The 72,089-nt window shown below is 40.8% G+C and overlaps 3 protein-coding genes across 3 annotated transcripts; 1 reads left to right on the top strand and 2 right to left on the bottom strand.

The window, feature by feature from the left end:
- Positions 1-16,678: 16,678 nt before the first annotated feature.
- stxbp6l (syntaxin binding protein 6 (amisyn), like) lies at positions 16,679-23,872 on the bottom strand (the record flags this gene model as incomplete). The annotated part of the gene is made up of 5 exons (XM_084083436.1): positions 16,679-16,845; positions 20,292-20,390; positions 21,667-21,985; positions 22,412-22,542; positions 23,716-23,872. 5 exons carry the CDS (start codon positions 23,870-23,872, stop codon positions 16,679-16,681), a joined length of 873 nt encoding a protein of 290 aa, XP_083939562.1.
- Positions 23,873-32,556: 8,684 nt separating this feature from the next.
- ddhd1b (DDHD domain containing 1b) lies at positions 32,557-51,019 on the bottom strand (the record flags this gene model as incomplete). The annotated part of the gene is made up of 15 exons (XM_084083435.1): positions 32,557-32,744; positions 34,163-34,441; positions 37,689-37,876; positions 38,691-38,755; positions 40,043-40,192; positions 40,991-41,066; positions 41,773-42,029; positions 42,975-43,081; positions 43,512-43,621; positions 44,865-45,012; positions 45,902-46,030; positions 47,968-48,144; positions 48,544-48,817; positions 49,626-49,812; positions 50,580-51,019. 15 exons carry the CDS (start codon positions 51,017-51,019, stop codon positions 32,557-32,559), a joined length of 2,775 nt encoding a protein of 924 aa, XP_083939561.1.
- A 1,699-nt stretch (positions 51,020-52,718) lies between these two features.
- On the top strand, positions 52,719-62,014 carry cgrrf1 (cell growth regulator with ring finger domain 1). Its single transcript, XM_084083042.1, has 6 exons — positions 52,719-52,906; positions 56,152-56,288; positions 57,857-58,028; positions 58,842-58,989; positions 59,353-59,460; positions 59,942-62,014. Exons 1-6 carry the CDS (start codon positions 52,803-52,805, stop codon positions 60,284-60,286), a joined length of 1,014 nt encoding a protein of 337 aa, XP_083939168.1. The 5' UTR covers positions 52,719-52,802; the 3' UTR covers positions 60,287-62,014.
- Positions 62,015-72,089: the final 10,075 nt, after the last annotated feature.

Genomic DNA, 72,089 nt, shown 5'->3' with positions numbered 1-72,089 from the left:
CGCACTGACCATTAACATAACAGGGAGATATTCTGAGCAGCACACACAAACACATAGTTTCGCTTTCGGTTAATCACAACAAAATAGCATGACAGAAGCCACCACGTACACCACCCCGAAGTGTGCACCCTCCAGAGGCCGTGGACCGTGCAGCTACGTCTGCAGCCATAAATGTTCTGCCAAGCACATCCAACGTGCTTGTGAGTCTCTCGACAACACCACTTAAGTCTTTCTATGGTTCCACTTGTACTCAAAGTGCCATAGTGTGACCGCGATCATCACAGTATATCTATAATGTAATAATAATAATTATTATATTGGAGTACCAGCACTTATTTAAAAATGGACTTGATTGAAGAACACAGCATGTTTCCATTCAGTTAACTAATTTGACATTGGCCTGCATACTTTAGTTTAATTTGAAAATATATAGTTTGATTGTGGCATTCTATTCAACACTACACATTACAACAGTTTCACTTCAATTTGGTTGTTGTCCACTTATTAAGCTATTTCAATTTTGCTAGTCTATGAAGTCACTACACATAAGTAATATTATTTTATATTACAGGGGGCACTGTTATTATTTGATCTTTTGAAACTGCAATCTATGCACAGTCATGGTTACGCTATGATATATTAGTGCAACTACCCCTTTTTTCAGAACAGAAAAGTTTTTTTTCTTAACTACATTGGGCGCTTATAAGTATCATGTTTGTCACTTCTCTAGTGTACCTTATTTGTACAAATAAAAATGTGTTGTGTCCTACCCAGAGCGATAGAAAATGTATTTGTTTACACATGTCTAGGCCCCAACAACAACGATTAGCAGTAAGTCAACCTTGCTTCATATATTCCACTGCTTGCTTAGAAAGTGTGTCCTTCCCCATGGCATAGTAGTTCCAGTGTCTGTAACAGATAAAAGTTTGTCAAAAGTCATGCAAGCTTTCCCAAGGCTTGCTCTCTGGTCGCCATAGGTGTCATCGGAAGTGAGTCTGCACTTCAAGTGCATGTTTCCAGTTCATAGAACGAAAATGACTGTCCGCCAAACATTGTTGCAGTCCCCGAATGTGAAACAAACCCACTTCTAAAGTCTGAGATAGTTGTTTTTAAGATAACTATATATAAAATGATATTGTGTGAATGAATTGCAGTTACAGTGTATGTGAGACCATAAGTTAAATTGACTGTGTTGTGGGACAGTGTTGTGGGAATCTTATCAGTGTGTGTGTGTGGCAGCTGGTAAGGAGTGAAGGTCAAAGCGCCTTCCTACCCCCCCATTCTTTCAACTGTCTATTTTAACAGATTTAAAGAAGAAGCTATTTCTCTCCCTCAATGCATGGCTCAATAGCCTTTTGTAATTCATGAACTGTATTCATCTCCTTTTTTTGTTTGTTTTTTTAAACTCTGAAAGTACTGGTCAACCTGACGTTGGATAACTGCAGTATGTAAATTCTCAGTGGTATAGGCTTCAATATAACTCAAATATTTTAATTCAGTAAAAACAGTAGTGGGTGTCTTGGATGCACCTTACGTGAATGTGGGGATGTGTTACAACACACACGTGCTCTCTCTCGATCTCCCTACTGTCATCAAAAATCAAAAACAACAAAGAAGAAAAAAAAAAAGAATTGGCCCCCAATGCACAGATTGCCTGTGGTCAAGACTTTCATTAACGTGAGTTTATGGAGCACCCCAACATCAAAGTAACCACCAGTGTTCTGCAACCCCTCCCCAAACCTCTAGTGTGTTTGCGTGAACCCAGTTAATTATGTGGTGGGTGCGCCTGACAACATTCACGCACGTCCTACAGTGTAGAGACCCCCTTCAGTCACTCACACACCATTCACTTACCCCAGTCACTGGGACAGATACACACGCAGTTTGGCCCTTCCGGTCAGGAGGTTGCTTGGTTTGCTGTGAATACAGGCGTGCAAGTACATTTAACATTGGCTGCCAGTATTGGAATAGGTACTAAACTGTTTCACCTAATTGAGAGCATCAACGTTGTCATGTGGAAGTATGCTGCTACAAGCACAAGTCTAACATTCTACATTTACCTAAGTAAAGGTACATAAACACTTACACTTAGGTATGCCCAAGTGTTGAGAGTAAAAGTGTGTATTTGTGCAGAATTTCCCCTATTCACAGATCTGCCAGCTCCCAATGCGTCACCTTTGAGCTAGCCTAAATATTCAAGGTTTCCAGCAATAATGCTGAAGTAAAAATACAATAATGGCCTCTGAAATCAAAATGTACTGTAGTCGAGTAGAAGTAAAAGTATTGGAAACTGGAACTACTCTGGTGAAGTATAAATGGAGAACCTCAAAATGTACTCAAGTAAGACACTTGAGTAAAAGTACTTTGTGACCTTCCACCACTGAGCCCCATGCAGGTGGTTATCTTCCTTGCTTGCATTCCTAAGTAGGACAAAATCACTAAACAAAAGTGCTCACAGAGCAGACTACACTATCCACTGACTGACATGTACTTGGGTCAAAGTACCAAAAACAAACGCTGGTATCAGAGTGGAGTGAAAACCCATAGTTAGAAATGTAAAACAAGCAGCCTGTCCCCGATCACAATTTCTCAGACCTGACATGCACAATTTTCCCTTGAAAATATCAGATCCACCAGCTCGGATTGCTAGTAATGGAATAGCTAGTGAGCTTGTAGATCGGCAATTTCCGAATGGCTGAGGTGTAGCAGGGCTGAGGTGAAACTGCAGGCAGCTGTAAGGGCTATTTAAGGTAACACTACCTCAGGGCTGTACTTAAGCACAATACTGGACTTCATGTACAAGACGACAGCATACATATAACGACAATAAACATGACAACGACATACATAAAGCGACAATAAACATGACAACAACATACATAAAACGACAATAAACATGACAACATTCGAATGTACTAATTTGAGCTTAGCCTATACGCTATCTTTTCCTTTGAACCCGGCGTAACTTCGGGGCCGTTGCTGGGAGGATAAACTCTGTCCACCCAGCCAACCTAACGGGACATCATGGGGTATAGGGAGTTCAAAGCCTAGTTTAAACCTAAACATATGTATTATTTTTGATCAAGGCCGCATTTACAGTCCTTAACATCACCTCGCTCGGATGCTGGAGCTAAACATGTATTATTTTTGATCAAGGCCGCATTTACAGTCCTTAACATCACCTCGCTCGAATGCTGGAGCTAAACATGTATTATTTTTGATCAAGGCCGCATTTACAGTCCTTAACATCACCTCGCTCGGATGCTGGAGCTAAACATAGGCATACGCTATCTTTTCCTTTGAACCCGGCGTAATTTCGGGGCCGTTGCTGGGAGAACAAACGGTCCACCCAGCCAACCTAACGGGACATCATGGGGTATAGGGAGTTCAAGCCTAGTTTAATACACAAAAGTCATTCAATCTGCTGTTCAGTGGTGACTTCACATGCATGTAATCATATTTACACATTACCTTTCACAATTGACCTAAATTTGATATAATACAATTCACATATAGCACCGCGTGTACCCTTCCTGGGGCCCCAAGGAATTGTAGCACGTAGTGTATGGGCGAATTGTTGTTTGAATCCTATGGATCCAGCGGTCGTCTGGACTAGACAGGATCACGTCGGGGTCACCAGCTGATGTGCCGTGGCACTCCTGTCACTCTTGGTTCAATGAACCCTAAAGTCCAGTTTATAGACGACATACACAGAAATTACCGTTCACATGCGCAAGGCATCTTTATTGACAAACAAGGGAGATTTCCTTTATACTATGTGAATAAAAGAACAGCAAATTAATGATATTAAAACAATACGACCTGATATATCACGAAGGCAATTCGCTCCACATCTAGGTCTGCATGCAAACAAGCGTTCGGTTGAGCGCCTGGAGAATTCTCAAGTTCTTATCTATTACATTCAGTATATCAACGCTGTGGCTACCAAGGCCTTCCTTCTTACTGGAGCACAGCTACTGTACTCCACACTCTATAAAGTAAAGGTTGACGGCCCAAGGTTCCACAATGGACCATCAGCGTGCATGAGGTTGTGTGTGTGTGTGTGTGTGTGTGTGTGTGTGTGTGTGTGTGTGTGTGTGTGTGTGTGTGTGTGTGTGTGTGTGTGTGTGTGTGTGTGTGTGTGTGTGTGTGTGTGTGTGTGTGTGTGTGTGTGTGTGTGTGTGTGTGTGTGTGTGTGTGTGTGTGCTTGTATATACTCATGAGTGCCAAATGTTCCCACAAGTATAGTAGAATTTGAGAAATGGACATTGTAAGGACAATTGTCAATTGAGGCCTTTAGAGGTCAGGTTCAGGGTTGGGGTTCGAGTTATATGCCTGACACCCTAGGCTGATTTTGTAGTCTGTTTTCAACTTCAGGTCAAAAACGACAGCAGGCTAAAAACATGTTAGGCTGCGTCACAGTGACCTTATAGTACACACTACACACTGACGCTACCAACACAGCTGCAGCTAATCAAATGAATAATGAGTGTGTTAGATTTTAGGCAGAGCCGTATAAGAGAGTTATAACACTAGCGTTGACTCCCATCGTAAGAATGGAATGCGGAAGTGCTCTGTCTCAATGAGATAGTTCCAATGTTTGGAACTATAGCCCATAGCAGCCCGCTTTGCGGCGAGATCAAATCGTGACGTTGCTCTCTCTTCTACACTCTGATTTTAGGTGTGTCAATACTGTCATGCTTGCACATTGGCATGCCCTTGTCTCTGGACACACCTATAAAAATCTAACACGCTCATTATTAATTTGTTTGGTGCAGCTGTGTTGCTTGCTTTCTGTCAGCACGTTTTTAGTCTGCTGTACTTTTTGACCTGCAGTTGAAAGCAAACTGCAAAATCAGCCTAGGGTGTTGTGCCCAGTTGTGCCCCTTTAGTTGTGCGTGTACAAGCTCACAACGACTTGTGAGCTTGTAAAACGACACCGGCATGCAACTAATTACAAATAAAAATAGCAATTATAAAATTGCTCTCCTAAAATGTCCTCACAAGTACAGCAATATAAACGTGTGTGTGTGTGTGTGTGTGTGTGTGTGTGTGTGTGTGTGTGTCCGTACGCGCGCACACGTGTCTGTGCGCGCATGTGTGCCTGTGCGTGCGCAACAAAGCAATAGATTGAGAAACACAGAATAAGCAAGAGAGATCCTATGGGTGCCAGATAGGGAGAGACAGAGAGAAGGAGACTGAAAGAGAGACAGAGACACAGACAGAGGGAGAGCGAGTACAAGTGAGAGGCGGTAAGGAGAGACGTGGCGGGTGATGGAGGAGTGATGCATAGTGGGTGAGGCAGAGGCAACGGTAGAGAGAGAGAAACAAGATGGTGGGTGGGAGGGGGTTGGAGGGTAGAGGAGAAAGAGAGAGAGAGGGAGATCGAGGCATAGGGGGAGACCTTGCTCGGAGTGTGGTGGAAGAATTACTCAGATGTTTTACTTAGGTTAGGTAAAAGTAGCAACATCAATGCAGAAATACTATTACAAGTAATAGGCCTGTTATTTTACTTGAGCAAAAGTACAAAAGTATTGGTTTCAAAATATAGTACAATATCAAAGTAAATGTATTCATTATGAATTGACCATTTCACAATTTTCTTTCAAAATGTGTCATTTCCTTTGCCAATTGCCGATCAACAAGCTCACAACATGTTGCATCACAATGCGTTGTAAGCTTATATGGTTCATGTATGTTTTGCCATCATCTAAATCTATAAACTTGTAACTAAAGCTTTCAAATAATTGTAGTGGAGTAAAAAAAAAAGAATTGATAAATGGACAAGAAAAAGTACCTAAAAATTGTACATACTTGGCTACATTACACCACTGCCATGGTATGGACTTTTACCATGTGAGCCATGTGAACTATTTTCAACTTATTGATCCGAGATGGAAGGAATTGATTTTTCTTTTCCTTCCCGGGGAGGTCAATGAAGTATGAGGGGTCAGTCACAGAGCAGGGCAGATGGATATGCCATGAGGGATTCATCATATACAGTACAGCATGACGACACGTGATCAAGGCCATGCAGCGTTTGAGGTCATTAGGGCCCTTCCAGTTACAGGATGGTCTCCTCAAAACCATTTGATTGCAGGAAGTTCATACGATTTTATAGTGTTTAACAGAGAGCGTATATACTGTATGTTATAGTATGATTGGAAAACCAGTCAGATTGAAAAAGGAGTGCTTGTTTTCTTTGAGTTCACCTCCCGTGCTCCCCTGTGGCGGGCGTCCCCCCATCAAAAAAGAAAATGACGTCTCGGAGGTACCGAGACTAGGGGCGACGATGATTTACGATTCTGTCCCTAGCAAAATCAGAACATAACTCGCAACACGCAATGCTCTGCACTGCGACTCGCTCGCCTAAGCTTGCTCGGCGGTGCCTCTCATGGCTCAAGTCCACTTCAGACGGCGTGCCTCCTTCGGTGAAAACGAGTGCACCTTTTTCAATCTGACTGGTTTCCCAAACATACTGTGACATATATACTGTATCCATATAGGTATCATCTATGATGCAATTAATCATGATGGCATGTGTAAAATGCTGAGCAGATGGCAAGAGAAAAACATGTGACTATGAAAGATGTTTTTTTAAGGGGCATGGATGGCAGCTGCTGCTTCAGTCACAGAGACTGCTCAGCAGGCAAGTGTTATAATAGGAACAGTGACTAAAATGACTTCTGTACTTTGATCAATGGGAAAGACGTCAGTAAATAGGGTTGGAAATTGTGGTAAAAAGTGCACATTCAGTGACTGATGCGTGTGCATTAGTGCGATATGTAAAGAACAGAAGAGCAATAGGTATAGGTTTACAGTCTCTCAAAAGTCACTCATCCTTCGCCATATTCTTCTCAAGTGGGTGAATGCATACTGGGTGAATGCATACTGTAAAAGGCATGAACCTTTTATTTAAGTAAAAATAGCGATATATCGTGATTATACTTGGAATGTATTTTTTTTTACCAAAGTCTAATCAAATCAAATACCACAATAAAAACATAGTCTAATGTTTAGTAAAAGTAAAAGTCTATTCTATCTATTCTCCTTTTGCTTGAATTCAATAATTTGAATAAATTGTCTATTTAAAACCAGTATTGATGGACACATGATGGAACCAATATGAACTTTAGTGGTTCCCAAACCGGGGGTCAGGGACCCCCAGGGGGGTCTCCAAATTATTTTGGGGGTCCCCAGATGATTAGCTTAATTTGGTTAGCTCACTCACCAATAAACAAACCAACATACAGTATAAGTAGGGTATCTGCACATTTCTAAAGTGACCATTTAATTACTTTTAAGACCTTTTTGATACCAAATTGGCCAAATTGTCAAATATTACGTAAGAAAGCGGCAAACATTGTGAAAATAGACGATCTACAAGCTTGTATTTTCACAATATTTATATGGAACCGAGTCAAACTAAATGTAATGCCTAGAATTCCAAGTGCTTGTCAGGGTCGGGGGTCCCCAGTTCAAATATGATTATTTTGGGGGGTCCCCAGTTCAAATTATGATTATTTTGGGGGGAACTTGATTTATAGCACTGTTTCCCAAACAGTGGGTCGTGGATGCATTTTTATGGGTCACAAGTATATTTTGCTCAATTCTTTGTTTCCTACATTTAGTTTTTTAAATAATTATTATTTCTAAAGATTTAGTTTTTTTTTTGGACAATTTTTCATGAATTAAAAACAAAAAAATTAAAAATAAAACAAATAACTTTTTAAGAAGCAGTGAAAATAGCAGATCTACAAGTTCACAACGTGGCGCGAAGCGACTCGCTGTGAGCATGTAGATCTGCTATTTTACTATTTTGGGTTCCGGGGTGACGTCACATTTCTCTTTTGGGTCTCGAGCTAAAAAGTTTGGGAACCACTGATTTATTTATGTGGGGGTTATTTCCCTGGCATGGTTTGGGTCCACTTGTCCCCTTAGAGAGAAGGGTCACCGCAAATCAGTACAAAGTTATTCTGAGTGATCACCTTTATCCTATATGATGAATTATATATTCATCTATATATTGTGTTGGGAATGGTCTATTCCAGGAAGATACTGCTTTGATGAGTATGAAAAAGATTTTTGGACCGGAGTGCACCAATACCATCATCAAAACACCAAATGAAGGAATAGGTTTTGTTAGAATGGTGTTCCATCTCTCCAGTATAGTTCCAGAGACCATTATCTATGTCAGCGCTACTCAACCCGCGCCCCGCGGGCCGCATGCGCCCCCAACGCAGCGTCTCTGCGCCCCCTCATGGTAAAACCAAAAAATAAAAAGAATACAAAAAAAAAAAAAAATAAATTAAGCACAGGATAAAAATACACATATCCGTTCAAATATATGGGTTGCTTTTTTTCCAAAAACAAACAGACAGACAGACATATACAGGTGCGTCAATTGTTACAGGTATAATGCATAGTTTTCTATGCATTTCAGTTTTTTGGGGGGGTTTGACCCCCATTTTTTTCCGGCCCAGGATAGGTGTCCCTTATTTCATATGGTGAAATTTCATTATATCATATGTCAAAATGTACTTTTTCTTATAACAATAACAATGTGTAGTGTGTTGCAAAATCGAAAAATCCATAATAGGACAGACATTTTTAGCTTGCGGCCCTTGGACTTTTGGTATTTTTCTGAGTGGCCCCTGAGCCATCTTAAGTTGAGTAGCCCTGATCTTTGACAAGGCACATTGAAGCTGTTCTAGCTCAACACCTTACTAAGACACAATAGGTTGTTTTTGTCTTGTATCCACTGAACCGTATTCTGAGCATAGCATAATAGGCGAACATTTTGTGAAAATAGGTGAACTTTCAGCAAAAACAGCCGACAAACAAGCTCACAATGTGTTGCAACACTTGTAGATTGGCTATTTATGGCGAAGAGTTTAGGTGTCGAGGGAATAAAGGAGTGAGGGGACCAAGTATAGACCTCTGGTCAACAAAGTATCATAGGCTTTTAGTGGTTAATTAGCCACCCGGCCGGGCCGACTGTATATAAAACTACATTCCCAAACGATGGTGATGTAATGCATAATGCAATGGTTGTCTTTACAGGATGTTTTGTGACTAGAGAAGAATGACATGTGCCATGACCCAGATAACGAATACATGTTCTGGTACAAAAAGGTTTAAATACACACATGCAGCACTGATCCACACACACAGGCACACGGCACACACACACACACACGGGCACGCACGCACGCGCACACGCACACACTCATACAAACAAATGCACACACTTATGTATACAAACAAACAAACACACAATAAGTACAGACACACACACATAGGGGATAGGAAAGTGGGACAGGAGTGTGTGTGTGTGTGTGTGTGTGTGTGTGTGTGTGTGTGTGTGTGTCCTTAATCCCACATCACAGTCCCAACTGTGGTGGCCCTCTGCCTCTGCCCCCCTGTGTTTCGTTCGACAGAACAAATTCCCATTTTCAAAAGTATTTTTTCATATGGGTTAGTCACATACAGTATTTATGTGTTCAGTGCATGTTCCTTTGTGTTTGTCAGCCTTGAATGAGTAGTTTAACGTATATGGGGCCGTTATTGTAATAGAACTATTTACAAATGTGAGTGGAGAGTTATGTAACTGTATCTCAATCTGTGTTGTGTGTTCAGATTTGTGTGTAAAGGAATCTCTAAATGTGTACCGAGATTCATTAAATTTGCATGGGTTTGGCATAGTTGATATCATGTTTGAATTCTATTCAATATTATATGCATAGATGTGCAGAAACAAATCACTATCACGCAATCACAAACTCCTGCCTGGCTAGTGTAGATTCCATACACTGGACGGACAGCTTACACATGATTAGCTAGTTCCAGTCCATAGCCTTGCAGGACACCCACAGGGTCAACTGATTATTGACTTTTTCTACTGTTAGACTGATGATATATTACCTTGTGTTGTCCGTTCTTACTGTAAATCGCTCTGGATTAAGAGCGTCTGCTAAGTGCCTAAATTGTAGGCAACCAAATGGACCATTTAAGGGTTAATTTGGTTCCATTTGTACATTGTCAGAGTGTACTGTCAGAGTGGGGGAGCACCTTCAGCCAGAGGCTGTATCCTCCCCAGGACTAAACCAGACCGCTACAGGCTGTCCTCCTTTGTGCAATCCATAAGATCCCCCCAAATCATGGACTGTTTGACCCCCCGCCCCATGTGTGGACTGATTACCAAACAGATACAAAGTCCAATCGTATCAGTTAAACTTAGTTTATATGGCACCTTTCGTCATGTGCAACTCAATGCTTTCTTTTAACAGAGAAGAAAAATAGGAATATTAAAATACATTAAAATACATTTATGGGCCTGTGTGGTGTCTGGGTTTGTGTGTGTGTGTGTGTGTGTGTGTGTGTGTGTGTGTGTGTGTGTGTGTGTGTGTGTGTGTGTGTGTGTGTGTGTGTGTGTGTGTGTGTGGGGGGGGGCTGCGTATGTATCGTTTTTTTGGTGTGTCTGCACATTCTTGTATGGTATAGTGCTGTATTTATTGCCGGTATTATTTTATTGACTAGTATACTTTTTACTCCCTGAATTTCCCCCCTGGGAGTGTAATCCTATCCTATCATATCCTATTTTGGGCAGTAATGCAAAAGAACTATTGACTGGACCAGATTTGACAAAAGTAAAAATGGATGCTTTACAAATGGCATTATACAAGTGTCTTATCCTACAGTATGTATGAATCTATGAGAAACTGGACATGATAATACTTTGTACATCAATCATTTACCTAGTGCCTAAAACATTCACATCATATTACATTACATTACTTACAGAATAACATTGCGTAACAATGCTTTGCCATAGGTTAATCCACAGATTAATACTCTGGAAATAGGCCACTGTCAAATACAATACCATAAAGTAATGTGCAACGAAAATGATTATGTCATTATTCAGTGTTCTGCTTTAAGATGGCCTTCATAGGAAGCAGTTTGAACAAGAATAACGGCATGATCAACATGCTTAATAATGGATTGGTGCTGGCTAATGATGTCACTTCCATCTCAGAGCATTTAGTGTGCATGCATAGTGGCCCTGGCCACTATGACGAACGATGATCCCTGGGCCGCCCGGGGTGTGACCTATATGGCCCTTTTCCACTACAAGTAGCTTCTCAGAACCTCAGTGGTGTAAAGTAACTAAGTACAAGTACTCAAGTACTGTACTTAAAAGTACAATGTTGAGGTATTTTTACTTTACTGGAGTACTTCCAATTTTTTATACTTGTACTTCTACCCCACTACATCTCAGAGACAAATATAGTACTTTTACTCCACTACAATTGTTTGAAAACTACAAGTTACTTTGTAGATTTTGATTATTATTACAAAACATACATTAACCACTTGCCATAAATATACATTTCGGCCATTTGAAAATAGCCGATCTACAAGCTCACAATGTGTCGCGATGCGACGCTTTGTGAGCTTGTAGATCTGTTATTTTCAAAAGATTTTTATACATTTGAAAACTTGTGAAATGGGACATTCTGCATAATGAGTAAACGTACATTTTGATGCTAATACTTTTGTACTTTCATACTCAAGTGAATTTTGAATTCCGGACTTTCACTTGTAACAGAGTATTTCTACATTGCAGTATTGATACTTTTACTTAAGTCAGAAATGTGAGTACTTTTTCCACCACTGCTCAGAACCTAATTTGGGCCCTGCTCGGGAGGTAGCCTAGTACTAACTGGTTCTGGGGTTACCCTTCGTAGTAAAAAAAAATCACACCCTGTGTGAAGAGAGTGGTGCCTTTGATAAGCCCCGTATTGATGTTGTCATCAATGTTTGTTTATTGGACATACATACATACGGACACACGGACAAAGTCAGATATAGGAGTGGTTGGCACCACTCAAAAATCACACCCTGTGTGAAGAGAGTGGTGCCTTTGATGAGCCCCGTATTGATGTTGTCATCAATGTTTGTTTATTGGACATACATACATACGGACGGACACACAGACAAAGTCAGATATAGGAGTGGTTGGCACCACTCAAAAAGATTAGACCCAAAAAGCCACGCCAAACACCCCAAAACTCAGGGTCTGACAGGGTTGTCATTTTCCCATCGCTTCTGCAGGAGGAAGTAAGCGGGATCAATACAGGGGATTGACGCCGAGTCACAACGAGTTACGCGGTCAAGTCACAATGTCATGACCGAACCTTCCTGCTGATACGTGTATACTTTAGCCGTCAAGAAATACAGCGCCTTTGTCGATAAAGGCGCACTCAGGACATTAGATAGATAGATAGCGTGACCGTGAATGTTAAAAGGTATTGATTGGCCACGACGCGGCGGTGTTGATGAGAGGACATGGTACACAGATCATCTGAACACAGTAGCAGTGTAGGCTACCTTAGAGGCTAGGATGCCCTTACTGTAGGTTTCAATAGATTACGTTTAACCACTTGACCGGGGTCCCCCAGGGGTCTATACTTAAGTTGGCCTCCTTATGTTCACCTTTACTCCAAATCTCTTCACCAAAAATAGCCTTTGCAATCTACACGCTTTACAAGGAGTTGTGACTCAGCTTGTCGATCTGCTATTTTCGACAAATAGTCACCTAGTTAAGCCGAATGTCCGCCTATTATAACATGCCCAGAATAGGGACACTTAGGGTTAAAGTGGTTAAAGAACTTAAAAAAAAAAAAAAAAAGTCATTACATTGATCTGATCATTTTAACTATTTCACAACAATAAGTAATGAATTAACTAAAGCCTGCATATCAGAGACTTTGGCATACAGTATCAAAAGATTTGATAAATCAACAAAAGTTTGCCACCAATAATGCTTCACATCTAAAGAGCTCTGACACAGCATTTTGAGATGCAGGCTGTCTTACCCTCTCTGGTCTGATGGTGGCTCTCTGAAGACCTGAGGCCAATTATACAAAATGCCTTCTAAATCCTAACAGTTTTCTGAAAAACGTATGTTTCTATGTCAAGCATACTTTTTCATATCCAGGACCCCCAAAAATATATGAATTTGGCCGCTGACCCCCATCTCAAAATATTTTGTTCCAGGGACCCTGATGGCTGACTCAGCAGCCACACATTGAGACTATAATGTATGGTAACTCTTATGGTAACTCTTTTAACATAATTTATTTAGTTGTTTTTCTATGAGTTTATTTGCATTTGAGTTGACTGAGTTTTCTTTGAGTTACCAGTTCTGTGGGAGGCTGCTGACATAAATGGACATGATGGGCAGGCCAAAGGAATAGGGATCAGCTGCTCCAGATCTGCAGCTAATCTGGACAATTGGACTGCACCACAGTCCCTCTGCACCATGGGGTGGGCAGGGGTTATTAGAGTGTGTTTCAATGGTAGTCTTTGTCTTTTCCCCCTTTTGTGTTAACAGTGGTCTGACCCGTCCCTATATATGTCCACCTCATGTGTCATTATGGGTAGTTCAGTTTTCAGTTCAGTTGTGTTCATCAGTCCAGTTTCTGTTTAGTTATTTAATTTCATTTAATTAAATTTGGAGCACATTTATTTTAGTTTTCTGTTAAATCATTTATTTGCAAAAAAGGAAAAAAAGAGAACAACATTTTAAAACCAACAAAGTTTCCCTGTGTCTCCCAACTCCGTCCCTTTTTTGTCTCCCTTGAGATAAAAAAATGTCGCTTTTAAAAATATATATATTCAAAGATTTGCACAACTTTTCAAAAATTGAAGATCTACAAGCGCCGCGCTGAGCTTGTATATAGTATAACATAAAGTATGCTGAATGCTGTTATAGAGGGAATGCTGTTATAGAGGAAAGGGAGGGTGTTAGGCCACTTATTTTCCATGCCCAGATTTAATTTGTGACCATCATACATTTTCCAGGTAGCCTGTTGGCTATAACATGCAGTGGTATTGATCAGATATAATCATGTCACATTTGATATTAGCATTGGTTGAAAAAGTTATCTGCACAATATAAACGTTATATTTGTGTTGAGTTTGAAACCCAGTGTGAATCGAGTGAACTTATTTGCAGTTTGCATGCCATCTGGTGGTGAGAAAACATACAGCCACATCCAGGACACAACAAAAACACCAATAGATCACATCCTCATTTATTTGGGTCAAAGAGATCAGTGCAGAGCAGATTAATCTTTCTCAAATCAAATTCAGAGACACATATTTACATAACATAACATAACAACGTAGCGTAACGCTACATAAAATCCTGAACTGCTTTTTGTTGTTTGTTGCATTTGTTAGTCATCAAAACCAGTCCACGGCCAATTCTCAACCCATTTGTTCAAATCACATGATTAAACTGAACCACTTTATGGCTTAAGGCTTCATTTCTACCTCCTAAAACTCATCCCTGACTCTTGATCCCAAACCCTCTGAGGAGGTTCACGTCCTCTGCTCACGATGGAGCTTCTCTTATTGTAGATGTAAACATGGTTCCACAAACATACTTGAACTGACTGATCCACCTTCACTCAACTCTCTACAACACAGACCCATCTTCTTCTGAAAGAAGGCCATAAAAAGACAAAGACAAACATAAAACATAAAGACTTACAGACGAAAGACAAATCAACAGTTTGTCACAGTAAAGGCGATATCGGCACAAACATAGAACGACGATTTAGACAGCACAACATTTAAGACGATACACAAACTTGACGTGACCTACTTCAATATTGTAGACACTTTACAGTTTGCCACTTTACCCACATACAATTACACTTAACAGTAGTACACTATACACATAGAACTAGAACCGACGGCAAGTACGGATGAAAACTAAATGACGTCATATGAAGGATTTATAGTGAGTAACAAAAATCCAACTCAAAACTAAATTAAGATTCATCACTCATCCTGATGAGTGCATGCCGTCATTTCTTTAACTGCTCAAGTCACGTTAAGGTTAGAAACTGCCACACAAAGAACTTTCCAGAATGAAGTAGGTCATTGAGAGACCACAAGTGCTTGATAAAAACAATTAAAATGTCTCTCATACAATTAAAATATACTATATACAGTACATGGTAGTGCAGAATACCCACACTGTAGCTTTTAAAACATAATTTCCAAAAGTGTGAACGCCTTTTTATAGGCATAAAATAAAATAAAAACTCATCCATAACGACAAATGTTTAGCGTTTTAAATTATTTAAATTAAAGCCACACTCTTCTACTTCCTTTGCATAACACGGAGGATATGTAAAGCCTGATTATTCAAGTGCGGCAAAATGTTACAACAAATGGAACTAAAGGTTCTCTTTAGCAAGCGAGGCAAAACTGGACCTCCATATTCTAAGTAAAAGCTCAAACTAGTAGAGTTACAGTGGGAGCACTGTGACACAGTTTTACTATCCAGTTGCATCACTCCATCATGGCTTGAGTCAAAGCATCCTCATAGTTGTCACATGTTTTAGCCTGGAGGTGAAAGGTCACTGGTTTAACCCCGGATTTCCATCCTCTCCACTGCAGTCAATTACAAAGTTATGCATTTGCTTACTTACAGTCAACAAACGTGGTGTGAGTCGGTGCTTCCTGAGTCTTCTCCTCAGAGAACAGAAGCCCTTCATTTAACAATTAGCCAGATATGTCAAGCCACAGACTTTCTAAAGTCAACATTAGTGTGGGTGTTATAAGCATGGTTCCACTGGTCCTCTTTGGCCACTTTACTTTTTTACTACTTTTTTCGGGGCCACCTGGAAGGAGAAAAGGGAACAATGTAATGAAACGCTTCAATACAAAAAAACAATAAAATCAATTGTAATGCTTTTGAACGGTGTTTAATTCTGTACACTGTCAATTAAGTGTACATCCTAAATTAAGCAGCACACAAACCAACAGGTGGTTTTTCCATCATTAAGACAAAAGCAGTAACCCTCCGACCACTGAAGGAAACTTAGAATGGCTGTGATCTTACATACATTTCATGTATTCCTAATACACAGGCATAGATCGGTCCTATCCCCGCCCGGTTAGCAGACTGATCTCCGCGGCATGAATCTTCTCCACGCTGCGTGTGTACTCACCCAATAATTAATTCCTATAACTTGGAGTCAGACATTGTCCTCTAGTTTCATATCCATTTGAATGTTCTTGCAGAAAACGCGTGTTTAGTAAAATATCTCCACTTTTCCACAAGCGCCACGACTTTCTGTCCGGGCATGGGGCCCGAATTGAGTGCAGGACTGAACAAATCAAAACTTAATTTGGGAAGCACACATTTATGGGGCACACAATTGGCAGGTGGTGTGATTAATTGCCCCACACCAATCGCAACGCACCTGTCGATTGTGTGCCCTCTACATCTGTGCTTCCGGTCCGGCCCCGTTGCTGACAGAGAATGTCGTCCGTGTGAATCTCGTGGAAAAGTGGAGATATTTTACTAAACACACATTTCCTGCCAGAACTTTCAAATGGATATGAAACTAGAGGACAATATCTGACTCCAAGCCTTAGGAATTCATTATTGGGTGAGTGCACACGCAGCGCGGAGAAGATTTATGCCGCGGCAATCAGTCTGCTAACTGTGCGGGGATTGGACCGATCTATGGCTGTGTATTTGGAATGCATGAAATGTATGTAAGATCACAGCCATTCTAGGGCTACACAATATATACTGTAACATGGCATCATGTTGACACATTTTAGGTGTCAACTCTTAAAGTGTAATTTATTCCAGACACAACATCACCTTGTGAGCAGAGTCAGCTAGCTTCTGGGCTTTGTGCATCAACTCAACTGTCTTTTCCTCAGCAGTCTTCATTTTCTCGCCAGCCTTTTGGGCCTTTTGGACTACACTACCCAGAGTGGCCCCTGGGAGGCGCTGCCCAGCCTGACCTGTATGTTAACACAGAAAGAGAGAGGAGGCTTTAGTAAAGAGTACATTTTCAGCAGCGCTGACAATAATGTTACAGTGAGTAAAATGATAGTCTGAATTAGTTTGCTCTAGTCTCCATTTTTATATGCACACTGTATTATGTCAACTTTGACCTGAACCCTTAAATGATTCAGTATTGTTCATATATGCTATAATTTATGAAAACTATAGTTGTGAAAACTAAAACTGATACAAACTGCGCAGTGCAAGCACATGATATAAAACATTGTTTTCATGCATATGCCTGTGCCACATGTTGAATAATTATTTACAGTAGTCCTTTATTTGCATCAGGTGCCACCCGAACTAGGGGGAAAGTTAATCAAACTACTGGGTTTAATTGATTATTAACAAATATGCGGTGGTTGTATTTGGTCTCCCTGCTCTTCTGTTGACAAATTTAAATCTTATGGTCTTGCTCTATTAATTCAGTGGTAAAACATGTGGGAACACATTCATATCCCTGGTAGGATATGAATGTAACAGAGTGCAGCTTTAAGTTGTTAAGACTAATCAATTTAGTTGATTATAAAAAATATCAATTGATTGATCGATATAACACACTACTCAATTATTTGATTCATTGAAAAAGTAATCGATAGACTAATTTGCAAAGAAAATATTTTTTTGTAGCAGCCCTAAACCTAACCCTGCATCCTTTCACCATGTAAATCCCATTCCTCCGGTCAGCTGAGGCTAAGGGCAGAGCAGTGGTGTAAAGTAACTAAGTACATTTACTCAAGTACTGTACTTCAGTTAAGTAAAAGTACCCAAAGTATTTGATTTGTACTTGAGTATTTCCAATTTTCAGTACTTTTACCTCTACTCTCAGAGGCAAATATTGTACTTTTACTCCACTACAATTATTTGACAACTTTAGTTACTTTATAGATTTTGATTATTATTACAAAACATACATTAACCACTTCTTCTCTGTATACATTTCGTCCATTTGAAAATAGCCGATCTACAAGCTATCAACGCGCTGCAACACGTTGTGAGCTTGTAGATCTGCTATTTTCAAAGGATTTGTATACACTTGGGACCGTCTGCATAATGAGTACTTTTACTTTTGGCACTTTAATTATATTAAAGTACCACAAGTGTATTTCTACAACAAGGGTATTTTGATACTTAAGTAAACATGTAGAGTACTTCTTCCATCACTGCCCTAACCCTAACCCTGCATCCTTTCACCATGGAATCCCATTCCTCCGGTCGGCTGAGGCTAAGGGCAGAGCGACGTGCCTCAGCTGCTGTTGATTTGTGGCTCTCTGCCCCACAGCGGCCTGGCACCTCTCCCACCCATTACAATATCAGCCCCCTTGTCAGGGGGTTCAATGGTGCGCTGCTCTCCTCCTCAGTGTCACTGCCCTGGGCTTCCTAAAAGGCTGCCCATTGTGCCCTGCTAAACACAAAGTGTCCTCTCATTTGGGCAGTCACATCATAGAGGAGCCATTCTCTTGTTGCGGCAGCGAGGTGAAGCCCAGAGCAGAGGACAATGGACAGAAAAACAGTTAAGTGGAAGAGAGGAAAGGCTAGGGCTGACCGAAGCATCATGTCACTAAAAAGGATGGATGCTGGCAGTGATCTAAAGGATTAGGCTTACTGATACCCACGTGGCAGAAGTGCACTGAAATGCATGGCCATTACAATTGTAAAAAAGCAATTAAACAGCCAGCGACAGCCAGGCAACAGTCACACATTTGCGTCCATTTCCCATGTTACAGTATGTTGTGTGGGCAGTGTGATTGCCAGTTTTACAATTTGTAATTCATTTGACTTAAGTTGGGAGTGTTAGCTCACTGAAAGAAAACTACAAGTGAAATGGCTGCCAAGTGGAGTCAACGCACAGCGCTTCTGTCCAATTGGTTGGCTCCTGGACAAGGTTCACCAGTGTTAAACTCCCATGCTTCACTCACGTCTGACTTGACACCAGTCAACGCTGTCAACGCGCCGCAACGAGACACTCCACACTTTTTCTAATATGGAAGTGAACGGGGAAGCTGCCCCTATTCTGGTGTGAACCTTCTGTGAAAGTTGCAGATTCACAAGCTCACTCTGAGCTTGTTGATCTGCTATTTTCAGTGAAGTGATTTGGTGTAGAGGGAAAAAAGGAGTAGACCTACTATAGAGCCCTGAGGGACCCCGGTCAACTAAGTATAGGGTATAGCAGTGCCCATTATTTTTTCCCATAGACATTTCCAAAAGTATTTATATGAATTATTTTAAGCCTGGAACGAAGCTATCCAGGCTCCTGGTGAATGCCCCGGAAATCTCTATGGGGAAAATGTATGGGTTTTCTATCTTCTAGTGTACTGCCGGCATCCATCCTTTTAGTGATATGATGCTTCAGTGTGCCCTACTGTGGGCCTGTGACACCGGCACACAACAAAGTATAAATCAAGAAACTTAACCCATTAAGACCGATTCTACAAATGTCTTCTAAATCCTAATAGTTTTCTGGAAAAACCTATGGTGCTATATCAGTGGTTCTCAAACTTTTTCATGTCAAGGACCCCCAAAATTATATGTATTTGGCTGCGGACCCCCGACCAGAACATAATTTGTTCCAGGGACCCCCAGAAGCAAAGATTTGAGTTAAAATGTTCGCTTTAAAAGAATATTCAAAGATTTGCACAAATTTGATTAAATGCATCCACAGTACACGAATCTCCCCAAGTTTCTGATGGATGATGATAGATAAATAAAATACATAATTATTATCTCCACCCTGTAGCCTGCCGGGGTCCTCCTAGGTGCCAGCTGGGACAAGAACCATAAACTGTTCATAGATTAATAATCCTGTTCACTCCAGGATTCTAAACTTGATGTATTTCTTTATTTGAAGACCTTCATTCTGTTTTATAAACTTTAAAGACTCTACAGCATTGGTTCTCAAAGTGGGGTCCGGGGACCCCCAAGGGTCCTTGAGGGAGTTCAAGGGGGTCCCCAGCTAAATGATAGATTAGGCACCAAATGGACCCTTATGGGTCTGTAACTCTGAGAGTGTACAAATGGAACCAAATGGACCCTAACTGGTCCATTTGGTTCCATTTGTACACTCTCAGAGTTAAATTGACATAGATTTTACAATATAAATTGGGGTCCCAGAGATAGAAATGTCATTAAATGGGGGTCTGTAGCCCTAATGCATGTCAAACTGGGGGTCCTTGAAATTAAAATGGTTTAGTCACTGCTAGAGCCGTAAAAAAAAACTTCTCTTATGGGGGTCCCTGGCATATCTTTTGAAATGGGGGTCCGCGGGCTAATAAGTGTCAATGTGGGGGTCCTTGACATGAAAAAGTTTGAGAACCACTGCTCTACAGAGTACAGTAGCTCATCTGAAGGGATTTAAAAGTCCTAAAACACAATCTGATAAAAAGTTAACTTTGAGTCATCTTACCTCTAGCAGGTGAACGACCTCTGGGCCTAACCATCATCTTCTTCAAGCGGTCGAAGAAGGCCTTGCAGCGATAGATGACCAGGTTCATGCCACAGGCCTCTAGTAGAAGAATCACGACAAAGAGACAAATATCGCATCAAGCCAGCAGGATCATCAGCTGTCCCTCTCTGGCCTGTTGCTAAAATCAATGGCAAGATCGTTAGGTGAGATGTCTGTCGGCCAAGTCTAAGTGTAAGTAGAGGCGAGATGAGACAACATGGAGATAAAACGCTCCTGTACGGAGTTCAAATACAGCCCATGACTTGTGTTGCGTTTCACTTCCCCTCTCTGCTGTCTGCTTTTTCGGTATGGTGTCAACTTACAGAGACTTAAAAGTTTGCTTCAGATAGGTAATCGAACACACAAAATGTCCTTGTGGGCTGTTTCAATTTCTTTGGTCAAGTTGGCATTATTGTCGTGTTTTAATGCATTATGAGCGTGGATTATTTGAAAAGGCCATTTGAACATTTCAGTTTAATTGAATATTTAATATAGGCCCCACGCCTTGGGGTGTTTATTGTCACAGTATATTTGCACATACGTAAAATTTGTCCTCTGCATTTACCCATCCTATAACAAGCAGTGAGCAGCCATCGTGCGCCGCTCGGGGAGCAATTAGGGGTTAAGAGAGTCTTGCTCAGGGACACACATCGACACATTGCTGGCCTGGCCTGGAATCGCATAGATATAGAAACCTAGATACCTCATTGGCCTCTGCAGTTCATTGGAGCGACCTGTATCGCGGGCGCCATTTTAGAGAAGGCAAGATGCCACTCAAAGTGACCACTGGCCAATCACAGCGCGTTGACTACTGGCCAATCACAGCACGTCTAACTGACTAGTTGCTGCACGGCTGCCTCATAAAGGGTTATGGGCTGGGTTACGAAAAGACCCGCCCCCACCTGCCTCTGATTGGCCTACCGAACGTCCCCTTCTGACGCACGCAGAAGCTTCCTGCTTGCCCTGCGGAAGCTGGTGTGCGCCCGAGATACAGACGCCTCAGAGGCGGAGGAGGCTTCTACCTTTATATGTCTATGTGGAATCGTACCTGGGACAACCAGGGCCTCTGGCTCCCCAGCCACGCTCACTAACCACTCAGCTATAGTCCCTAGAGAAAAGCAAAATGGCTTGACTGCATTAGCCGTCTAGCCAACTTTGAGTCAATTATTCAGGTATACGTTTGGTAACATTTTAAATGACTTGAGAACATTTTAAGAATCTAAAAACAAAGCCTTTAATGGAAGCATGGTCCATGAACAATCTATGTCCGAGGCAAAAAAAAATTGTTGACAATGACAGGTATTCCCTTATCTTTACGAAAATCACCAGACAGTACCTGCTGTGAGTTTGGACTGACAGTTAATGAACTCGGTCTGTCTGGGGGGGGAGTAGCTCTTCCGTCTTGCCTGCAGGGTCTGGGATCTGGGCTTCTTCGGTGACGTCGGCTCTTTACTTGGGCCAGCTTTGGCTAGCTGCTCATCGAGGCTAGGACTCCTTCTAGCCCTCTTGTCTGGCACCTTGGTGCCCAGACTGCCCTCCCAGTAAGTCTGACAGGCATGGTACAGGATCTGGACAAAGATACATTTCTCAGCCGATGAGGCCGCCACCCACTCGTCTGAGGCATTGTCAAAGATCAGGTCGAACTCTGCGGAATCCTGGAAGACAAGACAGAAGAGGCTGGAGTCAATACCGTGGTCGGAGGAAGCGGGGGGTTAAGATTATAAGGACGCAAGAAATGTTCCCCTTACTAACCACAAAAAGGCATTTTTTAAAAACTCATTATGTGTTTACGTTTTAGCTGATGCTCATGTGAGTATCAGGTACTGTACAACAGTAGAACAAGCTTAAATGTGCTGACATAGAAGCAACCGATAGTAAACAATACAAAGTCGCAAACCACCCGGACAGTGGATGTAATAGATACTCTGGTATCCATTCAAACAAGTCAGATATTGACAACATGGACAGTGAAGTACTCTGTAGAAGAAATAAGAGCCATTTTGTAATAAAGATAAGAAACACTATTAAATGAAATGAGACCCAGTAGACATTTCCTTCCCAGTCGAAAGAGTGTTCCTGACCTTGTTGGGGTTGACGCCATTGACCTGTTTGAGCTGGTCCACCTTCCACTGGGACCTCCTGGTGAAGGAGGTGGAGCCACCAAACCGCTTGACCTTTGTGATGAGGAGCTGAGGAGGTGTCTTATTGGTCACTGGGGAGACGAGGATATATACACAAGGTCAGACCTCACCAAGTTTGGGATCAAGGTTTCAATCGATGCAGGGTCCCTTGGTATTAAGGGAAAAAAGGTCACAGCAAGAGTTAAATTCCTGGAATGTTAACACATTCAACATCCTGGGAGGGTGGACGGAGTGCCTATTTTTCAGCAAGGCAAGTTTACAGTTTGAAATGTGTGCACATGGGAGCATGTGTGCACATGGGAGCTGTCAAATATACATCTCCTATTGTTACTTAGTGATGAGTACCAAAGATGTCTTTACTGGTGTGGACTCAGGCTATCAAGAAGAATATTATAACCACAAGAAACCTAGAAAATCTTTGGTGTTTTAGTGTTTTGTGTTTCTGTTTCTCTTTCTCCCTCTCTCTGTCTCACTTTCTCTTTGTCCCTGTTTGGACCATGTCGGATCTCTCTACTCTAAAAGTGTCTTGACACAGGTTGTTGTGATTTGGCACTAAAATAAAATTGAAAATTCAATCTGAAATTAACTCAGGAATTTACAGTATATTCGACTGGGTGACACAACGTTCAAACCAACCACCTTCCCAACTCCCAGACGCCCCTCTACCCACTCATCTATGCCTAATAGGTTCCACAGTATGAGATCGGTACGATACTTTAGGGTTCAATGGCAGCGTCAGAGCGACTCGTCCTGTAGCTCTTCCCAAACCACACTGCCTCCCCTGTGTTCTGCCCAAACAAGGCCTCCTGTGATGGATCACTTAACAATGCTTCTGTTCACAACAACAGCAACACACTGCATTCTGCCTACAGAGAGTGACAGGACTGAATTACCAAATTAACATTTCTAAAATGGCAAAACGACCTAAAAATAGAATGACACAGCAGCAGACATGGAATTTGAACTGTGGCATTCCTGGTTTGAATCCACTGGTTTGAAAGCACTGAAGCCCCGTTTCAAAAGTAGCTAAAATAGCTGATCTACAAGCTCACGACGCACCATGATCGCGATGCGTGAGCTCTCAATGCGATTGTGAGCTTGTAGATCAGCTATTTTCGCTGCTGGGTGGTAGCTACTAGGCATGCATAATATGCACAACAAGTGAGTGTGTAGGTATTTGTCGGAATCACGCTCTGCAAATCTTCCTTGGATGGACATTATATGAATGGGTTAAAAAGTGTTACCTGAAAGACATAAGAATGTTGCATATTCCCCTTTGCCACCGGCAGTGGGCATGAAGGACATTCTCTTCTTCTTTCTCCTCCGCACCTCCACTGCAACCAGCATGCGCTCATCACGAGGGATGAAGACCTCTTTGTTGATGGCAGACTGAATGTTCATTGTAGTCTAAAAGACCTAAACAGGTGAACGATGAACAGCAGAACTGACTAGGAGTCATTCTGAATTGCTGACACACTGCATAATGTCCATTTAGGTTACCATTGTGAACTGAAATAGAACTAGGATTTACATTCCTCTTCGCCTTGCCTACTTGTTGTTAACTAGTTTTACAAACTCTTGTTTTATTATTGTATTGTTTTATTAGATCTTCTTTAGTCAATACACTTATTTGTTTTAGCTCTTGCTCATTTGATTTTGCTATTTGTCTCATCTGTTTAGGAAAGTAGGTAGATGATATATTGCACTTTTACCTTAGCGCTAGGTATACTCTTGGTTGCCTGTTTTAGCAGAAAATGCACTTAAGACTTCTGGTGATTAGTATTTTTGTTCCCTACCTATGTAGAATGCACTTATTGTAAGTCGCTTTGGATAAAAGCGTCTGCTAAATGTAATGTAATGCAATGTAATGTAATGTACATAATCTATGTAAACACTTAAAGTATAATAATAATCATCATCATCTGTATCTTCATTTATATAGCACTTTTCAAAACCAAGTTACAGTGCTTCGTAATCTAATAAAAGATCACAGCAATCCATGGCACAAAAAAGGCATAAAGGAAACCTACCTACAGTAATAAAAAAAAAATTTGAAACTATAATATTCATCTTAGTTTATTTTTCAACACTTTTCCCTTGCAAGAGTCAATTTACTCTCAGGGGCTAAAGTTAATCAGATCAAAATCACACATTATTCCCTGGCAATAACTAGGCTGTGTGTTAAAATGAAAAAACATTGTCTATCAGATTTCCAAATGCCCACTTTTCCTGTATTCATCAGTGGTGGAAAAAGTAAAGTCAAATGTATAAAAATCTTTTGAAAATAGCAGATCTACAAGCTCACAATGTGTTGCATTGCATTGTGAACTTGTAGATCGGCTATTGGCCGAAATGTTTATAGCTGAAGGGCTGAAGTGATTAATGTATGTTTTGTAATAATAATCAAAATGTACAAAGTAACTAGTAACTAAAGTTTTCAAATAATTGTAGTGGAGTAAACGTATAATATTTGCCTCTGAGATGTGGAGTAAGTAAAAGTGCAGAAAATTGGAAATACTCCAGTAAAGTAAATAAAAATAAAAAATTGTACTCAAGTACAGTACTTAAGTCAAGTAAATGTACTTAGTTAATTTACACCACTGGTATTCATCAGAATTATGAATTGCCCTATCACAGGTGAGAGGCACAGGCTTGCACCTGTGTGCACCTGCAGGCGAAGATGCAATATAATTTTCTAATACAGGCTATAGATAGGTTTCAACGTCAATGTTCTGAATCTGTACCAATACTATTCATAACAATTCAGTTGAGCCTCGGAACTTTAAAGTCGGCTTAAATTAGCCTACCTACCTGCTTCTGTCTTCTTCTCCACCAGAAAACCACACGGACCTTGGAATGTGTAACTAGTGCGCTCTGTAAAAAAAAAAAGGATCTACGTGTAGCTAGGTAAGTAAATGAATGAAAAATGACGGTTGTATATTTATTAGGATCTCCTACTGCACACCAGACGGCGTGCCTTGCGGTGAAGGCAGCTGATATATCACTGTCCGTCCTTTTTGAACAAGTTCACGGTCACGTGGTGAGACGCACCGTGATAGGATCTCATTCATACGGGTGACAGCAGAGAAATAATGACCGTGTCATCGATCTCACTGTCTGTGAGGGACAAGATCTCTAATTCAGTGAAAGAAAGCCTAGGCTGTGATACGACCAACTGTAAATCAACCTGACGAAATGATGAAAAAAAGAAAAGACATAGGCTATAATTAAACTAACTGACTGACTGAAAGGATGACAATAAAGTCACAGATTATTATTATAGCCCTTGCTGTCCAGGGGGAAAAAAGTATATATATATATATATATATATATATATATATATATATATATATATATATATATATATATATATATATATATATATAGATAGATAGATAGATAGATAGATAGATAGATAGATAGATGGATGGATGGATGGATGGATGGATGGATGGATAGAGTAGCCTATATTTGATATAAAAATGTAAACACATTGGACCCATTTGGCATTTGCTTCCAAATGTACACTCTCATATAGTTACAGTAACAGACCGTAAAAGGTCCATTTTCACCTCTGGTCCCCATGTCGAGTGTACTGATTTTGCACATTTTGTTATATTCCTGTATGTGTTTTAACATGTTAATCAATATACAGACAGGGAAACGACACGTGAAGTGCAGAGACTTGTTTTAATGAAAAACCAAAGGGGAAAGTTTACCAAGGGGTAAAGCACCACATCCTCCAGCAGGGGGCAGACAGGGAGCGAGAACATGACAGCTTAAAACACAGTGAGTCCTTTTGTGTAAGGCAGGCGTGGGATCAATCAATACACTTTCAATTCATTCAATCCATTTTAAAACAGGGATACGTTTCGTGTGGTCATCCCATTCATACATAAGGGATAAAGACATTTCTAAATGAAGACTTGATCATAAACAGCAATTAGAAGATTTGTTTCAAAAAGAGATATCCAACAATTTTAAATAAATACAAATTCATGGCAACAGCACAAAATTATATAGTATAAAGTATGTAGGCTAGTAACTGGATTATAGTAAGTTTTTGTCCTTGTTTTGGATTATGCATTGGCAACCTCTTTACAGAGTGGAACGTTTTAACCACTTAACCCTTATACACTTTGTTGCCTGGAGTCCCCCAGTGGTCTATACTAGGCCTCCTCCTTTTACCCCCATGTACATGAAATCCTTTTGCCGAAAATAGCTGATCTAAAAGCTCACAAGATTGTGAACTTGTAGATTTGCCATTTTTGCCAAATGTTCGCCTCAAAACAGGGATGCTGGGGTTCATGTGGTTAATCCTAGATCAATATGTAGCCTTTTACAAAAGAACTCCTGAATTGTCTTTATGCATAACTGTAGTCCCAGGTTTCCAAAAGGTGGCGTACCTGTTTCCTGATTGTCTCGGTATAGCAGATTTGACCGGGAAACACAAAATGACACTTTCATGTATGTTTCTCTTTCAAATCTGCTGCTGAGCCAATCAAATGAACCAGAACAGGAAATGGGTATGTGCCACCTTTCTGTAAACCCATAACTACAGTTATGCAGTGGCAATTGAGTATAGGTGAAAGTCTATTGACACTAGCCTACACATGTAGAGTGCACATTCTCAGAGTTAAATGAACACAGAGGATTTCACTGTGTAACCCTTGTCTAAAAAGCAGTGAGAGAAGGAAGTGAAATACAAAAGGGCTGACAACTTCTATCATTTTCACACTTCTGTCATTTCGCAAGCACCGATTCTCAACGTTTTGAATGTCAAGGACCCCCAGTTTGATATGCATTAGACTTCGGACCCCCATTTGATTATAGTTTATTTATTTTTACCTCTGGGACCCAAATATACACTGTACAATCCTCAGTGTTCATTTATATCTGAGAGTGTAAATGGAACCATTTGGTCCATTTGTACACTCAAAGAGTTACAGACTCATAACCCCTCAAGGACCCCTGGAGGTCCTGGGACCGCACGTTGAGAACCAGTGCCCTAGCATAATAAGACCTCTATGAGAAACAAGAAAACTAAGAGAACACATCTACTGTATGTCACTTCAATATGGCACATGTATTCTAAGCTGTTTCACATGAAGGAGGTATCATTTGTACTCTATGCCAGTGTTTCTCAACCAATGCACTATCAAAGAACTATTAGCCTATAACAAAGAGACATTGTTTGGTTTAATATATTGGATCCTGATTTCACGATCAACTGTAAAAACGCAGTTCTCTGTAACAATCCAGTTGACAAACACGGCTAAACGACACGTAATGATAGTGATGTTCATGTTAGGCCTGGTCTGGACCTGTTGAAAGAGAGAGTTACGACGACACTATTTGATCTCATGTATCGTGTGTAGCTTCATCAACACCCCAGTATAGTATTCAATGATTGGAACTATTAGTGTGTTTGGAACTATTGGTCGCCCGATAGCATCATTACTTCCACAAATTCTTCTTGTTCTTGTTGTTATCTCTGAGCACACTGAAACAATTTCCAAACCATAAATTGGTTTTGGCAATAAATTATTGAATATTGAATATTATATGTGTATTGAATTCTTCACTTACAACGGAAGTCTACTGGAGTGTCTTAACTCTCTCACTCTCTCTCAAAGGCTCAGGCCCAGAAAGACCTAAATTGCAATTGATCCTAATCACATGGTGGTAATTTTTCATCCCAACAGGGTTGGGGCCATGTTACTATGACCTCCATGTTAATATTAAGCTCCTAAGCCCTAAGGCTTGATTTATATACTGTATACAACTACTAGATATACAGTAAATGAGGCCATAGAGACCGAGGAGAGGCACACAAACACAACATGGCAAATCTGACAGCAGAGCAAAAAATATTAGGACAAATAATGAAAAATAAAAAATGAGAAAGAAATACATACATTCTAGTATACATCATTTATGGCATGTTTGATTTTCTCCTGGTTTGTGGTGTCACTCAATGTGAAGGTAAAGAGTTTGTGTTTAGGTAAATCTTAGATTTAAAATCTCATCTCATAGATTGCATGTGGGTTTGAAATGCCACTCAGCATGCTTCATTTAAATCAAAGCAAAAAGCCCAAGTCTATGTACATATATGCAAATATCCACGTCATGCTTCAGTTGAACCAAAATCATTCAGTGACTTGACTTTCATTTCTCAAAGAAGATAATTGGGATTTTCCAAGTGCCTAAAGTTAGACTCATAACTGTGAAAATGTGTATAAAATATTCTCAAATTGGTTTCTTGCTCTGATGAGAATTAATATAACAGTGGCATTTGGATCTTTCATGCTTCCAGGATATTAATGTTGTGTCAAATACAAATAATTCCCAGCATTCATTTCACCCTGCATGGAATACCAGATGGATGGGATTTGCCACTTCAGGACAAGTTAACCAGGATAGGTTAACCGAAAAGTAACAGAAAAATGCACACTTATGGTGATTTTCAATTACTTTCACACGATTGTCTAACTCCACCCATCTGGGCTTTGCAAGTAAATAGGTAAATACAAACAGTAACAATTATCTTACACATCGTTGCTGTTTGGCATAAACCTTGTATCTCCATATTTAATCTCATGTTTTTTTTTCATAAATTAATGCCCTATTTCATACCTCGTCGTATGTCGGTGTCGCACAACAGCAGCGAAAGTAGCTGATCTACACAACATCTTTTGACTCTACCTGAAAAGTAACGGTTTTGTACATACAAGGTTCCCGCCCAAAACACATTCAGCTCTGACGGATATCTGATCATTTGGCTTAGTTGTGAAAGAAAGTGCAGTAAAATATAAAATTGAGTGTGAAATGAAATGGCTAGGGGGGGGGGCGATGATTACGATTCTGTCCCTATCGGAACATAACTCGACGGCGCTGAGTCGGCTGACGGTGACTTCGCAACGCTCGGCACGACGACGCGCTAGCCTAAGCTCGCTCGGCGTGGCTCAAGTCCCCTTCAGACCCCCTCTCACGACCCAAGTCGGTGAAAACGAGTGCACCTTTTTCAATCTGACTGGTTTTCCAATTATACTGTAGCATATACAGTATAAAGAAATCATAACAGTAAAACAAATACTTACAATAATTGTTCCAAAATGAATTTGAGGTATACCTGTCGGTTGTCAACAGTGCATGATGAAAACAAAATATATTTCCGGTGCACTTTTTTTTTTTTGCACATTTCTATTATTTTGGAGCAAACTAAACATTCCAAAGTGTTGAATTGTAATGTGTGAATTGTATTTCTTCTTTTTTTTTCTTTTTCTTTTTTGTGTGTCTCAGTGGTTGGGTGGATGTGTATGGTTATAGCAACGAGACCAACCTTGTCACTTGGCAACAGGTAGACATTTGGCCACCAGGTTTGAGAGAAGGCTAAATAATATGTGTATTGTTTTCCATAATTCATAAAACAGCCTTAATGGTGATGTAAACATAATCTCATAAGGCTGGTTTGATTATCTGTTATGTACACTAGTTTGATAATTCAATAGCTTTGCAGTTGCAGCCTTGCAAAAAATAATATTATCCCTTTTATAAACAATGCAAGTAATGAAGCCTTTCATTCCAAAATGATACAGTATGCGCCATTTTTAAAAAAAGTGACAAAATGATTGATAGCATGACATTAAAAGCAAATCATAATATATCTTTTTAAAGTTAGCAAGTCATTGAAGTCCTTATCAAGTTCAAGGTCAATCCTTACAGCCTGGATGCCCTAGTATTTTCGAGATATTGAACCAATCAGGATATGATTTGTTTGTTTCAAAATGTATATGGCCTTAAGACTTTACAGTATCTCTGAGGTGTTGGTTAGATGAATGACTTCTCATGCTTCTCAACTAGGCTGAACCAGACTGCCCTTCCAAATAAACAGCGCTATCTAATTTTCAAAATATTTCACAATTTCTGTCAGAAGTTTCGATTTCATATCAACAAAATTATACAACACTATCAGATGTACTGTTCTGTATACTGCTTAATTTATACTTTACACGAAAATAGGCAATCTACAAGCTCACAATGCATCACGATGCCATGCATTCTGAGCACTGTCATTAACCCATTAAGACCTTTCTAAATCAGTAGTTCTCAAACTTTTTTCGTAATTCAAAATTACACTAAACACTTTCAAGATTTTTCAAAAATGTTCAAAAATAGCAGATGTACAAGCTGTATATTTCCTATTTTTGAATAGCCAACGCAAAAATCCAAAATGACACAGATGCTTTCCCGGTTTTAATGGGTTAAAGGGATAGTTGGGACCTGTCATGGTCTTTTTGCGGAGTGGATACCATGTCATAATAATATATTTAAAAAAAAGATAATAATAATGATAATGATGATAATAATGACTATATTTATAAAGCAAGGTTACAAAGTACTTTAAATAAATTTAAGAAATAACCCCCCCCCCAAACAAATTTAAATATAAAATCATAACGTATAAAATATAAAGTGCGGTGAGAAATGAAACATTACGAGAATCAAACTACATTTTCAAAATGTAAAATTATGGGAGGCCTTTCAATAAAGGTATGTATGTTTTAAGTGATTGAAAAGAAGACACTGAATTATCAAGCTCCTCAGTGAGGTCGTTCCAGAGACAAGGAGCCCTGACAGCAGTAACAGATGTCGTGACCCGTGACTAATCTAAATGTATAAAGTTGCCAAGGGGAAAAAGGGATTGGACCTAAACTTGTGGGTCACTCCACAAGCTATAGGGGGGAGGGGAAACATGGTCGCCAATTGACACCAAAAAACACACACAATTTGTCAAATTAGTATGTAAACCACTGCACAGCAGTCCCAGATAAGCCAACCCATGCACTGCTGTAATCTGTTGATAAGAGACATGATGCCACCATGTCGGGGAGTGAAAACAAAAGCAAGGATCATAATGGTATCATCAAATCATAGCTTTTTCCAAGCTTGGTTAACAAGATTCTGGACTGATCCCTGTACCATGGAGTCAAGTTACTGTAGTCAGACGTAACCATTTTGTGTGTGTTTTACTGCAAGAGGCAATCACTAATCCAGCAATTGCCAACACACTTGCAATTGCCCACTAGAGCATTGCAAGTGGGCCCCCAAATAATTGGCAAAACACAATGATTTGAATGTTAATATAACATTAATATTTAAAAGAATTATGTTGAAAAAAAATGACGTGGTATTTTTTTCTTTAAAACCTTGAATGTGTTTTCATTGTGATACCGATAAATAGCAACTTAAAGTATGCAACGTTAGTTCCATTGATCTAACCTGGAACACAATTGATTGATTGATTGATTGTTGAAATAAACATGCTCTGAAAATGCACGCAGCCCCTCCATCTGACCACTTAACAGATGGGTGGGCTTAAGTGGGCAGGTGGGTGGGCCGCGAACGCTTTCAACTAGAGTTTCAAGTGGGCCCCTGATCCACAAAAGTTGGGAACCACTGTCCTAATCTTTTGCAGTCACTCCTCCACCAGCAATCATTGCTTGTCTCTCTCAACGGTTAAGCATCCCATTCAGGGCCTTGACAGACGAGACAGCCACTGGTACAGTCACAGGTCAGGTGAGTGGTTGATGACAGTTGGATTTTGGACAATAAAGTAAAGAAATTAGAACAGTCCAAGTCCTATTCAGAAATAGCCAATATACAAGCTCACAACACATGGCGATGCATCGTAGATCGGATATTTTTGAAAAGTTCTGAAGATCTTTGAAAAGGTTTGAAAGTTTTCACCTACACTGACATGCCCAAAATAGGGACGCCAGGGTGGTTAACATTAGTAGCACTATAGGAACAGGGAGCAGGTTTGATAGTGTGGAGAACTACCACTGTGGGGTGGCTGAAGTGATCCCAGATCCACAGTATGTCTCCTCAGTTGAGTTCAATAGTCAGGCAAGGTGAGCGGTTGTGTGTGTGTGTGTGTGTGTGTGTGTGTGTGTGTGTGTGTGTGTGTGTGTGTGTGTGTGTGTGTGTGTGTGTGTGTGTGTGTGTGTGTGTGTGTGTGTGTGTGTGTGTGTGTGTGTGTGTGTGTGTGTGTGTGTGTGTGTGTGTGTGTGCGCGGGCGGGCGTTATGATGACTCAGGGTGGTCCTCCATCTGCTCGGGGGGGGTTTCGTGCTGTCTGTACATGAAGGTGAGCAGGAATAGCGCCACGTCGTGAGAGCACCAATAGGCCGTGTGCGAGGTCACAGCTGACCAATAGCGGCTCTCTACCATGCCCTCTCGCAGCTCAAAGTCGACTCGTCTCTCCAACTCCACTGGAACAACAAATACACTAGAAACTGTGATAACCGTGGAAGAAGTATACTCACATTTCTTACTTAAGTAAAAGTTTCAATACTGCTTGTGGAAATACTCTGTTATAAGTAAAAGTCTGGAATAAAAAATGTAAACTTGAGTAAAAGTACAAAAGTATTGGCATCAAAATGTACTTAAAGTACCAAAAGTAGAAAGTACGAATGTCCCATTGCGCGTGCGTGCGTGTGTATGTGTGTGTGTGTGTGTGTGTGTGTGTGTGTGTGTGTGTGTGTGTGTGTGTGTGTGTGTGTGTGTGTGTGTGTGTGTGTGTGTGTGTGTGTGTGTGTGTGTGTGTGTGTGTGTGTGTGTGTGTGTGTGTGTGTGTGTGTGTGTGTGTGTGTGTGTGTGTGTGTGTGTGTGGCTGTCTATACAGCCAGTCTGTGAGTGACATGTTCATAATGCACACTCTATGTGGAAATTGCTTTTTGGCATAATAAAAAAGGAGTGAATTGGACTTTGCCCCCAGCTCAAAATGCTTACGTTTTTCTTAGTTTGAAGCAGAAGAAATATTTTCTTTGGCCATGTCATGTTATACTCACAATTACAGTGTCAGGTTTTTTTATGTAACAGATTGTGCAGACCAACTATTTCAAATGTAAACTCTTGTTCTGTATTTTTCCAGAGCACACTGAGACAAATTTCTACTAAAACTGGTTGATACTGGCTATCAACTAAACAATAATAAATGACTTCTGTTGAAGACTGGACTAGGTGCAATAGTTAATCAAACTAATTGATTTAATTGATTATCATTTGTTTTATCTATTAGTCTTTTTCGCAACACCTCCAGCTCCAGTAGCTCCGTTGTCTGTTATAACTGTGATTCCCAGAATTCAGTTCAAAACAAAAATAGCAAATAGGCTACCACTCCAAACAAATGATGCAGGGTCCTAGGCTAGCGCCAAGGTTAGTTTGGAAAGCAACAAGAACACTGTCAGAAACGTCATGTATTAACTTAAAAATATATAAATTCATACATTTCCGGTACATTTACTATGCCTTCGTTATTTTGCAGTGAGTGTCTGGAGCAGACACTCGCAAGTCTCGACAAAAATGAAATATGTAAAATTGTTATTGTGAAACCTATATCAGTGAAAGATTATATAAAAAATACCATGTTTTATAGAAAAAGTTGTAGGATGACTTTAAATACAGTAGCAAAAATTGCCAAAATAGCTGATCTACAAGCTATAGGGTTATAGGGTTTAAGTCGTTAATCAGACTAATCGATTTAGTAAATTGTAAAAAATCTATTATACATTTTTCTGCATCGATTCACTGATTCATAAAAAACGTGCTCCTTGATGAATTGAAAAGGTAATTGATAGATAAATTGCTAAGAAAATAACGGAGAGTTGCAGCCCATGACTGGACTTACCTGTGGCATGGTCCAAGATGGAGGAGGCGGACGCGGACATGAAGGGCTCTTCCACCTCCACCTCCCTCTCCCTCTCCGTCTCCTCCTCATTCTGTCTCTCCCTTTCCTCGCCTCCTTCCATCACGCCTCCCTCCTCCCCGTCCCCGACGGTCTCCACTTCAGAGGCCCCGCCCTCAGAATCCAACGACTCCTCCTCCACTTCGGCCACGTGGCCGCTGGTGGAGCGCGAGAAGCGGGAGAAGAACATTCCACCGATGCCCTTCCCGATACTCGCAGCACCTAGAAGAGAGTAGTCGTGTGAAGTTACTCCACTACAATTATTTGACAACTATACTGTGACTAGTTACTTTGCAGACTTATTACTTTGAAGATTTAGAGTATTTTTACCAAAAATATACATTAACCACTAACCCTTATTTTATAGGCCCCAGGGGGCCTAGCATAGACCCCTGGGGGACTCCGGTTTCCCAGTGTACAAAACCCTCGCTTTTGTCTTTAGTGGGAAAGGTTACAATTGGCATTAAAGGGGGTGTAAGTGATTTTATTCTATTCTTATTTTGTTGTTGTTGTTGTTGTTAAACTACATGTTAGAGATAGCTGTATATTCCAATATCAATCACTACTATGGAGTCAAAACAAAACCACCTAAGTGGAAAAAGCGGCACTCCAAAAATAAATACTGCAAGACAGTGGCTCAGATGTAGTTTCTCATTTTATTGCGAGAAGTGAACGCTTATTCGCACTACTATGGAGTGTTTGTTCAGTAACAGGAGTCTCCCCATCTCTCCAGTTTTCAGTAAACAGAAAATACATTTTTAAGACGGGATACCAATTTCATCCAGTCTGGAGAGAAGGGAACACAACCTCATCGTACAGGAGGCAGGGGTGAGTATCTATCACCTGTGATGAATCTAAGGACTGAGTATAGGAGTTTTAAAGTCTACAAATGTCTGAAACTGATCAAAACGGGCAAAAAAAACTTAAATGATCAACAAATCATAGGCAACCTGGTTCTATGTCTAGATACTAGTCAGCTTAATGGCAAGAAAAATATACACTGTATGTGGAAAAAAGGATATTTCTACAGTAGTTATCCCCAAAGGGAAATTACTTCAGCATCTGCATTTGAATCAGCAGTGTGCTTTTCCAAGTGAGCGCATAGGGGAGCAGTTAGGGGTTACGTGTGTTGCTCAGGGACACGTAACTAGGCGACATGAAGTCTGGAAGAGCCGAGGATCAAACAGGGTACCTTCCGATTCCCAAATGACCGCTCTACCTCCTGAGCCACAGCCGACTAAGAGCGATATGTATGAGATGATTGTCCAGCTCTGTTGCCCTGTTGTTCCTGTAACTTGTTTGTGAGTATAAACATAAGTCACACATCACTATGTGAGTGTCAATATGTTTCTGCTCTAGTCTTGCAGAAATTAATTCCTTAACAGCTACTGCACTGGGAAAATCAAATCCATTCTGCTATATCCTGGGACCATCGTCAGCACTGACGAAGGTCCCAGGACCAAAATGTTTGCTAATTTTATCCACCCCACACTATAAGCACAGAGCACTTTATGAGCATATAAAAATAAAATAAATACTATTTTCTTAAGTCTCTGTCTTAAGGAGTTTTTCTTAATATTTTATGTGGCGAGCGAGTCTTTTTCTGCCAGTTTTCTGACTACAGAAATAAATCATCCCTGGACCACCCTATAAGTTACACCACCATTGCTCTTTTGTAGAACTTTTGGAATTATAGGTGAAGGTATCTATAAAGATTGCTAATTCCATTTGGCCAAAGGGGACCCACAAACAGACAGTCAGGGTCCCCACGGTCATGAAATTCCTGGAAATATTTTGAAAAAATAAATAAATAAATCCAGTACTGGAAAAGGTTTGAAATTGATCAAACATCATCAAAGGTCCTGGAATTTATCAAGGGTCCTGGAAAAATATTTGGCTATGCATTGTTTTTGGCAATTGATTTTGTTAAAACAAAACATTTTCATAAACATGAATAATATTACACGAAATATGTAACATAAGTAGTGTTTCGCCGAACGGGCTGTGTGACGGCAGCCTAATGTATGTCTCAAACTTTATTTTTGCTACACTGCCTATCTTTGGGCATTCTACATAGGAGTAAGAGACACATTATTGCGCCGAATGATTTTTATATAGGCCTGGAAATTGGGCTAAATATTCTGGAAAAGTTTTGGAAATTCATTGCTAAAAATGTGTGGGGACCCTGGACAGTGGTTTGTGCTTCTTTGTTCACAAACTGCATAAGTAGTAACTTACAATTGTTAGCTACAGATTGGACTTTTTTTAAATTAGCGTTATCTCTACAAAGGGTGGTCACCTTGTTCCTGTGCTGTCACACACCTTCACCGCATGGGACACCTTCACGACAATGGGCAGTAATACCACAGTTCATCACTGCATAAAACACCAGCATTACCATCCCACAACAAATAGATTGTCATCATTCTAAAGTGCTGTTCAGGGCACTTTTTTTATTTCTTGTTCAACATCTAATGCACAGAGGAAACCTCATTGGCCCTTAGCTGTCAGTCTAGAGACAGGGGGTAATTTGCTCTTTCTATTGATTTGTTGGGCCTGTGCAGGGCTGTCCGCTGCTTGCCTTGCTACTTTATCCGCTCTGCAAGCAACTTCTTTCTCACGCCCCCTTTCCACCAAGCTTAAACAAAACTTGAGCGAGTTTGTAAATTGAATTTAACCACATGAACCCTTAATAGTGTCCCTATTCTACGGCAAACATTCACAGAAAATAGAAGAATATACAAGCTCACAACCAGCTCAGTGCCTGCCCTGAGATTGGCAGATCGGGGTCAATTCCCTGGCCGGGTCATACTAACGATTATAAAACTGGGAGCCAATGCCTCCCTGCTTGGAACTCAACATCAAAGGTTGGACGCTAGTCCCTGTGACATATAGCGTCATGTCCAGGGGGTGTACTGTCTTGCACCTCATGGGATGTACTTGTACATCCCCCAGCTACAGAAACCACTACAGAAACAGTTGATAGGCTTCTGCCCCTATGGGAACCTTTGGTTACCAAGGCTACTTACTTAGCTCATAACACGTTGTGTTGCAACATGTGTAGAGCGGCTGTTTTCAGCGAAGATATGGAGTAGAGGTATAAAAGGAGGGGGCCTAGGCTCGGATCGAACCCATGACCTCGTGGTCCCAAAGGCAAGGGCCCTACTGAGTGCAGTACCCGAACACACACTCAAAGATTATCACTCTCACTGTATACCGTAACACATCGTCTGTCCATGAGAACATCAGTTGAGTAAAAGTTAACACATAAGGAAAGTACATGAAACAACATTGGTCTGCTTTACACCGATACATCATGGATACCTACAGTATCCAGCCATCCATCCATCCATCCATCCATCCATCCATCCATCCATCCATCCATCCTATGCCTCTCCATCCATCCATCAATCCATCCATCCATCCAACCATCTATCCATAGACCCATACCCATCCACCATGTCCTCACCCATGATGCTGGCCTTGCCATAGCTGGCGATGGACTCTCCGTAGTGCCTGCGGGCCTGCAAAGGGGAGGTGCAGGGGGGGCTGGGGAGGTTGTCGATATCCACCTGGGGTGCACTCTGACTCTCCTTCAGTGGGTTCAGCAGCGTGGGGCGGATCTGGTCGTACAGCGTGCGATCGGTGGTGTTGTACCTGGGGGATCAAAAACCGTGACTTGAATGGTGATGGGGTTTTGTTTTTGAAATAAATCAACTACATCAATCCCAGAGAGCGGGAGTTAGATCATCGCAGCAGTGAGGAAGAGGATGAAAATCGTCAACATGATAATATAGGCAAGACAAGACATACTATATGAAACATGAATAATAGGACAAGATTAGTCACGTTGTTGATACCATCTTTTTAACTGCCATCTTTTTCCTTTTTTTTTTTTCGCAAAGCTCACAATGCATTGCATCGTGACACATTGTGAGCTTGTAGATCGGCTACGCTGCTGCACAACGAAGTATAAAATAGAATAAATAGAATAGGGGTAAATGGTTAACCACATGAACACTAACGTCCATATCCTGGGCATTTCATAACAGTCAAACATTCTTTAAAAATCGGTGAACGTTCATTGAAAATAGCCAATCTACAAGCACGCAATGTGTCACAACACGATGTGTAGTGAGATGGTCTATTTTCGGCAAAGAGATGATCTTCTGTAGAAGGAAAGATTAACCAGGTTAGACCTCTGGGGGACCCTGGTCAACGATGTACATAGGGTTTAAGTGGTTAAGTAAGTAAGACAGAGAGAAGGAGTGAAACAGAAAAACAACATGATAAGGAGGGACACAGTACTCAGACAACTAGAGGGGGTGGACCAGACAAAGAGAAGAAATGGTGGGAAGGTTTTTAAAACAATGAACATGCTCCAACCATCAATGACTGATTCATAGGTCACGTCCCCCAGCGATTCGTCAGTCATGCTCACATACACATGCAGTATAAAGCAATTTCTCACCAGTGGATTTGGACAGGGGATATGTTACTGTAGTGCTTCAAGATGAGCGGCTCCAGCCTGTACGCCTGAACATAAAGAATAGAGAAATGGGTCATCCATAATCAGTGTTTGGGCGGACCCATTTTTATGGGTCGCGAGTAAATATCCCATTTGTTTTTTTTATGTTTCCTACAATTAATTTTCATTATTATTTGAAAAGATTTTCAAAAATATATTGTCTTTTTTTTCCAAAAACATTTCAAACATTTTTTTTTTAAATAAATTAAAATAGCTGAACTAGATCTGCTATTTTCACTATTAAAGATAGGGTAAGTGGTTGTCTTTGGTTAAAATAAGTGTTAAATATACAATGATAGTACTCATTGCTATAGTGTTTGTTTCTCCAGCTCTTTATTAACAGAACATTGATTTTCAGGTTGGGATACCAATGTTATCAAATCAGGCTAGAGAACTCAGACAGGATGCAACCCACCTGAAACATTATTTTCTGTTTATTGAAGAGCTGTCAACAATCAGAAAATAGTGCTTTATCCTTTTAACTTTTTTTTTGTTTTAACCAAAAGATATCACCTACCCTACCTTTAATTGGAAATAAGTTGTTCATTCATAATGTATTTTTGTAAAGTTGGGTCCTGGGGAGACACCACATTTCTCTTTTGGGTCCCGAGCTGAAAAGGTATGGGAAGCCCTGGTCCACACCAAGAGCCTGTAAAGACCTTTTTGCGACTGTAACAGTGATTAAAGGGCTGTACAAATAAATGTGACTTGATTTAATTTGTTGAGAAGAAGTCGGTTTTCTCCTGACAGCTGCGGCAAGTAAACAAATATCATAATAGGTGGCCGTGGCTATGTTCAGACTGGCAGCCCAAATCAGGTTTTTGCCCTATCCATATTTGAATGAGATCAGTTTCATCACATCTGAACAGCAAAACAAAATACCACATGGAAACTTATTTGTGCGAATCAGGTTTGAACCACATGCCTCGGTGGTTTTGTATGTGATTCAAATCTGATTTCTAAAGACGTGTCTCCGTCTGGACACTCGGAAACTGAGGCCTGATTCAAACTCGCCGAAAATATTACATCTAATAATAAGACCTAATAGATCTGCTATTTTTGTAGAGTATAAATTAAGCATTACTCACACCTTCAGTCATTACATCATTACAACAGCAACCAATGCAGGTAGGTCAACGATGTCTGAGTATAGAAATCCGACTTAATCACTTAAACGCAAATAACAGTGTGGACAGTCAGTCGTAAAGATTTGAGAGATAAATCAGATTTGCTGCAGTCTGAACAAAGCGTTAAATACGGTGATCACATTGTAGTCTATATTCAGAGGGGCTTACCACAGGGTCCGTAGGGTGGAAGATGTTAAAGAGACGCTGGCAGATAGCCTTGGGCAGGATGTGGTCCTGAGCGCCATTGTTTCCAGGACGGACCCCCCGCAGGGCCAGGAACACCGCCAGAGGGGAGCCCATGCAGAAGAAGTTCTCCACCTGGCACACAGAGGAAGATATTTGTTCCAAAGATGAGATCATTCGAAATAAGGATGTCTGTTAGTTAACCACTGTGGTTCAGGGTCAGGTCTCTATGCTATAGTGTCTTTTCTGCTTTCTGTTATTGTGGTGAAAGCTTTCGCTGAAAATAGCAGATCGACAAGCTCACAACGCGTCTCATTGTGAGCTTGTTGATCTGCTATTTTCTGCGAAAGCTTTCCCCACAATATGGATGCTGGGGTTTAAGTGGTTAAAGAGTCCCATTGGCACAAGAAGCATTTCTTTGCCATATATCCATCGCTATTTTTAATCTTGTGCCATATGTACATTGGGCATTATATATTTGATTTGACTCCGTGCCTTCCTGTTATTTGTCTTTGTTCTTTGTTCCTTTCTTCTCTAAGCTTTCTTTCTATATTCTAAAGTCTTCCTTGTAACTGCAAATGTTGAGAGCTTGCACAAAAAATATTTTCACCCCACTCGTTTGGTTTACACCTGTAATCGTGTGATGTGACAATAAGTTGTCATTCTGATTCTGGGTTGAGTCTCAGTTTCCAGGAATCAGAATGCTTCAGACACAGCCCACAGCCCATCTAGGTTGCGTTCAGAAATATAGCACTGAGCGCACTGGCCAATACAAACTAATAGGCGAGTGCGCTCCGGTGCGCAATTTCCGAAAGCACCCCTAGAGTGGGTAGGAATTTATGTCCACCAGTTTACTGCTGGTGAATGTTGATGGTGAGTGACTGGTCATTTTGCCTAACATAAAGTGGTGGCCATTAAAAATAAAAGCCTTACCTTGAATTTCAGTGCTGGCCCGGTGGCACATGAAGGGGAATGTAAACCTTCGAATTGTTCCTCTAAATCCCTCAACCTGTAATAGAGGTTAACAGATTATTCTGATATTCTGACATCAGTGCATGTTGATAATCTAATCTCCATATATGTGTATTTGGTTTATGCTGTGTCTGACATCAGTGCATGTTGATCTCCATATAGTGCATTTGACAGGGGCTATCATATGTGGATTTGACTCCATATATGTGCATTTGACCGGGCCGGGAAACTGTCACAATAATCTTATGAATTGTTTTTTATGTATTTTATTTTACTTTAATTGTCCCCAATTTGAGAACCACTGCACTACAGTACCTCGGTGGTTCTCAAAGTGGGGTCCGGCCGAGGACACCCAGAGTCCTTGAGGTGGTTCCATAGGGGTTAAAGGGGTCCATGGTTTAATGCATACCAAATTGGGGATCCTTTAAATTAAAACGTTTTAGAACCACTGCGCTACCCAAATACATAAGACTATAGACCGAATCATTGTGACATCACCACAACCAAAATGCATTTCCGGGTCAAGAGCGTAGCATTGGAGCAGTATTATTCATTAACCTTATTTCTGGAAGAACAGGACACTTATGATATTATTAGAAATATATTATTTTTCTCTAAATATCCACAGGTTGACATACTGTAGCTAATGTTCTGGACACTGCATTTTATATTGTGAAAACTAAATACCTGTTTGTTTACAAAAATTAAACCATTCTGATCTGGTCTATTGATCACCACAGTACCTGAGTCTGGTTTGTCTCAGCTCCTCCTGCACATAGCGCTCTTCGGAGCTGGGCCAGCGGGCCTCGCTCTCGTCCGGGGTGGGGACGTCCAGGTGATGGAAGCGGACGGGATCCCAGCCCGTCATGATGTCAAAGGTGATGACGCAGCCCAGCGAGTGGGACACGATGGACACTTTGCCGTTCTCCTCAAACTCGGGGTTCCGTTTGCAGAACAATGTGTAGAGGCGGTTCAGCTCCTGGGTCAGACCCCTGGTGATCTACACAAACGCACGCACACACACACAGACACACACGCAAGCACGCATGAGTCCAGACCACTGCAATTTCTTGCAACTGGTTGCAAGTTGCAAATAATTACGTAGGGGTGGACTGGGCTTCTCTTCAAAATGATTTTCATACTGTACAGAAATGTATGGAATCCAATGGCTTTTCGAGTCAAACTAATCACAATGGTCGGTACCTATACTAGTAATATCAATTATAACGGGAGAATCAGTTAAAAGGCTAAACATGGCAGGTCCCTCAATGAAAGTTTGGGATACAGAAAACCTCACCACTCACACACACACAAACACACACACACACACACACACACACACACACACACACACACACACACACACACACACACACACACTCACACACACTAAAATGCCTCATTTAGCACCACAAACCTGTATTAATAAACCTAATAGTTTCACCATGGATGGGGCGGAGACATTTAATAATGTGAAAAGCCACAGCTACTGCCACAGCTACTGTGTGTGTGTGTGTGTGTGTGTGTGTGTGTGTGTGTGTGTGCGCGCGCGCACACACACACACACACACACACACACACACACACACACACACACACATATATTGACAAGTGGAGGGATGTTGCAGTGGTGGCCAAACCCGGCACACACACACACTAATACAAATCTAATTCCAGTAAAAGCACCTTGGATGTTAGTTTAAAAAAATCTGTCCTGATATGCACATTTAATTCTGCTTATAGCTGTAGGCTATCTGCCAAGATATACATCCACCCATTAGTGCATTAGACTGTCCTGTCTTATGTATGTATGTATGTATGTATGTATGTATGTATGTATGTATGTATGTATGCGCGTGCACACATGTGTGTACATACTGTATATGTGTCAATTGAGAGATTTACATGTGTGCTGGGTGAGATGAGTGCAGTTAGACAGTCTCACCTCGTCTCTGTACAGAGGACTGGAGTAGTACATGATGTCCATGGCACTGCTGTTCAGCATGTCTCTGAGACCCCTTACTTTGTCTGGGGTGATAGAGTCCACCGTGTCTGCAAGTATAGCAAACACACACACACACACGCACACAAACACACACATTTGTATTACTATACAAACGCTGCGATGTGTTGTGAGCTTAGAGATCTGCTGGTTTCGTGCACAACACTGGTGTGCAACTAAGTATAAATCAGACATAACTCCAGCCCCAACCCTTTAACCTAACCTCTAATCATAACACGAATCTTTATCTTTTCCTAAATGTAGGCCTAAGATCTTTTGAAAACATCCATTGTGAGGACCAGGAAAAGTGTCCTCACAATGTATATGTCTGTACGTCTACAGTACACACACACACACACACACACACACACACACACACACACACACACACACACACACACACACACACACACACACACACACACACACACACACACACACACACACACACACACACACACACATGCACAGACAGAATACCTCCATCAAGAGCCAGTTTGGACCTCCACTCCACAGGGAGGAACTCCACATGTTCTGTGGTCCGATCAGCAAAGTGCTTCTCCTCCATCTTCCTGGCTGCGTCTCTCATCCTGAACAAAGACAACAAAACTCTAACTGTAATACTTTTTAGTTGCTATGAGTACCTATAGCACTGATTGATTTCAGATAAGTTCAAAGGATGCGTTATGAGAGCACTACAAATGAAAGTAATTGGCCGATACCGATGTTTAAAATAACAATTTAGCCGATAGTCGATACCGATATTTGTGTATTTCATTTTTGGTGTTATTATTTCCCCTTTTGTACCAGGGAAACAAATAAATATTTGTTATAAGACATAACTGTTCAGAATCTACAGATTGGGAGGTTGCAGATAACCAACACACCAACATATCCAGCGTAAAATTGATGCTGATCAACAACAGAAAGATATCGGCTACTGCCATTGGTGAATGTCAACTTTATTTACAGATACCGATATTGACCAATAAGGGCAAATATCGTCCGATATGTGGCCGATATATCGGTGCATCCCTAAGGATTACCAGCACTCATATAACATCGCTGTGGGCAGAAACCTATTATCTCCATATTTTTTTTGTAAATTAATGTCCTACTTTGTCATACAAGAGTGTCGCACAAAAGTAGTGAAAATAGCTCTGTGAGCTTGTAGATCGGCTATTTTCACTATTTTAATTTAAAAACATACACATTTGAAAATGGTTTTGGACATACAAGGTTTCCACCGGACAGTGACGATAAATGTCCTTCAAGCACTTTTATTTTGTTGGCACAGGGCAGTATACAGAGCAATGTGTTACAGAACGTGTTGCTGCTCGTGCCAACTAAATAAAAGTGCCTGAAGGACTTTTCCGTGAATGCTGATAACCCCTCTAATTTAAGATGACTTTTTTCAAGTAGTTTTGTGGGCTGTTTTTATCCCTAATGTTATAGCTAGAGCGGAGAGAGAGTAGGGGAGTGACTTGCAGCAAAGGGTCCAGCCAGCCGCAAATCAAACCAGGGAGATGTGGTATACGCCCTAACTACTCGGGTGCACCAAGATGAAGTAAGATGAGTAAATATTGTATTGAGTGATCTAAGCAACGCAGTGTCACACCCATTTCGTCAAACGGGCTACAAGTTCGGACGTATTTGACCATGCGTCAGATGTTTGGCGTGACGAGACGTCACATCCTTGCATTATGATGAGGACTTGATGATTTATGTTATCTTAGGTCTAAGATGAGTATCTATTAATCTATTATATTGAGTGATTTAAGACGAGTAGCTTTTGTACTGAGTGATTATAGACAGTAGTGGAAATGAACTCACATGCTTGTGTTCCTGATAATACGCCCCTGGTCCATTTTCTGACCGATGCCGTGAACCACAAACACGATGTGAGTGGTTTCAGGCGGGGTGTCCTCGGGGGCGGCCTCCTCCACATACCCTCGATGGAGACGGGTACGGCTGCTAGAAGCTGAGTACACGAGGAGGATTAAAAGATCAATATACAGTCTTGTAGTCACACGCACATCTTTAGAAGGTGTCGGCTTGGGTTACAAGTACAAGTACCTGCACAATGTATTTATTGTTTTATTGTTTTAAAAATGTTGAGTAGCCAATTATTTTTTACCAACTTTTTCTCCCCAATTTAGTTGTTATGCCAATTAATTCCTCCCCACAAACACATTTCTGTGTTGTCACTGCTGTTGTATCCTACTGACTCACCTGCCAGTGAGGAGCCCCCACCGGGAGGACATAGGGCCTTCGTGCTACTCCTCCCGCCCCAACACTCCCTGCTGACAGGTGCCGCCTCAGCCTGTAGGAGTACGTGCAATGACCATTATCACCCTCCCCGCCCGGCTTCCCTCGCCCAACCAAAGGCCAATTGTCTTCGCATTGACGCCCGTCAAAGCCGGATGCACCACGGTGGATTCAAACCCACAACCTCCGTGGTGGTGGGCAGGGACTTTACCACTGCGCCACCCGAGCGCCCTAACATGCACAATTTCTCACAACGTTTATTTATTTAGGTGCAATATAGGTAATTTTCTTGCTCTTAAATAAATGCAGTACCATATGTGAGAAGGTGTGCTGGTTCCCGCACTCGTAGGATCAGTAGTGATAAACAAACCACTGCAGTTCTTGTATTATCCAAACGAGCATGTACAAACCACAACACACATTCTACATGTGTTTTACTGTACATGCGTTCACTGTGCTTTGTTTTCGTTATTTGATACTTTCACTCTCATTTTTCACTTCTATTCTTAATAGAATGTTAGCCCGCTCCTTTATACCTGGTGTAAACTTGTGATGTGACAACAAAACGTGAAGTTGAAGTTGTTGCTCATGTCCATCCATACCTTTCGAGAACCCCAGTTTCTGTGAGACGGTTCGCGCGATTTTCGAGGTGGTGGCGTCGCTGTAGAGGTAGACCTCGTCCACGCTGTGCCAATCCACGTGACTCCGGCTCAGCTTCAGACTGAGAATGGCTGCAAGAGATGGAATTTTAATTAACACACAGTCATGTAAATCATCCAGAATAATTCATGTGAATAATATCTGGATTTAGAAGCACAGTAGGCCTACTGTGTGTGTGTGTGTGTGTGTGTGTGTGTGTGTGTGTGTGTGTGTGTGTGTGTGTGTGTGTGTGTGTGTGTGTGTGTGTGTGTGTGTGTGTGTGTGTGTGTGTGTGTGTGTGTGTGTGTGTGTGTGTGTGTGTGTGTGTGTGTGTGTGTGAGCCTTTCACTACAGTATATGTAAGTCATTGAGCTGTCTACAGGGGACGGCATTCCATGCATGTCCTCTCAGGTGCTTCCAAACGTCCTATTGGTTCTGCTGTAGTCAGCCAAAAAACAGGGTCACCTGACTATGTTTTTTTTGTCTCCCGGTTTTGAATAGACGAGGTCCTAATTCTGTCATGCTGTAGAACTCCCTCTCCCTCTCTCTCTCTTTAAAAGCACCCTCCCTCTAGCTCTCTATCTCCTTTTATGTCTCTGGGTTTCTTTTTAGCTCGCTTACACCCTCGCTGCCTCCCCGATGTCCCTCCAGATATATTTCTTCATCATTTGTTATAGTTATCTCTAACTTGACCCTTCTTTTTCTCTCTCCCTCGCTGCAGTCTGCTTATCGTTTTCTCATTTGTCTCCCCCTATCTGTTTCTTACTGTCCTATAAACACATTCTTCTCTGTCTGTTCTCTCTCTCACACACACACACACACACAACGGCGCACGCACGCGTGCATGCATGCATGTACACGCGTGTACACACACACACACACACACACACACACACACACACACACACACACACACACACACACACACACACACACACACACACACACACACACACACACACACACACACACACGTTTGTACTATTATACTTGTACTACTATACATTTTAATGTTTAATTTGTAACCATAACCCTGATGCCAAAAATAGCCGATCTACATGCTCACAGCGCACCGCGCTGCAATGCGTTGTGAGCTAAATTCCGGTGAGTATAAATCAGGCATATAGCTCCAACCTAACCTAAACATAATGTAACCTCTTAATGTCTAATCCTAACCCTAATCCCAACATGAATCTTTTCCCATTTGTAAGCCTAACTCCCTTTAGGCTTAAATTGACCCCCCCCCCCCTCCTCCTCCCCCCGTATGGAAGGGGGAGGTCTAGCGCACAACTGAGTATACGTCAGTCATAGCTCCAACCTAACCTAAACATACTGTAACCTCTAAATGTATAATCCTAACCATAATCCCAACCTGAATCTTTTCCCATTTGTAAGCCTAGCTCTAAAAAATATTTTTAACCATAAAACAACCATTTCTCTTGTGAGGACCAGGAATGACGTCTTCACAATGTCTATTTCTTAAATTACTATACTACAACCATATTTGCATTTTATTGGCCCTCAATTAGCTGACACTTTAACAATAGGGTTCCTTAACAGACCTAACCTTGATGGTTAAAATCATTAATCCTTGTTTATTTTGTATTCATCTTATTCTTCATTTTCTATTATTGTTGTTGTTGTTGTTGTGGATATTAGCACTGTTATTGTTTTATTCTTGGTGTATTTATTCACCCATCTACAGACTGTCAAGCACGAAACAATGTGGGTATATAATGCTGTATATATTATGGTCCGATGTAGGTATGTGGAGTCTATATTTGTATCTGTGTCCTTTGTTTTGTAACGTGTCTGAGCTGAGCTGTTTGTGTTTGATTTGTTTTGTCTTTGTCATAAAATATAAAAATCAATAAAAACATAATTGAAATGTTTTTTTTTACTATACTACTATACTTGTGAGGACATTTAGCCCTCACAATGATAGTAATACAAGTACACACACACACACGCACGCACGCAAGCACACACACACACACACACACACACACACACAGTGTGAGATCCGCACCGTCCATTCTGTCCACGTTGGCGGGGACCACCTCCGTCTCGTAGGTGTCCCTCATCTGTTGCCCGCGGAAATGGGCCAGGTGCTCGATTTCAATGAGGTCACTCTCGTCCTCCTCCAGGGGAAGCCAGGTTCCATCTATGAACCACTGGCCCCTCATCACAGGGATACGGTCTTGTTCTGGGATGGGAAAAGCAAAAACAAGGCTGTTCATCTGCTCCCTGTTGACACCTTGAATGTCTACATCATAAAGGCTCAATGCTAATGAGAGGAAAAACAACAACTGGAAAGGTGGTTCATTATGTCTGCCTGCTTTGCGTTGCGTTTATATTCGTGATACTGTTGTAAATTGGGGAATAGTAATAAATAATATTAATGATGACGTTATTACTATAATATACACAACATGAGTTTGACTTGTGAGTGAGACTTCAGGGCAATTCATGTTCAATAGGCTAGTAGTAGTAGTAGTAGTAGCAGCAGCAGTGGTAGTAATAGTAGTAGTATTACTAGGCCTACTACTACTACTACAATATATTATTATTATCATTAACCAAATATAAGAGTAAGGCTGCTCACGGTTCCAGTACACAGGGTAGCATTCCTTCTCTTTGATGTCCACTTCATATAGACCTCCTCGTACACACACAGCCTCCACGTTGTTGATGCTGCCTGCATCCGGCTCCCAGTCAGATGACACAGAGGACCCGCGATGCCCCCGCCCCGCCACGACCTCGGCGGCGGGAACAGCCGCCACGGTGACACTCTCCGCCTGGAGCTCCCCACCGGAGCCAAACGTGTCGTCGCCCTCTTCGCTGGGAAGGCGAAGAGGAGTCGGACCTCGCCGTTTCACCTATAGGGGTGCAACCGTTTGTTTATCAATGACTTTATAAAATAATCGATAAATAATTGATCCCTAATTTAGGCATGTCATTATAAGGGAAAAATAATAGCTCATAGGGCTATATTGGCTATTTTCAATATTTCTGCACGGTGCAACAAAGTAGCCAATACATTTTATAGGCTACTTTGTTGCACTGTGCAGAACATTTTTTTCTAAACAAGATTTTCCCGATTAGTCGAATAATCAGGTACGATCATGTACAAGTACGTTTTTTTGTTTTCTATAGGCTATCAATGAATAGATTAACCCCTCAAGTGTTATTTTATCTTAAAAAATTAAATTGCCTAGAGGGTCAACCGACCGACGGTGGGTCGACTGTGGGTGGACGGACGTCACAAGCGTAACGTGTGGACCTGCGAGGCGCACCGTTGCTCTGATCCGCGTGAACTTGGCACCAACACTGGTCACGGGTCTGCCATCAGAATAGCACAATTCCTCTGCCCCCCCCCTGTGTTCCTATTGGCTGGGCTTTAAACAGCCATAACTCCAGTTCTCAGCATGCTAAACACCCCAAACGTGGTAGGTGCTCTTAGACGGCCAATAGGAACAGGCTGTAATTTATTAAGCCCCGCCCCCTCTGTGTTCCTATTGGCTGGGCTTTAAACAGCCATAACTCCAGTTCCCAGCATGCTAAAGGCCCCAAACGTGGTCGGTGCTCTTACACAGCCAATAGGGACAGGCTGTAATAGCTTAAGGAAAAAAGTAGCTTATAAAATAATCGCTAAGAAAATCATGGACGTAGTCCATAGTCCCGTACCCTGTCTGGATACTGCTCACAGAAGCGCAGGTAGACCATCTCGATCTTCAGCGAGTCGTGTCCGATGAACGGCTTCCATGTCCGCTTGTCCTCCTTGTAGAACCAGCGCAGCTCCTCCGGCCCCAGTTCCGTCACCACCTCGCCGCGGTGCCGCGAGCCAGTAGAGCGGTTCCGCTTCTTGGTAAGGCTGTCACGATCATGACACTTTACTTGTCGATTAATTGTCACACAAATAATTGCTATTAACGACTTATTTGTGTTTTTTTGGCATTGAACATTGGAACATATAGGCTATAAATAAAAAAAACATTTCTGTTTGGCTTTCTTTTAGGTAAAAGATTGCACAAGGCATATGATGAATAACTTAAAGCTGTATTATGTAACTTTACTCTTCTGCCTCAGATTTTGACCCGGTTTCCTGCGCAAGTGCTGACATTTTTACCATATTGAGCTAATAAAGCAAGCCTGCTTGCTTGATAAATTCAATTTTGACCATTGGATCAAAATTCGTGTCAGATCCTGTGTCTAGGTGAGACATGACCTTTGACACGATCTAAATGTTTCAAGAAGAGTAGGAGACAACATGCAACCTCCCCGATTGTATAAAGTTATATTGTATTAACATTTTTCATTAAAAAAATGTTACATAGTGCCGCTTTAAATATACAAAGAAATAACTGAAATAGCCTACATTTTATAATTTTATACTTTAAAAAAAACATAGTGGAAATGGTCGATCTACAAGCTCTCACTGTGAACTTGTAGATCTGATATTACCACAATTGTTTTTTAAATGTTGGAAAAATGTAGGCTATGAACATTTTTAAACATGGAAACGATCGTGATGATCAATGGTTATGCAAAAAAAAATTAACAATCGCAATTTAATTCTCAAAAGAATCTCGATCAGGCAATTTATGCAACAATTGTGACAGGCCATACTTCTTGCTGGACGAGACGTTCCCGTCACTCTCCGTGTAGTCGTCGGGGTCGAGGGGGACGTCCAGATAGGATGTCCCCCCTCCTCCCGGATCATCGGTGGCATCATGATCATGATGATGATGATGGTGATGGAGGAGATGATGAGAGTGATGGAGGTGGTGGTGATGGTGGTGGTGGTGGTGGTAATAGGCTTCCTCCCCCAGGCCCAGGATCATGCCGTCCGGATCCTGATGGGCGAAGCGGGGGTCCCCCACCAGCAGCGGCAGGTGTCTGCTGTCGATCCCGCCGCCCGGCATCATCATCGGCTCCGATCCCTGGACGATTATGTCGCCCATCGGGTCCTCGTAGCAGGAGGACACGTCGTTGGCCATGTCCCAGTCACTGCTGCTGACGGAGTTGTTCTCGGAGCTCTGTTGACGGATGAATAGCGGGTTATCCTTTAGATTGCTCATCTTCTCTTGTCTTGTCGAAACGCGATGTTCTCGCAGTCAATCGTAAAAAAAAAAGATGTTAAATTAAATTTACAATCTACGAAAAAATAAAATAGTAAAAAAAATAATAATAAAAAAATCCTTGTAGTTCAATAGGCCTACATATAGAAAAGATCAGACAGTCAGTAATATATCCCTTCTTCTTCCATCATCACCAGGGCTACCATCATGATGAAGACTATAGCCTATATAAACCGTTACAGGGGGGTTTATTATAAGCACTTTCCCTGCCTCAGCATCTGGCACCATCTGTGCGCCAAGTAACGCACGTAATGCTCAACATCACAAAGCTCTTCAAATAACCGTTATTAACCTTAATACGATTAAACGTTCCATTTGCCCTTTGATGATGTGTTCTATTTGATTATTATTAATAATAATAATAGCCTACAAAACACTGCATTTTACTAGAGCGCTCAGTGGATGATAGAAGCTATGTACGTGCTCCTCCCAAAATGCGTGTAAAATACGCATCAATGGTACAAGCGCGATTTATGCTAGAAAGTGGCCGATCTACAAGCTCATAGCGCGTCACTTCGTGCCGCGCTATGAGCTTGTAGATCGGCTACTTTCGCCCCGAATGCATAACCGTGACCCCCCCCTCACGGGCCACCGTCCGAGTACGGATCAGTGTTGCCATGTCTGCTTATTTTAAGCGACTTTCGCCTTGTTTCCTGTGAAGTTTCTTGTATAAATATGAATACAAATATAGTTGTGAGTTGCGGTTTTTTGGGCTTGTTTCTAAAGTGTAGTTGCTTATTTAGGCTTGTTAACTAATGTTGTTTAAATGTTGTTTCTTTTCATCTCAAGGACCCCAAATTATTATGAATTTGTCCTTGGACCCGCATCTGAAAATATGTTTGCGCCATGGGACCCCGTGCAAGATTTGTGTTTTCATTTTAGGGGCAAGGCCACTTGGCCTTTGGTGTTGTCCATTTTTTTAGGGCACAAAGGCCAAATGCCAGGGCAGGAAGGCCATCAAATTAAACATGATTTAAGTCCATTGAAAGAATTAATTGAATTTAAGGGTAAAGGGGATGATTTAAAATGTAATATGTAGAGTCTGCCATTTTTTAAATTTCATTGCAGATAGTCTACATTGTAGAATATCTGCAATGAAATAAAAAATGTATGGTATTTAAAATCTGATCCATGCTCAGTCCTGCACCAATCAAAGTTACTAGATTGGTTTAAAGATGGGGACTCAGGAGTTAAGAATTCAGAATCTCAACAAAAGACACTGGAAAGAAAGAGACACTCACAAGAAAGAGACACTGGTGTCTACATATTGACAAGAAAGAGACAGAGGAGAAAGTAGTACAGTCAGCTGGTATGGGGCATTAAGGCTACTCCTCAGGGCATGGCATTTTTTTGAGGGGCACAAAGCCCTGAAATTCCTGCCCTGGTTGTTGTCACTTTTTTTTCAAGAATGTTTTAGAAAATAGCAGATCTACAAGCTCACAACGCGTCGCATTGTAGATCTTGTAGATCTGCTATTTTCAAAAAGCCGATGTATTTAGGTTGAAAGTGACAGTGTCAGAGTGGCTTCTTTTGGCCTTGTTTTTAATAGACCTTGGCTGCTTATGTCTCTCACAAGATATGGCAACACCGCTCACGGGCCACCGTCCGAGTCCGGATTGCGGAAGTGTGTGTGAGTTGTTGATGTTGATGATGATGTCAGTCGATGGATGTTGTTGTTTATCCTTGGATTTTAGGACAAAAATCGGCTTAGTATCCATATGAGATGGTCGCCGTGTTTCTAGTGACGTTGTATGAATACTCCCCGTTGTTTTACATTAGCGTCGTGTCGTTATGTTTCCTTGTCACCGCCGCCATGGTCCTGGGCTGGTGAGTTACTGTTGCGTCACATAATAATAATAATAACAACAACTACAATGATGTGGTAAATGTTGTCATTTGTCAACAACAATGTGGTGTTGTAATGTTAATTAAATACACTTTAAGGTTACATACCATACCGCCTCGTTTTAGGATCAGCATTATATTTGTAATGCATCTAGCCTGGGATCAAGACTATTATATATGTATTTTATAAAATACAACATATGATAGTCTTGATCCAAGGCTATAATGCATCTAATATTTAGTGCCTTGTCACCACGTGGGTAACAGGACAGGTGGGCAGACAGGGCACCAAGGAAGAGTGGGCACCTCGGTGTTAAATTGGCTATTTTCCCCAAAATGCTAAATACAATATTTGGAGACTTAAAAAATATAAGTACATTATACATTCAATTCAATTCAATCTTTATTTCAGACCCAAGGGATATCCATATCACGATAAACACACAACACAATAACACATAAAAAATAACATCAAATAAGAATAAAATATACAATAAAAAAAAACTGTTCAGTTTTTTCGAACATACAGGCAAGTTCGCCAATGGTGCCACAGTCTAGAGGAGAACCTGACAGAACTACGTAATAGGTTTAGTTATGACAGCAATGATGTCATTTACTGACTCAGATGCTAGCTCTGCTGATCTCAGACAGGGACAAATTGCAGGCTGAAAAAGCCCTTAGCTCTGAACTAGGTAGAATCTGCACCTGGCTCGCTGATAACAAACTATCATACACCTGGGCGGGTAAAACTGAATCTATTCTCTTTGGGTCCAAAACAAACCTCTGCGAGGCCAACGCCTTCACAGTAAAAGTGTGTGACAATGTTATCACAAGAAAACTACTAATCACCAGAAGTCTTAGTCAGAAGTCAACCAAAGAACAACAGTTTTGTACAAGTTGTCCTCTCTGGTCAATAATACATTGAGGACTCTAGCAGGAGCACTCATCCAATGTCACTTCGACTATGCATGCACCTCATGGTACCATAGCACCACAAAGGCCTTAAAAACAAGGTTCCAGACATCCCAAAATAAACTGGTCAGCCTACTGCTTGGCCTCACATCTACAACTCATTTAACCGCTGCTCACTCAAGGGTGGGATGACTCAGGGTAGAGGACAGAGTACAGCAACTTGCAATGGGCCTGGTCTAGCCATAGATTACGACCCTCATAGATGTATTTTATCGATTCTGACAGTTTCAAGATTGAAAATGTCAGAATCGATAAAATACATCTACGAGAGTCGTAATCTACGGCTAGGCCTGGTCTACAAGATATACACTACACCACAAAGACACCCATATGTACCTGTCAAACTACTTCAAGAACGTCAATGACGTCCACAATCACACCAGAGGGAGCTCCACTAATCACGTTCAACCCAGATTTGGCTCTAACAAGGGATTACATTCGTTCTACTACTATGCCACAAAAATGTGGAATTCCCTACCATGAGTTATAAAAACATGTGAATCCTTAGTTACTCTCCTTACGCTCTAAAGGAGCACTTACAGGTGGCTGCAATTTGGAACTGGCCCCTGTAAAAAATCAAAGCCCCCCCCCAAACTGTTTACTGTACATATTTTTATTTTAGATTTCTACCCGTTTATATGATGTTTTTGCATAGTAGTGTATATTTGTTTGTCATCGATGTTTGAATATTTTGATGAATTGAGTACAAAAGACCCCAATGGAAACAAGCCATAGTGCTTTCTTGGGTTTAAAATCCTCTTAACAGACCTTGTGTTGAACTGTACTTCCCTGTGCTTGCGTTTGCAAACTGTTAGTAAAGTATCCAATCAATCAATCAATAAATCGATACATAAGATTGCGCAGCACAGCAGAGCAGGTGGGTCTGCTGTGCTGCGACAACACTAACAAACATCTGGCTTGCACTGGAGCTTCTTGGAGCTCTCAGCAGCAGAGAAACCTGATTAGAACATGCTTAAAAATTCAACAATTAAGGTCTAATATTTCTACAATTGCTACAAATTGCTGCAAAACCTGTATATCCAGTCATTTTGGGGCATAAACTAAAGTTGAAGGATAAAATTAAGTCTGATAATGATTTACTGTGCATGTTCACATCATATTATGTACACAGGGTGATTTTTCAAATATAAAATGATTTTACATTTTGACCAAAATAGCCAAAATGATGTCACAACAAAGACACTGCTGCATCGGTGTCGCTTGCCAAAAAGAGCTGCAGATCAGTTCTTTTTTCCCTTCTTTTCTTTGGCAAGCGACACCGCCGTACTACAGAGTATAAATTAGGCTTTTAATCTATGTGGGTGACAGGGCTATAATTATTGTCCGCATCATGCCAGGGAATTACTGTTGTTGGCTTGGCGTGAATTCAGTGTTCTGTGCACTTTAAGTTTATACATATTTTTTCCGTGATTGTCAATTAATGTAGGCAATAAATTAAATCAGTTTTTGGCAAGTACATCATGGCTTTCTTTGGCATTGCTGCCAGCAAGCCCATAAAAAAGAAAGAAAAAAAAGACGGGGTCTAATAATAATGGTCTGCTCTGTCTTCATACTGATGACATCAGCCCTAAGGGACTTGGGGACAGTCATACAGTACAAACTGGCCTCCAAGTATAGCTCCAGACTGGCCACAGCCTGCAGAGTAAGGATGGGACGATATGAAAATGACAAGTCACGATTATTGTGGCAAAAATAATTGTGATTAACGATATTATCGCGATAATCAAAATATGATTCAAACTTAAAATGCCACTTTTGTTGCCACTTGAACCCCCAGCATCCCCTATTCTGGGGGGAACTTTTGCCAAAAAATGCCGATTTACAAGCTCACAACACGTTGCAACAAGCTTGTAGATCGGCTATTTTTGACGAATCGATTTGTACCAAATGTTTTATCAAGCATAGAGGATTTAAGTGGTCCTGAATTTGCAGCTCAACAAAAGACAATTCATCCTAGTGTGTGACGGAGGACAATTTCACGATAAATTAAAACCTCTGCAATACGATTATTGTTAGCATTTCTTATCACGATAAACAATAATAACGATTATTGTCCCATCCCTACTGCAGAGATGTTGGAACTGAGTTTATTAACAAAAATAGCATAGTTGTCTTTGAACAATTTGAAAAATATTCAGGTATTGACTTCGCCGGTGTTGTGTTTTTGTGAGATTAGCCAGGATGCCCTGTTTTTTGAGCACACTGTCCTAGACTTCTCATTCATTGCTCCATAGGTTTGGCTTTGATGTGCCAGTGATCCTACGGAGTTCTGATGAGTCGGAATCGGTGTTACCAGTACCAGAGAAGAGGATGGTTCAGGTGACCAATCCCTTTGCCCTGGAGGTGGGCTCTGGGCCGGCCTCCATTACTGGTAAGAAGACATTCACTCACCTCTGATACTTAAGTACCCAGGTTTCACTGAGGTTTTTTTCACGCCTAATTCAAATGGGACCAGCTTGTTGATGAAGGGATGATGGTGCTTCAGCTACTAAACAAATGCTTACAGTAGTTGACCAAATGTCTTTGACAAAAATAGCCGATCAGAGCACACAGCACGTTGTATTGTGCCGCTATTTTGGGGTAAATGCTCCCCCAGAATATGGATGCTAGGGTTCAAGTGGTTAAATATTGACGTGAGAATCTGTGCAGGCCAGTGAACCAGTGATGTGCATTGTGCCACCAGTAATGTTTTCAGTTGTCAGTTTTTATCTCCTCTTAAAGGAGTAGTTCACCCAAAGAATTACACACCCCATGAAACCTTGAATTCATGGAAATTGTTTTGTTTTTGTCACACTCCTGAGCCAATAATTTGATGACGGGTCATCGGTCAATAGGAGACTCCGCTGGTCATCAAATTATTGGCTCAGGGATGCGACAAAAAATAAATAAATCAAGGCTTCATGGGGTGTGTAACTGATAGAAAATTAGTACATTGTTGGGTGAACTACTACTTTAAGTAAAACTTCATCATGGATCATTTTAGTTTGCGTCGCATTCCTTCGCGGTGAATGAAGAATCCAAAAACGAAGAGAATACTTGATGAATTGACGAAAGCTGAGGGCAGGATTAACAACAGCAAAGCTGCTATATAAATCAGTTTATAAACTCCAACACAGCTCTGAGTATAATCCAAGTGTCCTGTATCCAGTCTGTGTCCTCATTACTTCCAAAACACCAATTTTCCCTCAAACTTGAACTATTTAAACACTTCTGGTGTAATCAGTCTCATGCATGAACGTGAGGTTCAACGCGAGCTGAGTTCACATGCTCGAAGGAGGAATGCTTCTGGGTGAGTGAGTGCATGTGAACAAACACAGACTGTTTATCCCTGAAGTGTTAAATAGTAAAGTAGAGCGAAAATACTTTGCTTTGGAAGTAATGAGGACACAGACAGGATACAGGACACTTGGATTATACTGTGAGAGCTGTGTTGTAGTTTATGAACAGATTTTCTATATATGTTTTAATGTTGTTAATCCTGGTCCTGGACTCCTGGTCCCATATTTTGTTCATTTTTAGACTCTTCATTCACTTTAAAGGTGAAACACAAACAGAAATTGACAATTTCAAGGCTTCAGATGGTGAGTAATTGATAGGAAAAAGTAATTTTGGGGGTGTCATTATAGGTGAAATATGCAGTATATATACACACGTAAAATAGCTGTTCTTCCGCTTGTAGATTGGCTATATCTGCTAATCGTCGTATGATGAAGTACAGGGGTTAATAATAATAATAATAATAATATGTGGTTAATATCTGCTATTGAAGGGGAATGAGTGAGACTCCAAAGAGGTCTATGTAATATAAATCTAAAATAAAATAAATAAATCTATCTGTTTGGTAAATTCCAAAGACTCACACCTAGAAATAAACAAACATGTGGCTTTGGTTCCTCTGCTCACCACACCTAACACATAATACATCTCCATTCCTTCTAGAGGGTGTATCTCTGAGACCTTGCTGCCTGGAACCATGCGTGTTGACCTGTTTCTGGGGTTGTGGGGTCCATGCCCTCCAGGGGGCTCTCCAGGCGCACCAATATGGCCACAGACTCAGCACCCCACAGCAGTTCCAGCACACCCTCCAATACCAGTATGGCCACAGCTTCCAGTATCCTTTGTGACTCGGTACAGAGAGTAGAGCAGTGGTTCTCAAACATTTTTAATTTCAAGGAGTCGGACCCCCATAAGTCTGAGAGTGTAAGGGTTACGGACTTGTAAGGGTCCATTTAGAACCCCCTGGAACCCCGAGGGTCCCTGGATCCCACTTTGACAACCACTGGAGTATTTGGAAGAGATAAAGTGTTCTTGGAGAGAGAGACACATACAGATATTTGAATTATTTAAAGGTAGGGTAAGTGATTTTCTTTGGTTAAAATAAGTGTTAAATAGCTCTATATTCTGATAGTAATCATTGCTATAGAGTGTTTGTTCAGTAACATGAGTCTCCACGTCTCTCCAGCTCTTTATTAAACAGAAAATGTATTTTCAGTTCAGAATACCAATTTTATCCAATCAGGATAGAGAACTCAGACAGGATACAGATTAAACAAATGAAATTGGAAGTGATGACAAAGAAATGAGCAGACACAATTGGAACTGAGACTCTATAAGAATGAAGCTGATAAATGGGTACTCTCTCCTGATTGGCTGACATTTTGTCACCTACCTGAACATTTATTTTCTGTTTATTAAAGAGCTGGAGAGACATGGAGACCCATGTGACTGAACAAAAACTCTATAGCAATGATTGCTATCAGAATATAGTGCTTTAAACTTCTAACAAAAAACATTTAGTTTTAACCAAAAAATATCTAATTATCCATGTTATTCATATCTTTCTAATATTTGGGAATCTGTGTTATAGTTGTATCCAATAAGTCCATGTCAAAGTATGTGATAAATCCCTTCACCAACCACTCAGAATTGGCAGTGAAGCTGAAGAAGAGGTTTGCATGGTCATACCAGCTGACATGGGAATCACAGACTTTGGCCCATTGCCAAGAGATCGCTACCCTCTAGTGGCGGTGTTGACTCTGGCAGAGCCAGAAGCCAGGGAGGCGTACAACATTGTGAGTCCCAGCAATGAGCATGACACTACCTACCTACCGCTGCACCTTAACCACTTAAAACCTGGTGGCCTTATTTTGGGCGTGGCATTGTAGGCGACATTAAAAAAAAAGTCACTTCTCCATTGGAATTAAAATATGCTTCTGGCACAGATACAGGAAATCAAAGTTGCAGTGTCTTGGTTTCATCATACTGTCTTTGGTCATACTCGGGGGAGTATTACATAAGAGCTAAATGCCCACCATGTGAATATGGTGGGTTAATATGATCAGTTGAAGTGTGTGAAAGCCTGTTTGTGACTCTTGTACCGCTGTTTTTTGTTGCTACAGTATATTCATGCTTCTGTTACTTGCTCTCCTGTCCAGGTGGCCAGTGTGACAGTCGTCCATGTACCTGATGACAAATATGGCCTTTCTGCACGCATCCTGTTTCAATACCTTCTCACCTCACAGGGGAACATGTACGAGCTAAAGGTATGGCATGTGGGGGGTGTAACCACTGCCGGGTTTATGCAGAGTTTCCACCGTTTTCGGAAATATTCCTTCATTTTCTGAAAACTTTGCTTGTTGGATAGGTCCGTCAAGTACTTGTCGCTTAAAAATGCTTTGTGTCAATCACCCTGAATGTAGTCACAGTATTTCAAGAGATGATGCAATCTCGCTCATGGTAGGACCTATTTCAAGCAATTCAAGTGAGAAAAGTAATAAACAACTTCACTTGCAGTGTACATTTCACTCAATGTGCTTCACCAGAAGTGCCTTGGGGATAAACACGTTGATATATTAAAAATATATTTACAGTATATAAAAAATGCTTCTTGATTATTCAGTTAATTGATAGAGTAATCGCCAAGAAAATAATCGATAGTTGCTGCCAATTAAGTGGATGAATGGATTTTTACTGGCTTTTATAACAAAACAATGACACCAGCGTGATGTCTCTCATTTCCCACAGCCTCTGTTCATGTCAGCAGAGGATGGTGAGTCATCTGTACCATCAGACGCGGACCAAAGCACAGAGCACCCAGAGGAGCCACAGCACAGCGACACGGAGCCCAGTGAGGCCCCGGACCAACCCGAACTAGAGGACGATAACGAAGACGACTGCTGTGAGGAGAAAAAAGGCAAAGACTGCGTTGTTTGCCAGAACGCGCCCGTGAACCGCGTGCTGCTGCCGTGCAGACATGCATGTGTGTGTGATAGTTGTGTGTCGCGCTTTCAGCACTGTCCCATATGCAGAGCCTTCGTACTGGAGTCCTTTGCTCTGTTACACGGGCCGGTTTTATTCGAGGAGGAATGAGTCCATGAGCTGTATTTAACAAGTTAATATTATTTATTAACACTGGATTATTATTAGTTTAGACCAAATAACAGAATATTCTATGTATATATTGTTTTATGTTATGTACATATTTATTCCATGGAGTTAAGTGTAATTTCTTTCAGAATATGTAGCCGAGTATTGGATTCATGTTTATAACAAACTCCAGTTGAAGTGAAGGTTTTTAATAACGAATTCTAAATGGAACTTTGTCTTTGGAATGTGAATGCAATGCACAAAGTGATGCGTACATTCGTACTCGTCGCTTAAAAATGCTTTTTGATTGCATTTCTCAACACTTGTCAATCACTCTGAATGTAGTCACAGTGGCCCTCATTTATCAACGCAGCGTATAAACCGGCGTATATTTTTCCATATATTCGGCCGTACACCAACGTCGAAGTCACATTTATCAACGAATCCTACACAGCCGATCCGAGCGTACATTTGTTCCCAGCCTTGATAAATCTCACGTCTGAAAACGAGCGTCATTTAAATAACACGCCCTTAAATATTCTCGAAACACCCTGATTTTACGACATGAAGAACCAGAATACGACCAAAGAAAGAGTTCAGCCGGCTCGCCTCGCTGCCTGTCAAGTCACACACACAAACAAACACACACACACACACACACACACACACAGGCACGCACGCACACATGCACACGCCTCTCTCGCTCGCTCAATCGCGCCCAACTGTGTCTTTCATAATCCGTTACGGTATAATTTTTGTCACGTAGGCTTGTAGCCTACATGAATGACATTATGATACCAATTACATCGCCATGAATGTAATACGTTTGTATATTTATTTACCCGATACCGAGCGTTCAAGTTACACTAAAGCAGTCAGGCTATATTCCCCATGAGACTCGGGCGGTCTGCAGACTGCAGTGATCCCGCGCCGCCACCCACGTTATAAGAGATTGGAGCGTCAGGTTTATATCCTTAACCCAGCCAGGTAGCCTATATAACTCTCTATGACATAACTCCATACCATAAGACAAGCTACTGTAAGTTTGTAGACCTCACTATCCATGAAAAGATGGACCCGACCGCGGGACTCCCGACGCAAAAGCGCTCGTAGATTTTGAAAATAGCAGATCTACAAGCTCACTACGCGTCGTGATGCGACGCTGGCTTGTGAGCTTGTAGATTTGCTATTTTCAATGCAGCCAGATCTACAATCTTATCTGAATGACTGTTAAAGCAGTTTGTTTAAATTACTTTATAAAATGTTATATTTTCACAGGGATTATTTATTAGTGTAGATATACATTTATGAGTGGAGTATGTGTCCAGATGCCTGTCAGACAGTCAGACAATGTTGCTCCACAGGTCTAGAATGGAATAAACGGGTGCAGCCAACGTCAACAACTGGTCTCGACCAGACGTGAGATCTCAGCGTACCATAGGATGAAGCCCATGTCAGGATATATTGATAAATGCCGAAAGGTGCGGTGATCTCGCCGTACGGCCATTATTTGGGCTGCACCGCGTTGATAAATGAGGGCCAGTATTTCAAGAGATGATGCAATCTCACTCATGCTAGGACCTATTTCAAGCAATTCAAGTGAGCAAAGTAATGAAGGGCTTTGTCATATGCAACAATGGTTAACTTACCAGTGATGGTGATTCTTATCACACATTGGAAGTCACATTTGTTTCCTCAAAAAGCCTGTGAATAAATTGATTTTCTGAAGTTTCTGTTCCTCGAGTGTGACCATGAATCATAATTATTTCACAATGACTCATGTGATATGTCATTGTCACTCTGTTAACACTATATTTCATATTGTTGTTAGATGTTTGATAATATATTACGGTTTTATTTTAAGAGGCAAAAATAACACTAGTGCGCATGCTCATAACTCTGTGTGTGGTCAAAATCGAACCAATAATTCTACTTCCGGCAGGCTTCCGGGTGCTTCAAAACGCCAGTGAGCACATTCATTGAAATGATAGCTGGGGGCGGGGCAATCCGTTTCTTATGCATGAATAAATAGGCACAGACTAGTCGTGTCATCACTATTATGTCACAAGTATAAATACGGTTGGTATATAACGTAAGACACAAAGACTTCAGAATTAGACACAACCAGGTCTCCTGGTTTAACCTTGTTACATACAGCTCATCAGACACAAGCCAACAACCTATTATTTGTAAAGGTAAAGTTACTTCTACTAACTGTGTGCTGTGTTATTATTATCTTGTTCTCTTGATGATGTTATTGCTCTTTTATATTTTACCATTTGGAAATTGCCTTTAGATTGGTTTGAGAATGCTAACTATGCTACCTGCCTGTGTACACACAGGGTGCATTTCTCCTTTCCGACATGTCGCCTTTCCGACGTTGACGAACCCTATACCTAACCCTAACCCTAACCCTAACCGCACGCGGAAGCCACTAGTCGGAGTGGTGAGATGTCGGAATGGAGAGTGAACACCGTACACACACATAGGCTACAAGCTATAAGCTACAAGCTCACAATCGAGACGCGTTGTGAGCTTGTAGATCTGCTATTTTCAAACATTGTAGTACTTTTACTTTTGGTACTTTAAAGGGTTAGTTCAGATTTTTTTAGTATATTCTGTAGGAAATACTTACCATTAATGTAGTGGTTGCAAAGGTATTAATTGATTGCCCGAGTCCCGTGGTCAGAGTTATGGTCCGTTTCTGATAAATATGAAGTAGTTCCGGTAGATTCGTAGATTTGGTGGGGGCCGCTCATTAAAAATAAATTAATTTAAAAAAATAACGTCATTTGTATTGTTGACCTATTTCTACCATATAGAGCAGGTTTCGTTCAATTTCGACCCCTCTGTCACATGGTACTAATGTTTGTGTCCAGAATCACTACGCCGCGGCAGCCTAGTCACGCACAAAATATATGACACAAAAAATAGTACCATGTGACAGAGGGGTCGAAATTGAACGAAACCTGCTCTATATGGTAGAAATAGGTCAACAATACAAATGACGCTAGTTTTTTAAATTTATTTATTTTTAATGAGCGGCCCCCACCAAATCTACTAATCTACCGGAACTACATTCATATTTATCAGAAACGGACCATAACTCTGACCACGGGACTCGGGCAATCAATTAATACCTTTGCAACCACTACATTAATGGTAAGTATTTCCTACAGAAAATACTCAAAAAATCTGAACTAACCCTTTAAGTACATTTTGATACATTTTATAGATACATTTTACTTGTAACAGAGTACTTCCACATTGCAGTATTGAGTACTTTTTCCACTACTGCCTACAATAAAGGGAACATGAAGTGTAAAATGTGAATATCTATGTAGAATGTTCTCCTTCACTTTGTAGTGACTGTGCCATGGACACTTCTTATGGTGGATTGACTTGTTATATATATGAGCATAACATTGGTTTCCCTCAGCCAGGCCAGATAAATCACTAGTAGTTCAAAGGCACCACTCTCTTCACACTGGGTGTGATTTATTTCTAACATAGAGAGGGATGATAATATTTTTTAAACCTCTCAGAGCTGACATTGTGAATCTACATGAGTTTGGCTTTATGTATTTATTTTAGCGTTGTTTAGTTTGGGAGTGTATAACAATATACACCAATTTCACATATTTTTCATTCATTATTTTTATACAAGAATCCATTTCATGTATGGGTAAGAGATAAAAAATAACCTTGTGTTTGTTGGTTCTACTACCCCCGGTAAGGAGATCTTTAATGTGTCACTAGTCTAATAGGCAGTTTGCTTCCTTATGGTAAGTTTGATGTTATTGCATTATTTCATTTCAGTTGTTGGGGACTTGACAGATACATGCAGGGACATAATTGGCCATTTTATACAATAGACAATATAGCAGATATGTTGATTCTAACCACACTACTTTATTTGATATTTTCTATTATGTCTAGCGTACATGATTGGGCGACTAATATCTACAGACAGAGTTTAGGCTTAGTTTGGACCAATAGAGACGGACAGAAATCTAAGAAAAAAGCTTAAGAGGGCTGCAGTGTTCTTAAAGTCTGTGTAAGATACATGGTAGGAAGGTGCTCTTTGGTTAGCCTTCAAAGTTTAAAAAGCTTTCATATAAAGGGTAGCTCATCTTTGAGCAATAAAAGCCAACATGTTTCGGCCTTTATGGCCTTCTTCAGGGCATGTTCTTGATGATTGGGCATAATGTGTTCATATTATGCTGCCAACTAGTGTAATATATAGATATACAGACAGAGTTAAGGCTTTGGACTGATAGAGATCTGTTGATGTGAATACATGTTCATGTGTGCTACAGCAGTGGTTGTAAAACGTTTTCAAGTCAAGTTAATATTCATTCCTTTGCTCATTGTTTGTGAGTTATGTTGGTTCATGTCAAATGTAAAAGTGTCCTGTAAGTCCGTATGGGCGGGGCTTCCTTGGAAGGATGACACTTTAACAAAGAAAAATCAATCAATCATGTAGTGTATATTTGGCCACCCATCTGAAATGGTTTTGAAAAACTTTCTAAAAGATCTACAGATCATGTCAATTGCTGATCTTGTAGATCTGCTATTTTCAAACGGTTGATGTATACAGGCCCAGTGGCCCACTGGCCCAGCGGCCCACCGGGCATTTGCCCGGTACGCCAAATGGCCAGTCCGCCCCTGAAATGAACTTTGATTCATTATCTTGTGATTATCTTGTGATAGGTGTGTGTGTGTGTGTGTGTGTGTGTGTGCGTGCGCGCGTGCGCGCGTGCGTGCGCGTGTGTTGTCGTTAAGGCTCTAATTACGATATTTTCATGTTGTCAGCTGTATTGTAAGTGCATGTAAGTCACCAGCAAGTTTTTCGTCACCAGCATTTTTTGTCATTTTTCGTCACCAGCATTTTTTCGTCATTTTTCGTCACCAGCATTTTTTCGTCACCAGCATTTTTTTCGTCACCAACATTTTTCGTCATTTTTCGTCACCAGCATTTTTTCGTCACCAGCATTTTTTGTCATTTTTCGTCACCAGCATTTTTTCGTCACCAGCATTTTTGGTCATTTTTCGTCACCAGCATTTTTTCGTCACCAGCATTTTTCGTCACCAGCATTTTTTCGTCACCAGCATTTTTTCGTCACCAGCATTTTTTGTCATTTTTCGTCACCAGCATTTTTTCGTCACCAGCACATTTTTCGTCACCAGCATCTTTCGTCATTTTTCGTCACCAGCATTTTTTCGTCACCAGCATTTTTTGTCATTTTTCGTCACCAGCATTTTTTCGTCACCAGCATTTTTCGTCATTTTTCGTCACCAGCATTTTTTCGTCACCAGCATTTTTCGTCATTTTTCGTCACCAGCATTTTTTCGTCATTTTTCGTCACCAGCATTTTTTCGTCACCAGCATTTTTCGTCATTTTTCGTCACCAGCATTTTTTCGTCACCAGCATTTTTTTGTCATTTTTCGTCACCAGCATTTTTCGTCATTTTTCGTCACCAGCATTTTTTTCGTCACCAGCATTTTTCGTCATTTTTCGTCACCAGCATTTTTCGTCACCAGCATTTTTTCGTCATTTTTCGTCACCAGCATTTTTTCGTCACCAGCATTTTTCGTCATTTTTCGTCACCAGCATTTTTTCGTCACCAGCATTTTTTGTCATTTTTCGTCACCAGCATTTTTCGTAATTTTTCGTCACCAGCATTTTTCGTCATTTTTCGTCACCAGCATTTTTTCGTCACCAGCATTTTTCGTCATTTTTCGTCACCAGCATTTTTTTCGTCACCAGCATTTTTCGTCATTTTTCGTCACCAGCATTCTTTCGTCACCAGCATTTTTTGTCATTTTTCGTCACCAGCATTTTTTCGTCACCAGCATTTTTCGTAATTTTTCGTCACCAGCATTCTTTCGTCACCAGCATTTTTTTGTCATTTTTCGTCACCAGCATTTTTTCGTCACAAGCAGTTTTCGTCATTTTTCGTCACCAGCGTTTTTTCGTCACCAGCATTTTTCGTCACCAGCATTTTTCGTCATTTTTCGTCACCAGCATTTTTTCGTCACCAGCATTTTTTGTCATTTTTCGTCACCAGCATTTTTTCGTCACCAGCATTTTTCGTCATTTTTCGTCACCAGCATTTTTCGTCATTTTTCGTCACCAGCATTTTTTCGTCACCAGCATTTTTTCGTCACCAGCATTTTTTCGTCATTTTTCGTCACCAGCATTTTTTCGTCACCAGCATTTTTCGTCATTTTTCGTCACCAGCATTTTTTCGTCACCAGCATTTTTCGTCATTTTTCGTCACCAGCATTTTTTTCGTCACCAGCATTTTTCGTCATTTTTCGTCACCAGCATTCTTTCATCACCAGCATTTTTTGTCATTTTTGTCACCAGCATTTTTTCGTCACCAGCAGTTTTCGTCATTTTTCGTCACCAGCGTTTTTTCGTCACCAGCATTTTTTCGTCATTTTTCGTCACCAGCATTTTTTCGTCACCAGCATTTTTCGTCATTTTTCGTCACCAGCATTTTTTCGTCACCAGCATTTTTTTCGTCACCAGCATTTTTCGTCATTTTTCGTCACCAGCATTCTTTCGTCACCAGCATTTTTTGTCATTTTTCGTCACCAGCATTTTTTCGTCACCAGCAGTTTTCGTCATTTTTCGTCACCAGCGTTTTTTCGTCACCAGCATTTTTCGTCATTTTTCGTCACCAGCATTTTTCGTCACCAGCATTTTTTCGTCACCATCATTTTTTGTCATTTTTCGTCACCAGCATTTTTCGTCACCAGCATTTTTTCGTCACCAGCATTTTTTCGTCACCAGCATTTTTTGTCATTTTTCGTCACCAGCATTTTTCGTCATTTTTCGTCACCAGCATTTTTCGTCATTTTTCGTCACCAGCATTTTTTCGTCACCAGCATTTTTTCGTCACCAGCATTTTTTGTCATTTTTCGTCACCAGCATTTTTCGTCATTTTTCGTCACCAGCATTTTTCGTCATTTTTCATCACCAGCATTTTTCGTCATTTTTCGTCACCAGCATTTTTTCGTCACCAGCATTTTTCGTCATTTTTCGTCACCAGCATTTTTTTCGTCACCAGCATTTTTCGTCATTTTTCGTCACCAGCATTCTTTCGTCACCAGCATTTTTTGTCATTTTTCGTCACCAGCATTTTTTCGTCACAAGCAGTTTTCGTCATTTTTCGTCACCAGCGTTTTTTCGTCACCAGCATTTTTTCGTCACCAGCATTTTTTGTCATTTTTTCGTCACCAGCATTTTTCGTCATTTTTCGTCACCAGCATTTTTCGTCACCAGCATTTTTCGTCACCAGCATTTTTTCGTCACCAGCATTTTTTCGTCACCAGCATTTTTTCGTCACCAGCATTTTTTGTCATTTTCGTCACCAGCATTTTTTCGTAATTTTTCGTCACCATTATTTTTTGTCATTTTTCGTCACCAGCATTTTTTCGTCACCAGCATTTTTTGTCATTTTTCGTCACCAGCATTGTTTCGTCACCAGCATTTTTTCGTCACCAGCATTTTTTCGTCACCAGCATTTTTTGTCATTTTTCGTCACCAGCATTTTTTCGTCACCAGCATTTTTTGTCATTTTTCGTCACCAGCATTTTTTCGTCACCAGCATTTTTTGTCATTTTTCGTCACCAGCATTTTTCGTCATTTTTCGTCACCAGCATTTTTCGTCATTTTTCGTCACCAGCATTTTTCGTCATTTTTCGTCACCAGCATTTTTTTCGTCACCAGCGGTTTTCGTCATTTTTCGTCACCAGCGTTTTTTCGTCACCAGCATTTTTCGTCACCAGCATTTTTCGTCATTTTTCGTCACCAGCATTTTTTCGTCACCAGCATTTTTTGTCATTTTTCGTCACCAGCATTTTTTCGTCACCAGCATTTTTCGTCATTTTTCGTCACCAGCATTTTTCGTCATTTTTCGTCACCAGCATTTTTTCGTCACCAGCATTTTTTCGTCATTTTTCGTCACCAGCATTTTTTCGTCACCAGCATTTTTCGTCATTTTTCGTCACCAGCATTTTTTCGTCACCAGCATTTTTCGTCATTTTTCGTCACCAGCATTTTTTTCGTCACCAGCATTTTTCGTCATTTTTCGTCACCAGCATTCTTTCGTCACCAGCATTTTTTGTCATTTTTGTCACCAGCATTTTTTCGTCACCAGCAGTTTTCGTCATTTTTCGTCACCAGCGTTTTTTCGTCACCAGCATTTTTTCTTCATTTTTCGTCACCAGCATTTTTTCGTCACCAGCATTTTTCGTCATTTTTCATCACCAGCATTTTTTCGTCACCAGCATTTTTTTCGTCACCAGCATTTTTTGTCATTTTTCGTCACCAGCATTTTTCGTCACCAGCATTTTTTCGTCACCAGCAGTTTTCGTCATTTTTCGTCACCAGCGTTTTTTCGTCACCAGCATTTTTCGTCATTTTTCGTCACCAGCATTTTTCGTCACCAGCATTTTTTCGTCACCAGCATTTTTTCGTCACCATCATTTTTTGTCATTTTTCGTCACCAGCATTTTTCGTCACCAGCATTTTTTCGTCACCAGCATTTTTTCGTCACCAGCATTTTTTGTCATTTTTCGTCACCAGCATTTTTCGTCATTTTTCGTCACCAGCATTTTTCGTCATTTTTCGTCACCAGCATTTTTTCGTCACCAGCATTTTTCGTCATTTTTCGTCACCAGCATTTTTTTCGTCACCAGCATTTTTCGTAATTTTTCGTCACCAGCATTTTTTGTCATTTTTCGTCACCAGCATTTTTTCGTCACAAGCAGTTTTCGTCATTTTTCGTCACCAGCGTTTTTTCGTCACCAGCATTATTTCGTCACCAGCATTTTTTGTCATTTTTCGTCACCAGCATTTTTTCGTCACCAGCATTTTTGGTCATTTTTCGTCACCAGCATTTTTCGTCACCAGCATTTTTCGTCACCAGCATTTTTTCGTCACCAGCATTTTTTCGTCACCAGCATTTTTTGTCATTTTTCGTCACCAGCATTTTTTCGTAATTTTTCGTCACCAGCATTTTTCGTCATTTTTCGTCACCAGCATTTTTTCGTCACCAGCATTTTTTGTCATTTTTCGTCACCAGCATTGTTTCGTCACCAGCATTTTTTCATCACCAGCATTTTTTCGTCACCAGCATTTTTTGTCATTTTTCGTCACCAGCATTTTTTCGTCACCAGCATTTTTTAGTCACCATCATTTTTTGTCATTTTTCGTCACCAGCATTTTTCGTCACCAGCATTTTTTCGTCACCAGCATTTTTTCGTCACCAGCATTTTTTGTCATTTTTCGTCACCAGCATTTTTCGTCATTTTTCGTCACCAGCATTTTTCGTCATTTTTCGTCACCAGCATTTTTTCGTCACCAGCATTTTTCGTCATTTTTCGTCACCAGCATTTTTTTCGTCACCAGCATTTTTCGTAATTTTTCGTCACCAGCATTTTTTGTCATTTTTCGTCACCAGCATTTTTTCGTCACAAGCAGTTTTCGTCATTTTTCGTCACCAGCGTTTTTTCGTCACCAGCATTATTTCGTCACCAGCATTTTTTGTCATTTTTCGTCACCAGCATTTTTTCGTCACCAGCATTTTTGGTCATTTTTCGTCACCAGCATTTTTCGTCACCAGCATTTTTCGTCACCAGCATTTTTTCGTCACCAGCATTTTTTCGTCACCAGCATTTTTTGTCATTTTTCGTCACCAGCATTTTTTCGTAATTTTTCGTCACCAGCATTTTTCGTCATTTTTCGTCACCAGCATTTTTTCGTCACCAGCATTTTTTGTCATTTTTCGTCACCAGCTTGGTTTGGTCACCGGCATTTTTTCATCACCAGCATTTTTTCGTCACCAGCATTTTTTGTCATTTTTCGTCACCAGCATTTTTTCGTCACCAGCATTTTTTAGTCACCATCATTTTTTGTCATTTTTCGTCACCAGCATTTTTCGTCACCAGCATTTTTTCGTCACCAGCATTTTTTCGTCACCAGCATTTTTTGTCATTTTTCGTCACCAGCATTTTTCGTCATTTTTCGTCACCAGCATTTTTCGTCATTTTTCGTCACCAGCATTTTTTCGTCACCAGCATTTTTCGTCATTTTTCGTCACCAGCATTTTTTTCGTCACCAGCATTTTTCGTCATTTTTCGTCACCAGCATTCTTTCGTCACCAGCATTTTTTGTCATTTTTCGTCACCAGCATTTTTTCGTCACAAGCAGTTTTCGTCATTTTTCGTCACCAGCATTTTTCGTCACCAGCATTTTTCGTCACCAGCATTTTTTCGTCACCAGCATTTTTTCGTCACCAGCATTTTTTGTCATTTTTCGTCACCAGCATTTTTTGTCATTTTTCGTCACCAGCATTGTTTCGTCACCAGCATTTTTTCGTCACCAGCATTTTTTGTCATTTTTCGTCACCAGCATTTTTCGTCACCAGCATTTTTCGTCACCAGCATTTTTTCGTCACCAGCATTTTTCGTCATTTTTCGTCACCAGCATTTTTTCGTCACCAGCATTTTTTGTCATTTTTCGTCACCAGCATTTTTTCGTCACCAGCATTTTTCGTCATTTTTCGTCACCAGCATTTTTCGTCATTTTTCGTCACCAGCATTTTTCGTCACCAGCATTTTTTCGTCACCAGCATTTTTTCGTCACCAGCATTTTTTCGTCACCAGCATTTTTCGTCATTTTTCGTCACCAGCATTTTTTTGTCATCAGCATTTTTTGTCAATTTTCGTCACCAGCATTTTTTCGTCACCAGCATTTTTCGTCATTTTTCGTCACCAGCATTTTTTGTCATTTTTCGTCACCAGCATTTTTTCGTCACCAGCATTTTTCGTCATTTTTCGTCACCAGCATTTTTCGTCACCAGCATTTTTCGTCACCAGCATTTTTTCGTCACCAGCATTTTTTCGTCACCAGCACTTTTTGTCATTTTTCGTCACCAGCATTTTTTCGTAATTTTTCGTCACCAGCATTTTTCGTCATTTTTCGTCACCAGCATTTTTTCGTCACCAGCATTTTTTGTCATTTTTCGTCACCAGCATTGTTTCGTCACCAGCATTTTTTCGTCACCAGCATTTTTTGTCATTTTTCGTCACCAGCATTTTTCGTCACCAGCATTTTTTCGTCACCAGCATTTTTTCGTCACCAGCATTTTTTGTCATTTTTCGTCACCAGCATTTTTCGTCACCAGCATTTTTTCGTCACCAGCATTTTTCGTCATTTTTCGTCACCAGCATTTTTTGTCATTTTTCGTCACCAGCATTTTTCGTCATTTTTCGTCACCAGCATTTTTTCGTCACCAGCATTTTTTGTCATTTTTCGTCACCAGCATTTTTTCGTCACCAGCATTTTTCGTCATTTTTCGTCACCAGCATTTTTTGTCATTTTTCGTCACCAGCATTGTTTCGTCACCAGCATTTTTTCGTCACCAGCATTTTTTGTCATTTTTCGTCACCAGCATTTTTCGTCACCAGCATTTTTTCGTCACCAGCATTTTTTCGTCACCAGCATTTTTCGTCATTTTTCGTCACCAGCATTTTTTCGTCACCAGCATTTTTTGTCATTTTTCGTCACCAGCATTTTTTCGTCACCAGCATTTTTCGTCATTTTTTGTCACCAGCATTTTTCGTAATTTTTCGTCACCAGCATTTTTCGTCATTTTTCGTCACCAGCATTTTTCGTCACCAGCATTTTTTCGTCACCAGCATTTTTTCGTCACCAGCATTTTTCGTCATTTTTCGTCACCAGCATTTTTTTGTCATCAGCATTTTTTGTCATTTTTCGTCACCAGCATT

Source organism: Gymnoscopelus microlampas (genome assembly GCF_963454915.1).
Source record: "Gymnoscopelus microlampas genome assembly, chromosome: 16".
Lineage (NCBI taxonomy): Eukaryota > Metazoa > Chordata > Actinopteri > Myctophiformes > Myctophidae > Gymnoscopelus > Gymnoscopelus microlampas.
The sequence above is the reverse complement of the archived record's forward strand: the minus strand, read 5'-3'. Positions and strand labels throughout refer to the sequence as shown.

Excerpts from the sequence above, each read along its gene's own strand:
- cgrrf1 (XM_084083042.1), top strand. The coding sequence starts at position 52,803 with ATGGTCGCCGTGTTTCTAGTGACGTTGTATGAATACTCCCCGTTGTTT. Across the intron at positions 52,907-56,151 it reads GCCGCCATGGTCCTGGGCTG|GTTTGGCTTTGATGTGCCAG; the intron begins GTGAGTTACTGT and ends ATTGCTCCATAG. Across the intron at positions 58,029-58,841 it reads CAGTATGGCCACAGCTTCCA|AATTGGCAGTGAAGCTGAAG; the intron begins GTATCCTTTGTG and ends CCAACCACTCAG.